Here is a 72,089-nt window from a genome sequence, read left to right as displayed (position 1 = left end):
TCAAGTGCTTACTTTAAATGCCAGAGGTGGAAGAGTTCTGGAAAGAGCTGAAAAAATAAAAGTAGAGTAATTTGCACTTCACAGAAGTTTCTTTTAGAATAGAGACAGAAAGGGACTGAATGAGGCAGGAAGAGAAGCAAACATAGAGGCAAAGTAATGGCAAAAATTAAACATTAAATATTTCTTTTAACTGCAGTCAGAGATGGAGATTATATTTGACCAAAAAACCAACCTCCACAACAAGTCAGAACTAAGTCTAACTCCATTTTTTTATTTCAATACTTTCAATAGAAAGGACCCTGTCAGTTATTCTCTGTGCGCTGAATAGTGTACTAGTAACACTAATAGACCTAGATGGTTTTGCTGCATCATCTGAGTGGTGTAATATTTTACTGTAAATATAAATAGGATACTCACTCACCTTACCCAAGGTCCCAATGTGCTTTATAATAAACCAAGTAATTTTGACAGAAAGATGTTGACCAAACCTAGCCTAACAGCATTCACATAATGAATTGAATACTGACACAAATCCCATCCATTAAAAAAAAAGTCAGTGGTATTACATTTACTTTTACAATTTGAAGGATAATACAGAAATGTAACAGATGGAGTAATAAAAGCCACATAGTCCCTGCTCTTCAAGGGTCTCAGCCAGAGCCTACAAAGGTAATACACCTACTCTTTTTGATTTTAATAGACTTTGCATAAGTCAAAAAATCATTGAAAATTAATAACAGGAAAAAGAATCACACTGTTTATATTTGTTGGGTTATATCCATAATAAACTTGTAAAGCATTAAAACAGTAGAAAACATTAAAACAAACCCAAATACTAAATTTATTCTAGACTTCAAGATTACCTCATTTTCTTCTCCAACATAAGTGTGTGATGACTTTTCCAAAGCTTTTATTGAAAACATTTCTCTTCCCATCATGGAATAGTGCATCTTGCTTTCTTCTTGCAGCTGTTCCTTCTAGAGACATGAATCTTTGGACAAGCAGTTACCAACATCAGAGGGTAGTCTGGAATGTACCACCACCTGGGACACAAAAGGATTACAGATTGCTCTCATGGGAACTGCTGGGTGAGGGGTGGTGTGGGTCAGGAAAGCATCCAGCTAAATCAGAGTGCCCAGGAATGCCTCAGGGAACAGAAGTAAGGCCAAACATCACTCTTCCAAGCACAGATTTCTGAGCTAATCCATATTTTCAGAAAGAGATTTTATTCTTACAGTGGATTTTTACCTGAAAATAAAAAAAAAGGCAAGCAAAAGGACTATAAGATTAGATCCTCATTCTGTATTTCACCAAAGGAGAAATGAGGAAAAGACAGATGAAGCGATTTTCTGGGGCAAGTTGAGCGCTAGGTTGAATTGGATCTCCTGTCTTGTTCAGAGGCTGCCCTTTCCTGACTGTGATGTGGAAGAAACACAGCCATTAACAGGCACCTGCAAAAATGCTCCACCTGTTTTTTCTCAAAGTGACAAAGCCCAGAGGACGATGTCTGTGTTCCCCGCAGGTCTGTAGGGAGCATGATGTAGCTGATGCAATTCCCGGCTCCAGCACACCTGCAAGGTCTCATTGATCTGCTGTTCAGTGCTCTGAAAACTCAGAAATCTATTATCAGTGTGAGAATGTGCTTATTGATCAGGTTACCTGCTTCTGCTCCCTGTGTGCACCTAATTGTACAGGCATACGTACACGCACACACACGTAAATATTCACAGGCGTGTGCATAGATGCAGGCACACACACATGGGTTAGGAGCATGTGTGTATGATAAAGGCTCTACCTTTTTTTTTTTTAGCTTTACAAAAATGCACATAAATAAAAAGAATGGACCTTCCCCATGAAACGTGAGCACAGAAACGCTCACAAGTGGCCAAGAGCTGCTAAATAATTAATCAATAGAGCAGTGTGGCAGTTTGAAATGTAAATGTGATGGATGAAGGTGTGATGCTTGTCATCAAGCAGAAAATGATGTGACTGGAATGGATAACCCACAGTACCTGCTAACTGGCAAAGGCTTGGACACAAAGATAAAGTAAAGCCATCAGAAAGCAGACCTGGCAACCCCTAATTCTTGCCTTTGACCCACAATTCACTTTCATGTCTCTGTCCCAGAAGAGATGTTTAAAAAAATGATGAAGAGAGATCTTGGGGTGGGAAAGGGGTAAGAAAAAAACCATCTGAAGAAATGCTACCTGACAAGGCTGCAGGCTACGTTCTTGAGAACACCTTTCTTTTCTTTATGTTCTCCTTCTCCTGTTAAATAAAAATGCGGCTCCTTTTTTCCCTTTCCTTTCTTCCAAAACTCTCCCGAGCCGTTCCTGCAAGTGGTTCTGTGACTCGGGAGCTGACAACAGCCGCATGCAAAGGAACAAAGAATGAGAGTGACAATTCAGAGTGCACGCAGGTGAGAAAGACACCTTTTACTTATCAAACTAGGCTGCAAAAAATGCTCTTTTTACTCAGCGAGCTAGAAATAGCGGTGATCTAACAAGGCACTGATCCAAATTCTTTATTTATGCTGAGATGTAATGCTAACAGGATTTCTGGGTTGACTAGTAGTCTGTGGCCCCTCCATTCAAGTAAGGAAACATTCCTCTGATTTGGAAAGAGGAAAATCCATATAATTACCGTATATTATGTGACAGGAAAATGCATACACTGTGATGGCAAAGGGTGACAGAAAATGTCCATCAAAAAATTTGTTTTCAGTAACTTCTTCCTATGCCAGTCATTGCATTCTCTCTGCAGGGAAACACAACATGATAGAACTCAATTGATCCAAATTTGAGAGAAATTAACTTTTGTAAAAAATGGGATTTTTTTGGATCCTGGTTTTTTCCCCCAATAAAATTGCAAGCCTGCAAGTTGGATTTAAAAGTTTGATACCTTCTTCTCCCTGGAAAAGAGAAACCTCTTTCTCAGTAAGTACCATTTAGCAGGTTGGGGATTTTTTTCCTCTTTTGTTATCAAAAGCCCACTCTTTACAGAAAGTCAAAAGCACCACAGTTTCATATTAGATTTTCAAACTCCCCAAAATATACATTAGCAGATAACACCCACTAAAAGTGAAAGCTAAATATAGATATTTAATAGTGCTTTGGCACACAAAATAGATGTTCTACCATTTCTTAGACATAAAATATACATACAAGTATTCTCTTAAAATCTTTTTGTGTTTTTTAAGACCTCTACAGACATGAAGCAGCCTGCAGAAGCAGCAGATCTCCTGGTGAACTGGAGATGGCCAGTGTTTCCATATTCCTTCAAATTATTATTTTTACCTTTTTGTTTTGTTGGGATCAGGTTTTTAATCCTTACCATACCTTTATGAAAGAGTCATCAAGATAACACATAAGTATTTCTACACCAAAAAAAAAAAAAAAAAAGAAAAAAGAAAATAGGTGCCAAAATTAATTTTGGAAGTCAAGAATTAGCACTTACATTAAAATAGAACCCTTGTTTACTCAGCTCCATAGTAAACAACTTACATTTTGTCTGGGACAGGTTGCTGATGTAAATCCATTGAAGGGGAATCTTTTCTTTAAGTTGACCACCTGGATAAGCTTTGAGCAGAGTGCCAGCTATCAATGTACACACGGAATCACCACAGTCCACGAAATATTTCTCATTTAGAATGACAAAACTATGATGTGATTGGTAATTCAGCTTGAATTTCATTTTTGGGGCGTTTTAAGTTGTGTTTTCAAATTTGTCCTTTTGCAGTTTTCATCCAGCTCATGTCCGAACCACTTAGCTGTATATATTTACTTACATAGCAGGCACATTCATAATAATTTTTAGTGTTTTTTCACAGCTTCACAAATGCAATATCCTCATAAGCAGGAATCAGACCTGAGAATATGGAAAAAAATATGAGTACACTAGTCTGTGGGACAGAGGAATGATCCCACACTTTACATCTGTTATGTTTTTGATGGGATATGTTCATAGATTTTGCAGTGTTAAAAAGGAATTTGGTCTAATGGCTCACAAAGATTGATGCTGAGTATAAGCAATTGCTATATTGCAGTAATGTAGCAATATTTATCACTAGTAGGTCTTCTATTCCCTCATAAACAGCTGTAGAAGTGGAAAAGAGACATTTTAGCACTCTGTTGACAGTAAACTCACAGAAGTCCATTTCTGTACCTCTAGTCTGTCTCAGCTCCAGAGGGTCTTTCAATAGAGAAATGACAGATTGGGCTGTAAAGGTGCCTCAGTCATCCCCAGGCTGAGGGAGAGGGAGTGGGAGGGAGAGGCACCTACTCAGGCTGGAGAGAGCTGTGGTGCATGTCTCCTTGTGCCCAGACTGGAGGATGAGCTCACTGCTTACCAGCCTAGTAATAGGAGCAGTGGTCCACTGTGGTAGGGATTGCACAGATGCAATTAGCCACTAGTTTCAAATATCATAGAAGCAGGGGCAGCACCAGGACTGTACTTTCTTCCCCTTTTAGTTTGCTAGGTATATAGAGGAAAGGGATATAATAATTAACTTGACAAAGGCAGGGCTAAAATACAGACCTGTGTCTAAACCCCAGCAGGGGCCTCCAGCAGCTGCCTACTGAAGAGAAGAAGCTGATAAGCTCATAACAGTGCCCAAGATCACTGTCCCAGCCACCAGCAATTTGAAGCTTGGACACTTCCAGAATTGGGAAATTTTGCCTACCTTGATGTAGCAATTACTGGTTAAATATACAGCCATGACTTGTCCATACAAGCAGGCTTTGTTTCACCCCGAGTGTTATGCCAAACTGGTTGTATATCATTGTGAAGAATAACTGCATATCCCCAGAGCTGATTTCCTATGGCACATTTCACTTAGATACTTTCTCAACACCCTCGCAAATATGTCATAGATCTAAAGCACAATCTCCGTTTCAAAATGAATGGGTCTGATTACAGGCATATTCATTTTGTAAAAGGTACAAAAGGATACAAATGTGCCTTTCCATCTCCTATAATGTCAAAGTAAGACCCTCTTGCCCTTTTATTTCAATCCCCGCAATTTGAAAATAAAAAAAATGACTTGATTATATGTTTTTTACCATTAAGTGTATAATTGCTTTTGTGTTTTGACATTTAATTCGTCTTACCAAAATACATGGTAGGAATTAAAAGTCAAATCTTTTATGTATTTGATGTACAGAACCTTCCATGTATTTCAATAAGAGAGATAGAGCAGTGAAACCCCACGGCAGGTACAGTGAAGCCATCTGAAAATGAAGTCACTTTTTATACTGGAAATCTGACTGTGGCCCCAGTTCTGCCCTCCCTTATCTAGGTCAATGGCTTTTGAAATCACTGGAAGGTCTGAATGAGTCAAAACCAAGCAAAACCTACAGGACTTGACCTTTAAAATAGAGCTGGGATTATACCGTGCCCTCTTGGGCAGATTTTGAGATTACAGTCCAGTCTGAAAATTAGTTCTGAAAGCCATAAAACAGGAGTTGGCCAGGCACTCGAATGTATTGACCTGGTATGGGATGGCAGTAGAAAGGAGCACAGGTCCCAGAAGGGGGCAGCCAGGGCATTAGTGGGGTATCTCAGTTGGCCCAAGGCCAGCAGGAGGACTCTGATGTTGAGACAGAAAGTGAACTCTGGGCTAACAAAAAGGTGTAGCTGCACACAATATGTTGCTTGTGGGTGTTTCATGTGGGTTTTATCTTCCCTTTGTGTCAACTTTTCCTGTAATGTTTTCCCACTTCGTGTACTGTACTTCCCTCTCTTTTTCACAGTTTTCATTTTCCTTTCCTTTCATTTCCTTTTCCTCTGTTCTTCTCTTTCACTACTTGAGCCCTTTATTTGAATTCTCTCACTCTTTTCTTCCCTGTACTGCATGCCAAATTCTCCATTTTTGCCTTAGTTTCTGCTCATACTCATTCTGAAGCTACAGTTTGAGACTTCTTCTGAGTGTACTTCCTTCCACTGGTCACTCTACTGTGATTTATCCCCATTCACTCAAGTCACAAAGTGACTTGACCCTACAACCATAGCTGGGATTAGTGTCCTGAGGTTCAGATTTATGGAGTCTAGTGCTGTCTGACAAAGTTTTTTGCAATCTGGGAAGCAGACTCTGGGACATCAGGTGAATTGATCTTGGGACTGAATGAGCCAGGAATGTTGATGGTAGGCAGTAATTGCAAACAAGAGCTCAGCAATCTTCTTCCCAGTGTTGGTATTCTCACTCACAAATTCTGTCATGCCTTCACGATGTTCTAGCAGAAAACTGCTGCTCTAGGAGAATATGCTCTTGGAGTAAGATTTGTGCTTTCTCCTTTTCCCAAAGCCAGGGACATAATTTTCTTTTTTTCACCTCAGGAAAGATGATGCCATCAACAAGGATAATGGACAATATAAAAGGAATCCAGGAAGAGAAGTAAAGGAGCAGGAACAGTTGCATCAGGAAGAAGCAAGTCAGAGAGAGAGGGGAGGGGAGAGTGGAGGAGAGAGAGAGAGAGCTGATAGTATCTCCACAACAGTTGTAAGTGCCACCATATCTCATGGAGACACACTTAGCTCCCCATAATGAAAGCAGCTTGCATTGCATGGGTGCCAGCCACACAAATGCTGGAAGTTGCCTCGCTTTGGCCATCATGTGCTTTCACATTGCAGGGGGAATGTGAGAGCTTGGGGCTGTTCCAGACCAGCCATGGCTTTGAAGGGCCTCCTTTTCATGCATCCCACTGCTGACAGGACTGTGAACATGAGGTGCTTTTCAGGTGTGTGTCAAAGGTGCATTTAGACATACTCATGTGCATGCAGCATATGCACTTGCACTTTTTTTCTCATCATTGTTTGCCCAGGAAAAAATTTCAATTTAAGCATTAGAAGGGAATGGAAAGCCTACAACAAGTAAATCACATAATTGGCCCAGGCCCATACATTCAGGAAGGCAGAAGATTTACAACAAAGAGCAGACTTACTAGGAAGAAATGGATCTCATTTTTGTTAAATGTGTAACCGCAAGTAATAAAAGTCATTGATTTATACCTGTATCATCCAGTCTTTAAAGAAATCTCTCGATTAAAGTTAAAGATCAGCCATACTGAATATCTTGGGTATGTTCATATGAGTAGCTATTTTACCCACAATTGAGTGTAATATGAAAATTCTGTATTTTTGAAAATCTGTTAACTTCTTAATTGACCTGCTTCTCAGTAGCCATCAACTCAAAGAGATGTTCAAAGTTAACAACTTTTTTTCTTTTATGATCATGCAATTCTGAAATGGGGAGGTGCAAGACAGGTGCAAATTATTGCTTTCTTGCAGCTCTTACAGGGCGACCAAAGTCCTCAAGAGGTCACCTTGGATGGTACAGTATTTCGGAATACACTTGCATCCAAACAAGAGTATTAACTCATGCTACTCATAAGGGATTCTCTGTCCACACCAGTCACCAAATGGTTTTGGAGTCATTCACAAAGACCTTTTAAATATTTTTTTTACTGCAATAATGTCAAACAACTACAGAATTTACTACTTCATAGTCTGAAAGGGAGCTGTTTCTTAGAATGGGGAACTAGGGGAAGATGTTTTCACTCAGCTGGAAGCTTTATGGGGCAGATTTCATCCATAGTCCAGAATTAAATGTCAGATCCCCTGAGTTCTTGAAACTCAATGAATGTTCAACCCCAGAAATCAGCTGATGAACCAGAACTTCAGTCTCTCAGAAACCAAACACTTTGTGCTTCAGAGAGATTTGGTTTGGTTTCATTTTTTCTCCATTTTTTATCTTTTTTCTTTAATTTTGATGGATGGTGTTTTGTTCTGCAGTGAGTTTTAATGCATGTAGCTGTGGAACATTTTCAATTGTCGCAAACAACAACAACAAAAAGCAATATTTCAATATTTCTCAAGAAAAGGCTTCAAAGGTTTCAGATCTTTTTAAAATGTTTCTGCTTTATTTTGACGTGGCATAAAAGTTTTGTATGCAGTCTCGCATCCGCTATTGTGACAGCTGTATTTAATGAGTGCAAAATGATCAGAAAAACATCCTTTACTGTGGGTTGCCATTGCTAGCAGATGACAGGAGAGAGGCAGTACTGTAATAACAGAAGCGATGAAGTAGTTCATATTACTACTGATGAGGTACTTCTAGCTCAAACGCCTAGGTATGCCTTTTGAAAATAATGCATTGGTCACATTTCCTGATCATTTCATCAGATTTTGTTTCCAAGTGCATTTTGAAGTAAAATTGTGCATTCTTAGCCTCAGGTCATGAAGCGGTTGGTTGCGACATATTATTTGGGGATAACAGTGTCAGGTTCCATAAGATGAAGAGGGAAAGGTCCTAGTCTTGTCTATAAATACCGGCCTCTCCATCAAACTAGTGCTAAGCATGAAATGCAGATCCACAGATATGCTAGAAATGAAACATTTCACGATATGTTTGATTTTTATTTTATATGCATATTTATTATCAGACTATTTTAGTCCAAATTGGAAAGAGTATAAAAGTAAATCTAAATGGATTTGAAAGGCAGGGTATTTCTTTTTTCAAAGCTTCATCGTCCCTGACTTCCTCTGGTGACTGTTAGCTTATCATGCCTTTGTACAGGAGATCTAAGTATTTCATTCTCTCTTGTGTCTCCATATGGTACCATTTCGCAAATAGTCTTCCTTTGGTCGCAAGATGACAGTGAGAATGGATTGTCAAACTGGACCACTATGACAATTTACTCTGGGGGAGAAAATCCTGTGGGTGTTCAGAAGCTTTACTGTAAGTTATATTTGATTAACTTATCCTACTACTGACAAATAATTAGGTCAGCAATTAATTTCAAAATGCAAATGTGCTACAGGCCTTCATATTTTAAGAAATTCCCTTTGTCTTTAGTTTCTACTTGTGTTAAAGTCTTAATGGATTTAGCTGAATGAAGAAACAAAATTATGTTTTCTAATGCTTTATTTACTTGGTTGAGTTGGACTTTTTCAGCAAATATTGACAGCAAATGTTTGTTCAGAAATGATCATGTGGGATGGAATTAATGGGGTAAGAAAACGGAAGAGTAATGATGAACCACTCATTTAAAATATATATACATATATAAACATATATAAACATATATATATATATTCACATTTCTGCTGCAAAATATTTATCTACCTCCATGAAATAGGAACAGAAAGACAAACAAGGGTCAGGAGGAGATCATTGTGGCAAATTCACTAGTACCTGCTTAAGCAGTCTAAGAAACCAGGATATATCAGAAAAAAACTCATACCTAACATTGATACAAGTGTGTCTCAAAGAAACCTATCTACCAGCCTATCTCAGGGAGTTTATTATTAAACAAACACAGATTAAAGGCTCAACCCTTCCCAAGAGAAGCTCAAAGGAGTTTTATGTTGACTTTAAGGGAGTGAAGAACCTAAGTCTGTATTTTCCGTGATTAAAACCATGCAATTTTTTAGAAAATATTCAAAATATGCTGCTGTAAACAAAACCAACCAGCTATCCTGATTTAAAATCTGAATGAATTTACATAGGTGGCAGAATTATATTAGAATTTCCTATGAGTTATTTTGCCCAAATACTTCAAGTCAAGGAGAATAACCACTCAAAAATTAGGTGAGGGTTTTTCACAAAATTTTTACAGACCTGAAGATAAAAAAAAAAAAAATTATATGCTTAATGATGCAAGCCAATTTGAAAGAAATAATGTTTTTTAAAAAGTCAGGTTTTGAGTTTTCTGGGCTTTTTTGGTTCAAAATGGTGCTTTCACATCACATTTGCTTAAATTAGTAATGCAAATAATTACATGAGAAAAAGAGAAAAACAGAAGAAAGATAAAACTAAACATTGCATTTTTTAGGGGATTTTAATTTTAGAATGAAAAAAGAGGGAGAAAGGGAAGAATTGCATGGGGTCAAATGTGTCTCATGCATGGAAAAACCTTGATTTCCATTCTCCTCCAAAACACCCAGGACCCTCTTTCCCTCTTAAGCATCTCCTGAAGAACTTTGAAGATTCCATTAGGTAGGAGCAGGCAACACAAAACTGAAGCTTGATTTTGAATGAGGGAGAATCTCTCTCTCCCTCTCCCTTTCTCCTCCCAGAGTTATAGGAAAGAAAATGAGAACCATATCTGGGTGAGAGGGCTGAGCTGTTGGGAGCAGAGCAGACAGAATCTTTCTTGTAAGATAAAGCAACAATCATGCTGCTCAGCTGTACACTGACAGGGACCCCATTAAAGAATCGCTTTTCAAAAAAGATACAGCTGCCTTCAAAAGCGTCCAAAGGAGAGAAGTGGAAATGATCAGAAATTTGGGAAATGTCACCTGCAAAGAAATCTGAACTGGGGTGATTTCATCTGGAAAAGAAAATGAGTGGACATAAAACCCAAAGACTTCTAATGTTAAAAGCCTTCTGGGAAGAGGAAGGGAAGAGTTTGTGTTTCAGGACTACAGCCAGATGACAGAAAGTGACAGTACTACATTGAAACAAAGGAGTCAGATCAAATGCTGGCCAAAATTTTCTCACAGTGAGGACATTGAAGCTGTGGAAATGATTGTTTTTGGAGTCCCCCTCACTGAAGACCTTTCAGAATAGGCTGCACAAGCTACTTTCCAAAATAATGTGAATATAGTTTTTAGCTGAAACCAATTCCTTAGCAGTTATTACACTGATATTTTTAATTGAGTTTAAGAAATTTAAGGAACTCTTCCTTTTGTGTAGAATAAAATAAACTTCTAAGTTAATCTAGAGCAAGAAACACACTATGAATACCCAGCTGCTATTATGAGTGAGAGCAATCATGGATGGGACTTACCTGCTGAAGCAGGATGGATAAAATGGTCTGCATGACCAAAGGGCAGCTCATTAAAATAACAAATATAAAAACTTGAAAAATTAAAAAATAAAAAAAAAAGTGATTAATTAGTTGGCTTAAGTACTATAAAATAAATCAAGTCAATATGTCATAACTTTATCATTAGAACTGGAGTATATTCAACAGATTTTAGAAGCACAGTCGCTATGACTGTGACCAAGGGGAGGCAAAGAAATATGACATTCTGTTTGAATATCAATAGCAACTTCATGTAATAGCAATTCGGCAAAAATACACAGAACACAACCTGTATAATGCAAGTTTGAGTGAGAATATTATTTATTTTAGGTAGTATCTGTATATTAGACAAAAAAATCACAGAACCACAGAGTCACAGAATTACAGAATACGCTGTGTTGGAAGGGACCCACAATGACCACTGAGTCCAGCTTCTGTCCCTGTGTAGCACCATCCCCAGGAGTCACACCTGTATAACATTCACTTCACTCTTAAAAAAGCAAACAATGTCTCATGTCATTTAAATCATAAATTTTTCAGCATGATCTCTGGAGTCATCTGCATAAGTGTTAAAGTATGTAACAAGGTAAAAAAAAATTGAAAAATTGTCACACTCTAAAGTTAGGACTTTTCACATTATTTTATTAACATTTTTTTATCTGTTTACTTTGAACCATGCACACTAAATATCTCAGCCTTTTACAAAAGCCTTCTGCTGGCTTCCCTTCCCTTGGCTGCTCATGTGCTAGTGTTTTCTCTTTGTCTCAAAAAGGGAGCAGCACATCCCACCTCACATGGTCTGTCTTTCTTTCTGTCATCCTTGGAAAGAAGAGATTTTCCTTATCCTGTAAAATGGTGTCTGAGGATTTCCTTGTGGGGATCAGAAGGGCATTTCCCTTGGGATTGCCAGGCAGTGGCTGAGGCCTGATGAGTATTTGTTTCTCCCATCATCCATTCTGAGGGGCATAATCCCAAGGAAATCAGTGGGGAGTTTTAATATGGACTTTGAAGGCCAGATATGCCTAAGAACATAAAGGTGATTAAGAAATTATCCTACTGAAGCTTTCCCAACAAACTGGGGCTGGCATTTTTGAAAAATAAACCAAAATAAAAATGTCTTCCTTTGTTTTTAATGAATATCAGCTGATAGATCTTAGCCCTTTCTTATAGCCTAAACCACATTTGGCACACAACTGCAAACGCAGGTTCCAACTTCAGGTAAACTTATTATACTAAATCCTTCCAATGGTGTCATTTGGATCCCAAGTGTAGTTTTGATTCTTTTCTTATGTGGTTTCAACTCCAGTAAGGCTTGTTCATGTATATGGAAATAGTGGTACAACTGTCTTTTTGAAATGAGTGAAATTCACAAGATTTATCAAAAAAATGCAGTTTAACTCTAGACTGTCTGGTGTCATCTCAAAGCATGTAGCCCCTCTGCACCCACAGCTGCCCCACAGTCTGCCTTTGAGTGTCTCCCAGCTGCTTGGGCCCCTGACGTTTTGCATCCCTTTGTTTCAGGGGCCAAATCTCTAAACCAAGGAAGCAGATACAGACTCCAAAGGACCCACTGCCTTTCAAAACCTGCTCTTAGCAGAATGAGGAGTTTATTATTCTTGAAAATCCTCTTCAGCACTCAAAAATCCCCACTTCAAGTGTCATAACCACTTGCTGGCATTAACATCCTGTAACAGCTACCACAGAAGATGTTGAAGAGTAATGGAAAGAAGAAAGATACCTTAAGCCAGATGGCACACTTTAATTTTTTGAGAAACAGTACAACCACAGACTAGAACAATAAAGGGAAAAAAGTAGGGAAACAGAGGGGAATTCATTACCTGGAAATCACACACTGGTCTGGGAAGGGAGATGAGGGGAGAAGCTTCCTTTTCCTCAGAAAACACATATTGCAGCATCTTCTTCCTCATAAGAAAAAAATAGGTATGAAACCTTGAGAGTGTTTACCTGTGCTGCTCTCTTCCTTACCACCCTAGTCAGCCACCCATGACAACAGAGCCAGTTAGAGAGTCCCAACCGGCAAAAGGATTAAAAAAGAAAAAAGTAAAGTGGAAAAATGCCTCAGGCCCCACACATGTGACTTCACAGCAAAACCTAGAGCCAGCCCTGAGGGGTCTGGTACAGAGAAAGAAGTAATATGACTGTGATTAGGATGTGTGGAAATTAGAAACCCTCTTGTTTTAAGAAGGCAGGTTATCTACCAAGCCTGCTCTACACTTCTTTCAACTGTAATGTGGTGAACAAAGGCTGTCTGTAGAAGACGCTGTATTTTTCTACTCAGCCTATGTCACTTAGAGCTTTTTATGCTAGACTCGTTTTAAAAACTTCAATTTAAACCAACATGAAAGGTCTTAAACAGTAAATAGCATATTATATCAAAAACAAATAGATTAAAAAGTGAACAACCATAGCCAGTATATCTCTTTCTGGAGGAGTTTCACTTTCCACACTAACTAAAACTCTAAGACTGGCAGATCTGGGCCAGAGGTTTGTAATGGGCCTTTTACTTTTTTTTTCCTCCCACTCCAGAGATAAATAATCAGTTTTAGAGAACTGATAAAAAGAGACAAGAATGAAAAGTGAGTGTGACACATTTATGAGAAGGATTTTTCATCTGTTTCTTAAATACAGCACCTTTATTTCAGATTGTATTAAAAAAGAGATGGGAGAGCCAACCAATTTATGTTGTGCTGCAGTAGTGAATACATATGAATGTACAGGGCACAGCCTGGGAGAGACAGAAAATTCACCCAAAATTTCCTGACAAGTTGAAAAAAGTTATATTATCATTCAAGAATCATTTATTTGAAAAAGAAAAATAAAAACCAGGCCACATGACTTAAGGCAACAGAGAATAAAAACACATTGTTTCCAGACAAATCCCCATCAAAGACACGACTGGGGATTCTGAAGCCAGAATACCTTCATATTTTAAATTTCCATGGGCACTTTCAAGAAAAGCTGTCGCTTCTGCTAAAGGATTTGCTACACACTTTTCACTACTGATTGATAGCAAGGAGCAGCATTAGCAGTATTTTTCCCCCATCGTTCCTCTGAAGCTAATGGAGTCGAGGATTCGTTACTTGATCTAATGGCAATAGCTTTCCAATAGACATGCACAGAATCATTGATTAGTTTGTCCTCTTCTTGTTTGCGTTGGAACACTGTTCAATTTACACCAATTAAAGAATGCTTGGTTTGTGTATTGAAGAATAATTAAGGGATGGAATTCCCTATAGGCTACTAAAAATGACATCTGACTAGAATGGTGATTACAGCATGAAGACAGCATTAGTATTTAAATAGTTTGACTGCTATATAAAATCATTACAGCACCTCACCATGAAAAAGAGCATTAGTTAATTTTGCCTATAACAAAATTAGTGTATGTATTTGCCTGGTCACTTTAAGTAAATTTGACAAGGCTAATCTTAAAGCAAGTGATCCAGGTTTGGTGGAAGGAGCAGATAGAGCACTATTTAAAGCAATCATCTTGATAGATATGTATATAATCTTCAACCAAAATACAAATACACACAAATGAGTAGCAAGAGCTTTGTCAGAGATGCTCAAATCAAATGTAAACACTAAAAACACATCGGTTGCTAAAACTGAAAATCCAAGGGTAACTGGCATGTTAATTACACAACAATCAAGTTTCACAAACTGTAAACATACAAGAAATCCTTATTTGCCTGCCACTGTGGTTGTCAAACCTTTGCTACCCTTTCTAGCACTGCATGGTACAAAGAATCATGGGGAGCAAACAGGCACCATGGAAGGAGTCATCCTTACTAGAAGGACTTCACTGTGAAATAACCCAAATGATTAAAAAATATTGGAGAGGCATCCATGTAATGCCTCTTTAGACAGGCTTATTTGTTTGGTTTTTTAATTACAAGGTGGAGGTGGGGATCATTCTTGAAAATACTGTTGAGGAAAGAGGCCTTTTTATCCTCTGTTTAAATTTCTCTATGCATATTAATTTCTATTTCCTAGCCTTAGATTATAATATCTACAGTAATGATCTATCCAAAATGTGACAGCAACATTACTGTAACATAAACTGCTTGGGGCCAGTCCTGAAGCATATTTACATTTCCATAGCCTACTTAAATATAGTGTGTTTGTTTTACTAAACTTGGATACTGTAGTATATTTTATAATGTCATCCGCCTGCCTCAAGATCTCATATTGCAAATATCCTTCCTATGGGAATTTATGCAGTTTCAATTGAAGGTTGTCAACACCCTCTTTAATTCAGCAATGGGTTCTCTGTGAAGGAACATAAGACTTTTCCATTTAAGCCTCTAAGGGCATGTAGCCATGCTTATTAGCATGTGTACATTGTGCAATGCACAATTGTGTCAAAGATGTCCAAGCTCCCAAGCCCAAGTTCCAAATGAGATGATACATCTGCACAGCACAATATACCTTTATTAGCATGGCCTTGCATAACTTTATTTGCACCTCTGGCCAATCTGTAGTACCTCTTTGCAGATCAAATTAGTCTTTGGTGACCCATGCTGCTCTTGTGAATATGCCTGGTTCTACAGGTCACTAATGGATATCTCCACTGCACTGTATTCCACCAGATGGATCTGCCCTAGAATTAGGTTTGGGACAGTACACTTATATCACACAGTATCCACTAACTTTCCATAGGGTTTTGTTCCAACATTTAAAAAGTCTTCTGTTCTGGCTTTTGTTTTCAAGTTGGACAAGTAGTTCTCACTTCTGTACCAGCCCTCCTGTTGGGATCTCCCACTATAACTTGCCTGACTAGACCTTGAGCTTTCAGGAGTGAGACTAACACTTTTTTTCAATGAATAATATTATTTTGCAACAGGGCTGATATGAGGGTGTATTCTGCCTTCCACCCATGAGAAGAAAGTCCATTAATTTCAATAGAAACTCTCCATGCAGAAAAGGGAGAACTGTGCCCCAGGGAGCATTCATGGAAGATTAATGGCGAGGAGAGAAAAGTGATACAGTACAGGCAGAACAAAATCAGAACCCACCACACAAATAAAACTGGACAAGGGTTCATTTTTTAAAAGTCAGTCAGAAACGGCAGGAAGGCTTTGAAAAAAAAAATCAGGGCTGTTTCAGTGCACTTTTGCATACATTGGCTTTCAGGAGACATGAATAGAAACCTAACAGTAACTCTTTTTTCGTACCTCCTTTCACAGGTCTCACTGGCAAAGAAGGATTTAGCACTTAATTCCTGTACTTTTATGTGGCAAATTAGGAATTTGCACCTTAAAAGGAAATTGCTTTTCAAACTCCCATAAATTCTGGATTTTATTTTTTTAAATGGTGGAAAACATTCCCTACGTTCATCCCAACACATAATAAATAGCACTCTCCATTACTGCTCCTCAGAAAGGTGTAGGAAACAGGACCTGGCCAAAGAGAGGTGTTTATCATTCCTCCTGAGGAGATGCTAAGGGCCTGGACCCTGTCCTTAACCCTTTTTCCTCCTCAGTCCTTTTTAGTTTAGACTAGCACATTTGGTCTCTTTCTCAAAATCAAGTATCTGTTGAGGAAAGCATTTAACTTGAGACTTGGCTACTTGATGAAGTAGGGCCTGCTGGCATGGTATAATCCAGACCAAAACTGGAATAAGTACAAACTTGTAATATGTTTTATTTTTCAGTTTACCATCGTCTAAAAATAAAACCCCTACACCATTTTTTGCTTCATTTTAGGTAACTGCTTGGTTTGCAGCTGCGCCAAAGAAGGAGGAAAATGGTGAAGGAGACTGACACAGCATGAAAGCCTGGAGCAGACAGTGGCTGGTAACTCTGGCAGGAAGCACTGAAATGTGGATGGTAATGCTGACCCCAACACAAGGTCCCATGTCCATGGGGCTTGAGACTGAGGTAGTGCCCACCAGAGTGGGACAAAGGATATGATCAGAGAAAACCTCTGAAGGTCTTTACTTCATGAGGGCAAGACAAGACTGAAGGACAAGGAATTGTGGCCCAGTGAAAAAGTGTTCTCTCACAAGGTGGCACCATAGCTGTCATCAAAACACATTCCATTCTGACTGTTGACACTGAAGTGAAGATAAGCTTTCAAAAAGGTTGGTACACACCCTGACTTGTTTTATTCCTGAGTCATTTTTTGAGTCATTTATGGCCTGATTTTTTTGTCTCTGCACTTCCTAGCATGACAAAAGACCAGGGGCAGGTGTTGAGATGGCATCTTTTTTTCCCTTTTAATCTATGAGGCACCACAAAAAAACAATCAACGGGCATGGAGACTGCTCTGGATGTGTCTAAGAGTAAGTGGCTCAAATAATAACATGTGAATTTAGTAAAGTTAGACTCTGTGGAACGGAGATAAATGGCAGCAGCAATTGAAGTTGAATGTGATATAGAAATCCAACTAACAGAGGACTGTCTGGAAACAATTATTCAGAAAGCTGCTGACCCTCTATTTCTTTAAAGAGTTAAACATTTGGATCGGTTAACTGGCAGCTGCAATAATAGGCATATGCTCTAATCTTTGATCCATAGTTGAATTTCCAACCCTTTGTATGAGAAGCAGATCACACAGATTTGCATATTTTCAATGACCTATAGGGAGAAAAAGAAGAACAAAACCTGCCTTTGCAAGATGCCACTTTGAAATCACACAGAGTGTCATGGGTCCTCCCAAGTACACTAAGGTTCAGAGCCACTTGCAAGACTCACAAATTTTATAAATGGCCCTAAACTGTGACATTGGCATCTGAAGATTCAAAATTCCTCCAAGAACAGACTCTTGTAAGCCAAGGTTGCATCATAACTATTCAGAGAGTTATGTACATCTATCCTTAAAATCTTATTTCTACATCCAAATTTGTGTCAGAACTTTTGGAAAGTCTTAAAGAGCCCAGAACTAATAGGTAAATTTAAAAATGCTTTGTAACTAAATGAGGAACTGTTGACTATACCCAAATGCATGAGCAAGTCACAGATTTATGCCAAGGTCTTGACATTTTCTTAGATTTGTCAAAATTTTTCAGTGTTGATGAAAATTTGCAGACAGAAGACAGCTGTGAATCACCCCCAGAATAGAATGGATGTAATTAATATTTTTTTTGTGTTTAAAGTTCATTTCTGGCTCATTTCTGTTTGGAACACCAACAGAAAGATGTTTACTAATTACTTATTTTGAATCGACAGTCACACCTATGGCACAGATCTCCTCCACTTGGTAGTATTTCATCAGGAAGTAGGTCCTACCGAGAGAAGTGAGCAATATACTGAGTACTGTGAAGTGAAGAAGTAATCATCCCTGCAAATGTGCTCAATTGTGTGGGATGTTCCAACATAGTCTTTACTCGATTCACACTTTACAATAGGCTTTTTGTCCAGGTTCACCTACACAACAGTCTTTGACATCAATGAAGATGATGAGAGCAGCTATTTGTTATTTGTGAATATTTCCTATCATCCCAAACAAAAGTACAGACTACTGCATGGGACTATGCAGAAATTTTTGAGAAAGGCAATGCAATGAAATCATTCTCCAAAAAATATTCTGTGTAGCTTTCTTGTAGTTGCCCACAGTAAGCCATATGGGAGCATAGAGGATTTTTAGAAGTCTGACTGACACAGGAGGCAGCACTTACAGGCACTATCTGTCTTGTCCTATCTTCCTTGTTAAGTCCTGGCAAAAATCCCATGAAGAGGAGAGGAAGGTGTTGCACACTCCTGGGTAAGGTGTAGTTAGGGGGTGAGGAGATGCAATGGTGGGTATGATCAGACCACTGGCAGGTGAACCAGAACTTGAGGTTTGAACAATAGTTTCAGTATCTTAGAGAGGAAGAGAGTAGAGAAAGAAAATGGCACACAAGTTTTAATGAGAAAAATTGATTGCTGATGAAGAGGTTTTGAGAAGGGACCAGCCTGTGTCCTGACAGGACATGTGTGCCACACCATAAAGAGACTTCAAAGTAACCCAAAAGCCAAAATAAAAGTCTGCTGCTTTTTGTACCTTTCCAACAGCACTAGTTGGTACCCTTCTCTCACCAGCACGGCCATGTAACAGGCTTTTCAAGTTCTGGAAGCATTATTAAAATAAAAGGCCATGCCTTGCCTTGCTTCCTAGTTAAGAAGAGCTATAGATCTCTATAGGAATATTCTTTGTTGTTGTCTTCTGTGCTTTGTATACCTTTAGGCGACTCTTCCCAATGGCCTCTGAAAGATTTTGATCTCCTTATTTTTTGGACATTGTGTAACTTGCATGTTTTGTGAGAAGGCAGAGTGTAAAAATAGAGAAATTGCCTTATGTGCTGTATGGTACAATTTCAATAACTTCACTTAGTTATTGCTAACCATATTTTATAAATATCAACACATTATATTTTTTCTGGCCATTGAAATGATGCTTTCAAAGTAATTCAAATATGTATTCTGATATATTTTGTTAATATTACAATTGTACAAAGTTGGTTATATCAGTTAGGAGAAACATCTTAAAACTGCCTCCCTACAATTTATTATCTGTATCTTAACTTTGTACAGTACTACAAGATCATTTTGCTCATATCCTAAGTGGAATCCTAGTATATCACTACATTCAGTCAAAATATTGCAAGTTAAAATAAAAATACCTGTAGATTATGAAAATTATACCAAGAATGCAGCATTTCTCCTTACATAAAGCATAAAAACTGGATATAATTTCAATAAAAACAGATTAGAAAATGGATGTTTGGGAGGTATTGTCATTATTGTGGACTACAGTAAAAGAAAAACATGCATCAAATCAGAATTACTTCCCCTAAATTAAAAATGTTAATCAACTAAGACTTTAATAAGGAGATAGTATCACCTGAGTGGTTTGGTCTAAGGCGATTGCCGACAGTCCCTCTGTAGTTGAGAGAGAAAAGGACACTTCATTAATACCAGAGACTTATTTTCACATGGCCACAGGAGATACCATCCTATGATGGACATATGAAATGGTCAAAACCATTTTGAAACCTCTCTGAAAACAGAGACCTGGAGGTGCCACCCATGACAGACAGGAAAAGAAAATTACCTGAAACAAGATAGCTAATTCTAAGACAGCCACAGCAACTTATAAAGAATCCTGCTCTGTATATGAATTCCCAAATTTTAGAAAACAAGAGGCCCAATTAATTTCTAAGGTATTTTCATTTTTTATAAACAGATGTGCTAAGGATGAGCATGCCTGCTTGTGTCTTAACATAGATTTTAGTCTGGACTTCAACTGACAGCTCTGCAGTTATGAATCTTGAGATATATTCCACCTCAATTTAGGAAGTTCTAGGAAGCTCAGGGTCTCTATTCACAAAATATGAGAAATATGAGCTGTCAGATCTTAATTCTTCATTTAAAACAAGAAAGTTAATAAAACAAGGATGCCCACAGTAGGCTTTCTACAGCTTCTCCTTTCAGAAAGCTAGGACGAACTCAACAGCATAGATACTTTTCTCTTTGATGGATCAAGTCACGGAACAGATTTCTGATATAGTCTCCATATCTGGACCTTAGGCAGCTATAGTGAATATCAATCCCATATCCATACCCTATCAAAGGGATGTTTGTCTGTGTCTCAAACATATGTATCTTTAGTGAATGCAGTATAAATTAAAATAATTTCTTGGGTTTGACTCTATAAACAGACCAAGTAATGGTCATCAGAGTTCATTGAAATAAGTTTTAAGTCACAAAGCTCGGTAGCATTTGTGAGCATGTGTTTTCATAAAACTGATGTTCTTTTTAATTATCTGGACTGAAGGCAAATCTACACCAGTCAGAGCATAAAACATGACATGGAGAGTATTTGCCCTATTTCTGATGTTTTAGTTCTGTCCTTCAAAATAATTAAAGATTGGATTTGCCATATTGCAGTTTCTGTCTTTCTCAAAACAGAAAGGGAGTGGGAAGGAACAGAAATAAACGTATATGAGAGAAAGAGCAGAAAAGAGAAAGGATTGCTCCAACCCTCCAACTTCCCTTTATGAAAGACAAAAGACCAAAGGGCTTTTCACTTGATGAGGGCCAGACCACAGGCTTGGATACAAACCCCACTCCTCTTGGGTTCTGATGCTGAGTACTCATCCTGCCCCTTTGCTGTGATGTGTCAGGGGGTGGATTGCCAAAGCACTAAAGAAGGGTCTCCTGCAGGACCAGCTCCTCACCTGAACATCTCCCTAGGGACACTGCCAGTTTGCATTAGTGAGGCTTTAACCCGCCTGTGACAGATGTAGTGCAGAGGAATGATACTGGGCTTAATAAACCAGTCAAGTAAGATGTGCTGAGAGTGGCTGTAGTAATATACAGAAAAATCCTCCAGTGGAACAGCAAGAGAATACCAGTTGAGAGACATGTTTCACCTGTTGGTGATTATTCTTAGCCTGGACTTTGCACAAAGACATTGCAGAGATCCCCACAAATCCATATACAGTGGGTCAGAAGAGTGCAACAAGCTAGAAGAGGAGTTAAATTAATCTCTTGCATTGTGTCTGCTGCTGAGAGTAGTGTAGAAATTCCTGTGCCAAAGGCATTTTGCAAAGAAAATCAGAGTGTGGCCTTTATACAGACTGAAGTCTCTAAGGAGGAAGTTGTAGAGTAACTTGAGAAACTCAAGTGCAGTAAATCACCACAACCGGATGGTGTTCATCTGGGAGTTCTGAAGGGAAATAAAGTGAGAAAAAGCCAAGATACTGACAGGAGGATGCCTTCTTCCCTTGAAAAATGGAGCAGCACAAGAAGGCTGGGAAGCCCTATTATGTTGCCTGTCTTCAAAAGGAGATGAGGAAAATCCTGGGAATAAAAGAGCTTTGAAGTTTGCCACAGTTTCAGGAAGCCCAAAAAACAGTTCTGAATAACAGCTCAAGAGAGAGTTTGTTGGACAAGAACACCTCATAAAGGTGTTCTTCAGCCTCCCAAACCACTAAGGCTGTTACAAGGGGGGAAAGTGTACCTGGTCACTTTGAAAAACCAGTGGAGCAGCCTTCAGAGAAAAAGTGGGATGACAACTTTCTTCTCAGAGAAAGGTGACCAAATGATCCAAAAATTCTAAAGGTTTCACAGAGGTCAATTATAAGCAATTGTCACAGAGAAGATTAAGAAACAAAACTTGGTTATGATGATTTCACCCTGAAATGAACTACAAATCAGTCTGGAAGAAGTGAATATGAGAAGCATTTCTCTCTCTGTTGAGGCAGGGAAAGGTGCACACCCAGTAGTAGGTATCAGTGTCATAACAAATAAATGAGCCTGAATCCCAAATCCTGATGCATTCAAATTAGCATATCCAGAATCCACCCAAGATCTGGATTCAAGTCACACATGTGGTTCCCATCTTAAAACAGGACAAATCAATTCCTGGGTTGCAGCTCCTGAGGTTTGTGCTCTGAGGTTTGAATACTCCATATTCAAAGACTTCAGCCTACACGACAGTTACGTATGAAATATGGGGGGTGGGAGGAGTGCATGTGTACACATAGCATGCAAAGGAAGCAATTAAATGTAAACCCAAAACAATTTAAAAAGTGATTCATGGCAAAAAGTGCTCTGATGCAGAGACTGTAAGTATTTGTTCTTTACATTAACTTGCTGCAGCTAGCTGAAAGGGCAGAAGATAGCAAGTAACAGACTGAAAATTTTGCTGGGTTTGGTGAGCCCACTTACAATCAAACATTTTCAATTATCTGGATTTACATTGCCTTGTACCCTTTCATTTTCTCTCCTAGTTTTTTTTTAGTTCCTGTAGACTAGGCCCAGTGTACTGAAGGCAAAGCTTCTTCAGTTTTAATTTGCTTTGTCTCTTGAATTCATTAGATTTTGAAAGCTTTCAAAGGAAGTCACAGGTAGGAATTAGAGAAAATACAGAAAGTGGGACACTTCTGACTGGCTTGTATGTTTCCAGTGTCTAAAGAGAAAGCTTTTTTTTAAAGCAAACTGGAGGAGGGTTTGTAAAAATAGATATTTACATTTACATACTGGGACAGATCCTCAGCTGCAATAGAGCAGTATTGCTCCACCTTCTTGAACAGGGCTAGCCCTATTCAGCACAGCTGAGAACCTGCCTCTCACACATGCACCTATATGCGTGGAATATATCCAACGTTCTGTATTTTTCCAAATGTACAGAAAGCTGCTTCTCCCTCCAGGTGCTTTTGCCTGTGCACTAAGTTGTGGGAGTTACAGTTCCTCTGTTTTTAACTGAGGGTAGTGTTTTCAGGGAGGCAGGGTGTGAAGGAATACTGAAGTGTAAGGAGAGGGATGCCTGAACAAAGGAACTGGCATGAACATAGAAACCCAGAGAAGACGATGATGGAGAGAAATAGGAAAGAAAATGGTATCCCACATAGCCATGCTGTGCCCAGCAATGTCTGCACTCACAGCAACAGGGAGTTAAACTATGATTATGTAGCAACCATGAATTTTGAAAACACCTCAGGTGTTTCCAGCTAGGTAACAGGAATAGCGGGAGACCTGCTACTGATAGCAAGGTGGAGAAAAAGGAGCTCTGTGCTCAGCTGTGCTGTTGCAGGAGTCACATAACACAGCACAGAGAGTAGGTGTCACATCAGATAGTGCTAATAGGTGCCAACAGCCACCTTCACCCCTTTCCCCTCAGTCTTTCCCTGTGTGAGAGTCAAGTGAATATCAATGTGAAACAACTCCGTATGACCATGTGCTTCTGCCCACACAGTGGGACCCTGGTTGTGATTCAGACTGTACTGGACTCTGGACACATAATGTACACTGAATATCCGTAATAAATAATAATTACCACAGTAGGGGGCAGCAGCCAGCTGTGGAGGAAGAGTAGGGCCAGCTGCTGGAAGAGATGTAGGCACTGGCTGAGCATGCAAGCTGGGCACTGGGGAGGGCGAGAGGGCCATGGCTGGGAGCCAGTGGCAGCTTACTGCCAAGAGGAGGGAGATAAAAGCACAAAAGAGTTTCACCAGAGGGAGCTGCTCCTGGCCACCCCTCAGCAATTGGTAGCGGCCCTGATCCAGGAGGGAAGGCTGATGGCAAACAGGAGCATCGCCAGCCTGTGAGCACAGCCAACACTGCTCACACGTACCATCCTGGAACTAGCAGGGTGGGTGTCTGTAAGCCAAGCAAGCCTGCTGCAGGGAAACAGCCCTGCACAGACCTCTGGCTAGCAGGAGACCCATACCTCCTCCAGAAATGAGGACAGACCCATCCTGTTCCCCTCAACATCTTCCCAGATGCTCCTCCAGCAAAAGCAGCGTCAATACTCTAGAAATGAGTGCAGGTCCAAAAGAGACTGACAGGCATATGGTCAATGCTTTTCTGAACCCCTTGATGCTCAGGTCTCCTTGATTTCGTCAACAGGGAAGTGTTCTGGCAGTGCTGAAGATCCCCAAACAGCAATGCTATTATTTGTCTGAATTCCTCGGAAGGCCTGATGCTTAGTGCTTGAGTTCCCCAGGTGGTATGATAAACAAAAAGCTGCTTTTGAACACACTGCACACACTCAGCAGTCATCCAGTACAACTAAAATTTATCATAGATTTAAAATATTTTTCAAACCCCTGTGAAAAGTAATTTCTAAGACCAAATCAACTCACAAGTCTCATTTTCACAAGGCCATTCATGGCATGCTCCTCAGACACCAGCTTCTAAGCAAGAGTCAACAACAGCCCAGGGTCAGTTCCTCTATTTGTCCCATATGGAATACTCAACTCTTGCACCAGCACTGTGTAATAATTAATTAGCACATGTTCTCTGTAATAATTATAACAATGTGGCACATTTCCTTTGAATTTAGTATAGTGAAATTTATCTTTACTTATATTCATGTCTTACCTTCAAGCATGCTTTCTGTGCCTGGTTATTTTTCTCTGAGTTCAATTGCAAATAGATAAAATCTGTTTGCTTTTCTCTACCAGGGAGGAGCATGTGTACTTCCAGATTCTATTCACATCCACCAGGAAAAGTCCCACACAACAACTGAAGCTTAGTTGGGCTTTTTTTTGCTGTGCTCCTGGTTAGTTGAGCATAGGGGGTGTAATATGGGCGATGTAAAAGTAAATCTGCTTTTCCTCCCTTTCTCAACATAGCAACTGATGGATTTTTCAGTGCCAGTAAAAAGAAAGAGCTGCCATCCAAATCTCGGTTTATGTAGCCCACAAGACAGTGAAGAAACTGATAGAGGACATCCCAGGCCAACAGGGTATGGTATCAGAGGGAAACATGCACCATTTTTGCGGGTAGTAGACAAGCATGTGCGAGCTCAAATGCAAATCCATGGGCAACAAAAAGCCTATATGTTGAACATATATACAGTTCAAACATAAAGAACCAGATTCTTTCTGAATAACTTATATATGAACATCTGACCTTAAGAACCAGCCTCAGTTAAGCACTGGCAAACACCAAGATTTGGAAGGAAGTTAGGGGTGTTGCACTACTTTGAAAGCTCTGTCATTACAAATATCTGCTGGTACTCCATCTTACCACACAGCCTGTCATGGGTGAGCATAATGAGAATGAGCCAGTGGAATATATTGAGCTGTACTTTCTTACATGTCCTTGTAGCTCAAATTATCCCTTCACACAGCCATAACAGGTAAGCTCTGAATCTACTAATGCCACATTCTAATTGGTTCCATTTAATTTGCGTATATGTCTGTGTGTGTTTGTATATACATATATACATATTTATATGCACATATGTATATTTGGACATCATTATTAAAAGTAAATATGCATATTGTCACAGATTATTGCTATGTTCATAAGAGATTCTTAGAGTAGTTTGCTTTATTATACAATAAAACCATAGAAATTAATTGCCTTCTTTAGAATAAATAAGGAACACAGGACTCATTGTACCATATATGTTTAATAGTTTGGACATCTCTGTGCCCACATAAAAACAAGGAAGCATATATTGCAATAGGCAGTATAATTATTTCAGTGAGGAACATCCATCCCACACTCCTACAAATATGAGATTCAGCATCACGAGATTCTAGAATTATGTCATCAGCTGCACGAGTTTCACAGCTTATCTTTATGGTTTTATCTTACAGAAGTAAACTCCAACAAAAATGCATAACACTGCAAATTTAACAGCACATTCATGTTAATACTAGCTGTAAAGATTTCAAAAAGGTGAATAGCATCAGCATTTCTGTACATATGTGTGCACTTACATATATATACACATGTATACACACACATGCACATATAAATGCACACATACATGTCTGTGCTATGTATATAATCTGCCTTTAGATACGCCATTATTTTATAAGGCTAATTCCAACTACATTAAACTTGAAAACAACGTTCTATACAGTTGACCAATTTAAGGAAGTCCCTGCTGGTGCACAGAAGATCGAGCTAGCTGAGATCATTAAGCATCATCGGATGAGGCTGCAGGTAGCTGAACCATTCCTTAATGAAAATTTAAAGAGAGCAGATTAAAATTATATTCCTCCAATCCAACAGAACACAAAGGTAAAGACAGTCAATTGCAACTAAAATCTCATCTAGCACAAAAGGGCTGTTGTAGTCTGTAGATCAGAATTTATTGCCTGAAGTGAACATCTAGGCTTGTGACTATGTATATAATTACATTCTACAGTGTACTCTCCTAGCACTTAGATGAAGTCATGGAAGATGATGTCTTCCATAATTTTAGTCTGTTATGTTCATGACCAAGAGTTAGAAAATCTCAACAGCATCAAAGATTTTTGATCTGTGCTATTCTGTCTTTTTACATTATGAGATATAGAAAATAAATTTAAAAATGCAAAATGCCATGTACTTGTTTTCCTGAACTCCTAGGTTAACTGTTTTAATAGTATTTTGTGGGCCAATAAAGTAGCGCCAAGGAAGTGGTTCAAGCAGGATACTCTACCTATGTGCCTGTTCAGAAAGCTTGCAGCTCTCCCCTGGACACATCAGCAGGGGCTTTTGGAGACAAGACACTAAGGGTGCTCAGCTCTATACCAGATCTCTTGTTAGATCAGAGAAATAAATCACATCTTTAAAATCTCATAACTAAAAAAATACTGACAGGCAGCTGTGTCACAAGAAGAAATTAAGAATAGCAAGAAGGCGGAAAGGGCTGCTACATTAGGGAAGATTAAGTCAGCTAAATATCTATGAGTTGCCTTAATGCTTACTAAACACAACATCACAATAGTTAAAAGAGATCAAAGGCAAAGAAGGAAATTTGCAAAGGGATGTAAAAAGAAGAAATATGATGATGTTAAGAAAGGAAAAAAAGTCCTGACAACAAGATACTCTAGGCAACACAACCTCTCCCTTGAGATATGGTATCACTTAGGAAATTTAATCTAGGCACAAAAAAACCCACAAAAAATATGCCATAAGAAACAACTTCATTGTGTCAGGATGATGTACTGGATGACCCAAAAGATACATTGCTAATTGGTGTGCACCTGTTATCTGTGATTTTCCTTGCTTGTATGGCCAACTCATCATTACTTGTCTGTATTTGGTTTCTCTGGGTCCCATCCAATTCACACTGCAGACAACAGAAGTTTCCGACAGGAGCAATAGGACCTCAATGTCTGTTCCAAGTCTTTGCTAAAAAGAAGAGGGGAAAAAAATCCCACACTACCTTGCAAGAACTTAATGCATCTGGTGTATGAATATATATACAACCAAGCACTTAAATTTTTTTTTTATATTTAAACTTGTGTTTATCCTTAGAGATATCTGAGGAAATGTGCATTTGCTTTCACTTGGTGCAGCCAAAATTTTTGCTAGGGAGGAAACTGCAGTTCATCTAAAAATAACTTCTAATGAAAAACTGCTTTGGTCTTGGAAGAGTGAAGAAAATTCTCTACACCAAACTAAGAATAAATTCTATATATTACACAAAAATAGCAAAGATCTTTCTATTGCTAAAGCAGTAATGCAACTGACAAAAAAACTAACCATGAATTCTGAACTCAAGACCATAGTTTTCAAATACTTTCATAGTTTTCAAATACCCAATGTCTTGGTATATATAATCAAATAGTACTTAAAATCCACTCGCTTACAGGTAGGGAATCACTATTTTTTGGCAGCTCAGTGTTGGCCCCTTGAGAGACACAAATACCTGTGTAAGTGGGGCTGAATGTTCAAGGGTCAGGGCTGTTGGTTGGTGTTGTCCATATATCTAGCAGCTGGTATTGTAAATCTTTAGAGCAGCATTTCTTGAAAATACTAAACAGACATTTTGGTAGCCAGCACTGAGCCTGTGGCTATAGTGCTTCAGGCTGTGATCTTGTCAGCTTTTACAAGTAGTGTCAGGCAGGGTCACCACTTGGATTGGTAATTCTAAGGCAAGGCAGGAACTGCCGGAAGTGTCTCAAGCGATAGAATAGTTGTAACCATTTTCCCTGAGCCTTTTCTAATATCCTGATGAAAGCATAATGCCAAGACATGACACAAGAGCAAGATCCTCACTCTCTGCAGCCATCAAGTGCATCATTTACAAAGGGGTCTTTCCCTGGTGTGGCGTGGAAGTGTGAAGTACAGTATGTGGGAGATGGAAAAATTAATGTGCTGCATGAACACTTGGTCCTGGATGAGCAGCATGTAAATGTGGGGTTCCAACATGTTTCATCAGGAAGGGGGTACAGGTTAATGCCCTTTCTGACATCTTTGGGGATGCTGGTAGCTCCAAATTAGGTTTTGTCTACATCTATAAAGCAAAAGACAAGCCCAAGAGTGAAGATCTTGTACCCTAACTTTCAGCCTCACACACTTCTACAAAAAGTATAGAAGGGCTGATAATGAAATCCTTGCCCAATGGTCTACATTGCCAAGAATTTTAAATTGTAAGTTAACCAATTTCTCCTCTAAAGTTCAAACAATAAATAAAATTCTATGTGAAAAATGGAGCCTTTTATTCCTTTGTTAAAATCTGATCAGAGTAAACTACAGATGTTAAAAGGCACTATAGTTCAAAGAATTAAAAGAATCTTGCAGGGTTTGTACAAAGAAAAGAGTTTTAGAGAATTATATGGAAAATATTATAATGCTATTATATAAATCAGTGGCACATCTTCACTTTGAATACTGTCTTCAAATTTGGTCACCTTATACCTGAAAAAAGAAAGTAGAAATAGAAAAAGTCCAGAAAATGGTAATAAAAATGATAAAAGTCAAAAGGATGGGAAATTTCTTGAGAAAAGAGAACGAACATGAGCACTAGCTTGTCTCTCAGGAAAGATATATCCTCATGGGACATTCATAGATACGGCACTTAGGGACATGCTTTAATGGTGGACTTGGCAGTGTTAGGTTAATGGTTGGGTTTGATGATCTTAGAGGTCTTTAATGATTCTATGATTCAAATCATACTGAACTGAATGAACCCTCTCCATAAACTTAGAATACATCTTGCTGTCTCTCAAAAACTGCTTTGGACCCCAGCAGTTTTTGGAAAGCTCTGGGACCTTTCATGAACCAGATATGGCAGGTATTTTCCTCAGTGTACCCTGTTGTCTTAAAGACCTTTCAGCCAATCTGACACTGGGACAGTGGACAGGACACAGAGCAACATATTAGAAGCACTTGTTTTCCTTTGTTAAATCATAGGATCATAGAGTAGTTAGGGTTGAAAGGGACCTTAAAGATCATCTAATTCCAATCCCACTTCCATAAGCAGGAATACCTTCCATTAGAGAAGGTTACTCAGAGTCCCATAGAACCTGGTGTTCATTGAACATTTCCAAAGGTAGGGTGTCCCACATCTCTGGGCTACCTGTTCCAGTGCCTTACCACTGTTATAGTAAAGAGTTTCATCCTAATATCTAATGGAAATCTATTATTCATCTTAAGGCCATTGCCCCTTGTCCTGTCACTGCAAGCACTTGTAAAACGTTCTTTTCCAGGAACTTGAATACACTGATAACTCGTTTTTTGGGTCTAAGTTTTAGAAACTTCACTTTTTCCCCATCTTTCTCCTCTGAAAGGCATAGGAGGTTGAGAGGTACAAATCCACTGACTTGACTGGCAACTTTTTCAGTTAAATCACTCATCTTCCTTGAAAATGTGCCATGTGTCTATTAAAAAGCATCTCAGTCCCAAAGAACTTGTGCAGTCTCCCTCACTTTGTGTGATGGGATCCCCAGGCTCTGTCAGAGTTCTACTTAAGCATGACTATAATATAAATAACATTTTGTCCTCAAGATCTTTGAACTTAATAAACAGCAAAGGAAAAAAATCTTTCCTATCCTGTAAGGTGAAACAAAAAGGTATTGAATTTCAAATGGATGAAAGGAATTGCTTTTCCAGACAATGTACATTAATTACAATGTAATTAATGGAACTTGCTATCACATGGTTAGTACTGAGAGAAACAGCATCATATTTGTAAATGAGAAGTCATTTTTAGGCATAAAAGCAAATCTTCATACAAAGCTCAGGTTGGGTTAAATTCAGTAGAATACATTATACAGAAGATCAGATTAGATGATAATAACGGTTGCTCGTAGCCTTAAAAAATTTGTGAATTTTACTAGGTGCTACTATGCAATGATGTCTAACCATCCCAGTGGTTCATGGCATGTGCCAATCAATAGGCAGTGTCAGGACAGCACTTTCACCCATGGTAAACTATCACAGTGGGCATTTAGAGGGTCAGGAAAGTCTAGGAGGCTTTTCAAACTGGTGGCTGTCACATCTCATTCTAGACTGTAACAAATTCTTTCTTCTCCAGCCTTGTATGGGAACCCTGGAGGCATCAGAAATATTCATGCTAGCATGGTGTGTCTTCAACTCTGTCTGCAGGTCTGCAAGAAAAAGCAGACAAGTCCAACAAGGTCTTGGGTGAAAAATATTTGGAGGAAGGTGAAGAAATCAAGAGGTCAGTGTCTGCAATTAACTGTATCTTCTGACCTGTGTGACAGCACACAGTGGACTCCCCATGCCCCATTACCCAGAGCAGTATCCTTTCCATCCCCATCTAAATCCAAAACCACCCACAGGAACCTGTGGAAGCAGAAGGTCCATCCTCAGGTGCCCATGGTTGAGCTGTATAACTAAACCTTGGAAGCAGGACAACATTCCCCATGGACAAGTGTGTTCTATGATGTTTCTGGCACTCTTTTCTACCTGAGATGTCCTAAGGTGGGGGCAGAACCAGGACATCTCATTTGTCCTTATTGCCTTATCTCATGTTATCTTACTGTGGTGGGGCATGATAGATACTTGATTCATCTCTGAACTGTTAAGAATATGTTAATGCTGACAAGGTACCAAGAGAATAGGGGCACCTTTTGCCATGATTGCACTTACCTACAACTCCAGTCATCTTACAAAAAATCAAGGAGGATGTCTTCTAGTGAATAGTTCTGCTGGGGTCATTTCAGTTAAGAGAAGTTATTTCAGCCTTGTGGGTTGAAAAGGTTATCTATTGGGGAGAAAAAGAAAACAGAAAATATTAAAAGGGTCAAATCAGCTCCTTACACGAGTGGTTTTATACCACCAACGTGTACTTTTATGTAAAGTCACAGAATACACATAAAGTAAGCACAAAATGCTCTTGCAGTTGCTATTCCAGGGTGTTTGTAATGGCAAGCTAGATTGTAAATTATTTCTTTGGAGGGCAGAAAGTGCAATGGAAATAATGTATATTATTCATAAAAATGATTGTCCTGTTCACTTGTATACCTCTGCAATTTATTCTGTAACAGCTTTTTACTTCCAAGAAATCACTAGCTAATGACATCTCAAACTTTAAAAAATCCACTTATTCACAACCCTGCCCCTGAGGGAATTCCTGTATGTTATCAGAAATTTTTCCAAAGATCATTAACAGATATTACAAACCAATTGAAACTGAGTATTTTCTTTGCAAATTACTTTTAACTTTAGAGCTATTGAAAAAAGACATTGAGTGATTTAATTTACTTAATCTTTCTACAGATTGTAGTTATGTGCATATCCTGTGATTGCATTTCCAACAAAAAGCATATATAACTATCCTTAATAGGGATATTTTTCTAAATTATCGTACAAGATCAGTAAGATCTCTGCAGATATTAATGTTTACTTTTTCATTTAGAAAATTGCACTCAAAAAAGAAATGGGCACCTTTATTCTGTTGTTGTTTTAGAAATAATAGCACACTATAATACTTATTTTATCTGCTATTTTAATTAAAACTCCAATAATCATTGTATCCTTTGAGGATACATTCTACTGATTTTTCTGAAAAGTCACTGTATTTTCATTAGGCTGTGAAGACAATGTTTCAGAAACACCTTACACAGCAATGAGTATACCAAAAGAGATCCACTATCTTGCACCAATCCAAAACAGCAAGCTATTTCAGCAGTGGCGGGCTGGAGATTGTGTCAGATTCTGTACCTCATTGCCTTAAACTCCTCCCAGAGAACCATTCATGTATGTGTCAGCACCACTTCTGCAGGAAGTATGAAAAATCTCTTCTCCCATGAATATTTAGCATGCAGCTTCCTACTGAAGGTTCCTGCTCTCTTTGCAGATAAGAGATAAGGAGAGCTTGAAGCCCCTGAATCTTGGGTGGAGTTTGAAATCATTGCCTTTGAATGACAGTGAACACAGCTGCTGTACTTTGTGTACTGCTCAGTCCTGATCATGTGTTACATGTGCTTTACCAGGACACTCTTGGTAGACATATGGGTAAAGCTGTGAATAGTTTGAGGAGGTGAATCAGGATTAACTGCTGGGAAGTTCAGTGTAGCAGAGCTGGTGACTGCCCAAGAGGCAGGAGCAGAAAAAATGTTTTAGATATCTTAAGAACTTTCTTATCAAAAATGCAGGTGATAAAAAATGCAGGAGGTGTGTAGATTTGGAACCTGGACTTGGATGCCTATATCCCACATGAGTATCATTCATCTCTTTTCATGGCTTTAGGCCCAAAAATGGTTATTCAGAGAAGGACCCAGATTTTTCACAGCAAATACATGCATAAATATCTTTTCATATCTTACTTTGAGTGGTGGGAGAAATGTGTAGGAAGGGTGACAGAGAATTTGCAGGTGGTAGCACCTTCCTTGGATAGCCCACGTCTTCCTGTCAGCAGGGTGAGAGGTCTGCAACCAGTCTAAAAACTTCTCCATTCCCAGGACTATCGAACTCTCATTCTCTTGTTGTTTTCCTTTCCAGGTTACAACAGAAAGATCTCACAATTAAAATAATTTCTTTTTCCTCAGTGCATCAAAATACATGGGATCAGTTAAGCAAATTTCCAAACTGTGTCAAGAGCTGAAAAAATTATTCCCTTAGCTACCTGATGTCCAGTTTTGTCCTGCAAATATTAAGAAACCATAAATCTTTAAAAAGGTCCTCTGCCATTAGCTTGGCAACTTGTTCCTGCCACCATCCTGTGGAGGTACATAGGCATGAGAAAGAAGAGGAATTGTCTGCTACTGAGTAATTAATATCTGGACAGGTTACTGGCCTGGTTTTAACCCACACTGCACTCAGGTAAGTGCAAAGGGAGGATAGCATGCCTTTTTCCCTGATAAAATTGCAGCCTCTCAATCCTGCTCTTCATTTGTCCCCATGATCTGCTCAAGACACTTTTCAGGTCATGGTCCAAACCTCTAGTTTACAGCCATAATAACACTGAGACTGTCAGCAGCTGTCTCTGTGAAATGAAACTGCTTTTCAGGATCCCCTGCTTATAGATGTGTTTCCCTCACCCTTCTGCCACACACTTGCAACTGGCACTACAGTGTCATTTCAGATGGCACATATGGAAAGCCAGAGCCGCAACATATTTGCTAGTGGCTTTTGCTTCTCTTAGAAATGCCATGTCTTGTGCATATCCAGCTTCAGGGACAAGTCAGTTCAGAGCTCCACCCTCCTTCCATCCCTGCCTTCCCCTTTCCAAGAGTCTTGTTTGTGCTTTGCCACAACCATCCCCGGTGCTCTGGGCTCCTTCTGCAACTCCTTCTACTTGGAGATTGGTGACAAAAGCCACCAGCATGCCTCAGTCAGGGGTGACCTGGACTTTCCACCTGCCAGCATTGGACGCTGCGCCATCAGCTGCCAAACTGGCACGGTTCCACCAGCTGCAGCAGCTGAGCGCTTCTGTTGTCACTCAACCCAGGGCATCTCCACGGAGTCTGATAACACATATGCTAATTAATGCCAGTTGTGATCATTGGTCAGATTCTCTACTGGGTTAAATTGAACGAGTCCATTTAAGTCTGTGACAATTAGCAGCAGCTTAGAGCTGACCCAACGGTTTTCTCTATAACGTGAATATATGTCTTGTTCAAAGTGAGTAAAAGCCATCAAAAAATTGCATAAAAACTACCAAATCATCAGAAAATTAAATGAGTGTTAGTAACTCCCAGCCCAGGCCAAATTACAATGGTGGCAAAGAAGTGATAGCTCCAGCTATGTTAACAACTCTCTGAGCTATCCAAGCTCCTTATAATAAAAGTAATTAGTAATAATAGATGTGCTTCTGGACACATTCACCTTTCTGTAAAGAAAGCCTAATGAGTTTGTCTTTTAAAAAACAGATTATCAGAAAATTTTAATGTGATTCTATTAACTTGTAAGCATAGTGTTTTACATTTTAACAATAGAACAGATCACATCTATTCTTGAATTCAGTTTTTAAGACTTGTAAAGCAAAATCAGAAAGTGAAAAGGAATAGTTCAAGAATTTTCTTTGTATTTTGTTTCTGCCCTTTGTCAAAATTGTATTTCAGTCAATACTTCCACCCTGTTAGGTTGTATCACCAGTCCTCTCAGCCATAACAAGCAGAGTAGTAGAAGGTATTAAATCTTAAACAGAGGTAAGTAAGGAACTCCTGGAAATAAAGCAAAAGTTTGATAGGTTGTGTCAAAAGGAATTGCAGTTATTATTATAATTTATTATTTGTTAAGCACTGACAATGTGCTCAGTTCTGCTGATTAAGTTTTTCTGAGCAAGTTCTACTGATTATCTTCTGAGGACAACACACTACTACAAAGAAGATATGTGACAGCTATCAAGACTTTTGCTTTCAAGACTCACTTAGCGAAACAATTACATGCCAGTTATGCAGGTTTTATGGGAAAAAAAGAGAGAAAATGCATAAACTGGGTAAATATCATGACTTTTGTGTTCACTAATTTTCCTACTCCAGATCTCTCACTTCAGTACTGTCTGACAATCTCAAACTTACAGTGAGATTTGAGGAAGATCTAAAGCCTCATCCCTGCTTATATTCAGTTATAAGCATAATGTTATATTAGAGGCAAGCACACAGGCTGTATTGTTAGAATCTCTCGTTGGATCTGGGACTCAGTCCCCCAAGAAGGGCAGAGATAGCTGAATGGGGCCAGCCTGAGAAAGATAAAAATCAGAACAACTCCAGACTCACACATACATTTCCTTCATGCCACAAAGCAGATCAGACAGAACTAGCCTGTACTCTACCCATAGGTGGTGATCTGACCTTACAAAGACATTTGGGGTGCAGGTGCCTCAAGGGAGCCTTCCTATCCCTGCTAAGCTCTCAGGGCTGTTTCTCTAACAGACCTACTGTTAAGTTTCTCCAGCCTGAGCTATAGGCACGATTTTGCAGGGCATCTAGGAGTCAGGGATGTTGAGTTTTTGCTGGTCTAGAGGCACTGCAGATATTCTATTCCTGTGAACTTTGTGCCTGGTTTATATCTACTTTAGTATGTAAAGAAATCACAGTTTCTTCCTCCACCTTTACCCTCAGATCATTTATGTATAGTTTACCTCCAGGGTGGAAGATTCCCCAAAACAGGCATTTGATGGCAAAATAATGTCCATGCATCTGTGTATGCACAGCAAGGGACATGGCTGAGGACTGCTGTAAGAATCTCTGGCCAAATTTGCATGTCAGGAGGGTGCCAAACAGACATTGTCCCTTGCCCCAGCCCAGCAACACCTAGGCTTTCAAACCACAGCACTGCCAGGATTCCAGCTGTGCAGATGTTCTTAGAAGAAAAACTGCCTTTTGTCTGCTTCTATCCTTTAGCCTGCACACTTCCCTAAATCCTGCCAGCATGCTTGCTTTTTTTTTTTTTTTTTTGTAACTGACAGAGAGAAGTGAGTTCTTATATAAATCTTTTGTGTGAAGATCAAACTGCACTCATGTAGAACTTTTTTTCTTTTAGGGGAAAATCTGCCCTAAAATAATCATTCCATGTTATCCTCACAGAGCGTCTGCACTGCCTTTTAAAATGCATCCAAGGCCACCCTCAAGACCAGACTCAATGCTGTCAGGTGGCGGGCTGTAGCTGAAGCCTCTGTGCATGCAGGGAGGGCAGTGTGGGCAGCCCAGGGCAGGATTGGGGTCAGGGGCAATGCAGCTGGAAGGGACCGTAATCTGAGTTGCTCCTTGTAGACAATGTCAGCCTTTGTACTGATAGAAACTTGTGGGGCAGCTTAGGAGCCGAGCTGGGTCATGTGAAAAAGGTGTTTCTTTACCTAGCCAGCTTGGACTCCTCAAGCATCCAGCTGGCAGACCCCGAGGCCTCAGTCAAATCTTGTAAGTTAACATTAGTTTACTAATAGACTGAGGAGCAGAGGATTTGGTTGAGAAAACATAGCCTTTCATTCACAAACTCAGAAACCCTTGTAATGGAGAGAAGAATCAGAAAAAATGATCGACTGATAACAGTACTATTGGGAAATTCTTTTTAAAAAAAGAAAATACTAAAGAAGATAGCCCTAAATTGCAGTACAACAGCAGTTTTAGGGTCAATTTCAGTGCTGCATTGTGTTTCACTATTTACAGTTTAATTACCAGCTAGAAAAATGATCAGGTATTAGGTGTAGTGAAGCCCCCATGTGTGATACCAAGCAGTAGAACAACTCACCGTAGTGGCTTATCTTTGGGAAGCCTCCCTCTCTCCCTTTTTCACTATTTCTCTTCATCTTGCTTCCTCCTTATGCTCCCGATTTCCTTAAATACAATATAGTCAGAGTTTTACATACATCTCTAGTTTTCCCAGAAGGAGCAGCCCTTAAAATACAGCAAAAGTTCTTTTACTCAGGACCATAAAAATGGACTTGCACTCCAGTGCAGCCATCTAATAGGCAGATGAAGCAATTCCATAAATAAAAAACATTCTACCTGTGCCAAAACTAGAACAAAACCCTAATCTAGCCTTTATTAAAGTGGAGAAAAATCAACTTCCTTTCACTCCCCTGCTCATTTTCCACCACCGTGATTTTCTAAATTTCAGGCAGGCCTGTGACCAAGAGCTGCATGGCCAAAAGTGGCTGGATGTGCTGTATCCCTGGCCCAAATGGAAGCAGGAAATACTAAACATCTTGCATGGAAGCCTGTTCTCATCAGGTTTATAGCCCAGCTTTTTTCATCAAAAGCAGTGAGGATAGTACACAGTTCAGAAATGCATCCAAGCATATGGGAGTCTCTCTACACTAATCCTCCTTTGAGCTTCATCCAGCACTAAATCAGAGCCACACCGGAGAGAGAAATAATGCAATAACTTGTGGAAAATACACGGCTCCTCTCTGTTAGGGTATGGAAAATCAAATGTGACTCACTTTTCTCCTTGGAAATTGTTGGAGGAATATTAACAGAATAAAGCATGACAGAGACTGGAAAAGAACAAAAGTCAGATATCTTTTAAACTCGCTTGCCCTGGGACTGTACATCCCCATGCACCACATGTGCTACATGTGCAGGGCAGTCTGCTGGGACAACACCAGCAGCCTTGAAAGAGTAACACAATAATGACACAGGTGACAAAACTCACCTGAGAGGCCAAGAAAACGCCTTTTTGCAGAGTTAACCTGCGCCGTGTTCACAACATTGCAACTTCAGCCACCACTTCGAGAGGTCCCTTGAGAGCATCGTTGCTGGAATTCTGGGGAAGAAGGGCTGCACAGTCTTATTTTGCCAGGCAGAATACAGGGCTCTCTGTCTGAGGGAGAGAAAGGGCTTTGCTGAGCTCATTCAAGAACAAGAGGACCCTATGGCTGTACCGAGGCCCAAAGAGTGTGCTGTCAGTGCTGCCATGGACATGGGAGCACAACAGGCAGAGTGGTGACACCCCACTCTCCACCACAGCCTCTGGTCTCACCTACTGAAAGCAACAGCAATAGAAAAAGCAGTAAGAGGCAATCCACACAAATTTATTGAGATGCTGTAGCAGGGAAGCACAGTCTGACCAGGGCTTGAGCCCTTCATTCCTTTTTCTGAATGTCAAAAGTTTAAAAAAAATTCAAAGTACGACCCTGATCCACAGGCTCCAAACACCACTCTCTGGACCTCAGACAAGTGACAGAAAGAAAGGTTTTCAACAGAGCTTGTTTCAGGAGTGCTGATGTGTTAGGGAACTGAAAAAGGGCTGTCAGCTGACAAAATTACGTGGGTAGTTAAGGATTCAAGTTAGGAGAGGGATTGGCTATGTAATTAACAACAGGAAAAATAAATGCAGCTCCAAGCACACAAGCAGGTACACATGCAGAGCCAACTTAGAACTTGTAAACAGCCTATTGTTTCCATACATAAGGACTCGCAAACAGCCTATTGTTTCCATACATAAACGTCTTCAAACTAGAATTTTCTTGATCACATTTATTGCCTTTTCCTGATTAAAACTGAGATGCATCTTTTTTTCTCTTTTTTTCTTAACTTATTATTATTTTCTAAAAGAAAGAAATCAGTATTTAACCCTGTGCTCTTGAAAATTATTGACCAAAATCCTGTTTGGCATACCTCAGTCTTGCTATCATGGAATCATAGTTATCACAGAATTGTTTAGGTTGGAAGGGACTTCACAGACCATCTAGTCCAACCCTTCTGCTATGCACAGGGACACCTTCCGCTAGACCAGGTTGCTCAAAATCCTATCTAACTTGGACCTAAACATTTTCAGGGATGGAATATCCACAGCTTCTCTGGACAACCTGTTCCAGTGCCTCACCAGCTTATTTGTGAAGGATTTCTTTCTAATATCTAATCTAAACCTACCCTCTCTCAGCTGAAAACTAAATTACCATCTACAAAGCAGAGCATCTTTACCGAAGCTTAAGATTTTCTCCCATATGCTGTTTCTTTAGAACAACTTGTCTTCCTCTTTTTCTTTTTTTTTTTCCTTTTTTTTCACAATATGCATCTGGTTTAAGGTGACTTTTTCTTTCCCAGCATATGGAGCTGAATGATGATGATGATTTAGATTATTTTAAATCACAGCCTATTAAATGGAAAAATAAATGCTGATATGTTTATATGGTTTACTTCTGAATGAATTATTGATATGAATGTGTAGTTGCTTCTATCATAATTACTCTTTATTAAATAAATATATTTTGAATTAGAGATCCTTGATTAAGAAATCACATTTTTGTCTGAAAATTGTTTCCCTGATGTTAGTATAAGAAATACCTTACATTACTCTATGGAGAAAAAAAAAAAGCTGGTGAAATTATTCTATTTTTTTATCTTTTCCTTTGCTCTGTGAATTTGGCAGTGCTTTGTGCATATTCCCTTTCACTGCTTCTCTCCTCTAATCAGTTAAGTGAGGCTCTTTCCCCTCTGTTGTTTGTGTGGATCTGTCACATAGCACCTAGAGACAGAAAAAAACATTTTAAATAGGAAAATGCAAAACACAAAAACTAAAGGATTGAGGATCAGATACCTGAAACTCCTCTCAACATTTTCTTTCAAGCTGAGCACGTTTCAGATTAATGGTGACTCTTTAACATAAATAATGATCTAATGAAATAAATATGAAATCGAAAGAATCATAAAAAGAGTTTTACATTTAAGAATGCCATCTGTGTAACACTTAGCCTAACAATGAAATCATTTCAGTGCCAAAACAGCTCACTCCGCTTCCAGCACAAGTTACAGGAGAGGGTAATGGCTTTGCAAAATGGCATAAAAGTCTGAGTTCAATCACAGAAGGAACACCTGGGTTCAAACTCACTCTGCTTCACACAGACAATGGATCTCACACATGAGTTTTAACCTCACCCCTGCTAATGTTTCTACCTCAAGTCATCACAAATTTTTCACAAAGCTGAAGATTTTTATTGCAAGAAAATTTAGATATCAGAGGAGAAGATTTTGTGAGTCGTTGTGAGGGGATCTTGCAACTATTACACTCATTCTCTGCTTTCCAGCTGTGGAATCCAGAGTCAGTATTATCTGACTGAAGTGCACACGACTCAGAAATAAGACCCTGTTAAAGTATATCTGTAGCAAGGAAAATTCCCTCATAATGCACTTAGGACTTAACACCAGACACCAACTATTAGTTTTTAGGACCAGTGTCCTAAGCTACAGGTCTGTCTGGGCATGCACTGGGAAGCTCTGTGTCACAGAATGGAGATGCTTTTTTAGTGAGTGGAGAAGCCAAGCTCTTGCCATGTGCAAGGCGGCGCAGCAGAGCCATGCAGAACACAATGGAGATTGTTTGTTTATACCAGCCAAAGAGAAGGGAACATATTTGTTTTGAGTGAGCTGTGTTAGAATACATATTGTTGTATATGCCCAGGCCTCATTACACCATGCTAGTCTTCAATATGGATCAGATCCTAAAACTGCTTGACATACTGAAATAAATGTGAGTTCTACCCACAGAACATCTCCAGACTTAGGCCTCATGTCTGTCAATGTCATCTCGAAAAAACAAATGTTCAAAGAAGAAAAACAACAAAAGTATCTTAGAGACTGTGGAGGATGCTCACGTGTGGTAGATGCCATTCAAGGGTATGCTAAGGAATTACTTGGAGAGAGAGAAATCCACATACCAAGACTGGAGAAAAGAGCAGGCCTGAAAAAAAAGGAGAGAGATTTAAGTTTCACTGAAAAAATATTTCTTATTTGTATTTCAGAAGTTACTCTTAAAGCAAAAGAAAATTCTTCCTTCAAATCAGAGATGAGGCCACATTAACATCTCCTCAGGCAAAGGTGGCCACAGCTCAAATTTTTCTTAAAGATATAATCGTGAGGGCATTAACAGAAGAAGAGTTAAAGTGCTGTTCAATAAACAACCTGAAGTGCTGTATGCTGTATTCATATAAGGAAAGGTATGAGCCAACGGAGAGAGATGTTCAGCTGCAATCAAAGAGGATCTAAGCCTAACTGAGCACTCACATGACAGTTGGGATCATTTCGGATCCCTTCCAATGAAGATAAAATAGCATCAAAAGCAGAGAGCTTTTTTTCTTTCTTTTAAGGATGAAAACACAACATCATTAGTCAAATTTACTCTGAACTTCCACCTCCTCATGTTGATTTGTACTCAGGTTCAGTAAACATATATTTCCATCAAGGTAAATAAATGTAAAAGCCCATCAGTAACTTAATTGCTTAACGATGGATGCAGTGTGGGGTGTCACACTGTTTCTGACTATACTGTTGAAGTTAACGACCTCTCAAAAACACCTATTATACAGCTTGGCAGTAAAAAAAAATCTGTTCCTTCTTAAAAATCTGCTTATAAAATTTCAGCCATTTTTTCCTGATTTTGAGGGGGGTGGAAACCTCTGAGGACAATTTTTCAGGTGGGCTGATAAAAAATGGAGTTTATTCATTTGAGATGCCATTCTTTGTGGGCCTGCATGACCCAGAGAAGGAAGTCTCAAAAGAAGTGGCAAGTCTGCAGTGAGGACAGCCTAGGGAAAACATCTCCTAATTATAATGCCCATGGTTCTGAGTGGGACCATTCGCTGGGAGGGATGGAGGGCTCAGTCTACAGATGTCAGGCAGGAGCCTGATCCTGTATGCATAACACACATCTAGGGACATCTGGGAATGTGCCCTTCTCCTCTGTCCTTGCACACCTAGAGCCCTGGATTGAGGACCCATGGGACAAAGCAGTTGTTCCCATTAAAACCAAGCCTTTTAATAGAGGTGAAGGAAAATCAGCTCTCCAGTGAGAGAACAGTGAGGGAGGAGGGTATGCCAAGCATCTGAGAGTGAAATCTGGCTCATAGTGGGCAGGCAGGCATAGTGCAGAGGCACAGCTGCCAGCCTGACATGATGGATCAGAAAAGCTACTAAGGAGCTGTGAGAGTCCAGGCAATTGAAACAAAGCAAAACATGACAAGGCAATAGGTCAGACCTTCTTTGCAATCTATCAATTAAACAAGCATCCACTTCCAAAGGAGTATGATGTCCTAAGCAGTAGACATCCCAGCACGTGATTGCTACTGTGATAGAGGGACAGGCTTACCAAAAGGAATTAATAATAATAATTACTAGTAGCGCTAATAATTTAGTTGAAGTTGTTCTTTAGTGAACTCCTCTGAGGAAATAACATGGTTGGGAATTTTGGCTTAATTCTATAGTCCCATACCAGCTTTACACAGCCTGTTGGAAAACAAAGGTGCATTCAAATCTGTCCATTACATGGGAGGCTTGTGCCAAAATCTTGCCCTCCTTTGGTTAGGCAGCAGGGTAAGTGCCACAGAGTTGGCTTCACCTGCTTTCTCCAAAACCATGAAGCTTTCAGAAACATTAATTTCTGCTGGCATCACTCAACAGCTCATTGTTAGGATTTGTTCTCATTGGCATGCTTGAAGTGAGACTGATGTACAGGGTGATCCAGAGCGACAGCCTTCAGCCCCAAAAGTGGATACCTGCTTCTTTAGAGTCCAGGGACTCACACTTGACTCAGAAGGATATATGCAAAAATTATCTTTTCTCTCTCATTTGCGCGCGTTAAGGCTGTGTTCAGCCAAATTAGCAATCGGGCAAACTGTGCATGCAGAAATCTTCACTTGTACAAACCGTGCATTTTTTTTTTTTTTAACATTCTAAGATTAAATATCTTGACAAAAGATGAAAACCCTTTAACAAATCTGCCCCTAGAGAAAAGTAACATTTTTTTATTCCATTTACTGTCAAATGACATATAGTTGAACACAGTCCTATAGGTTGATTTGTTGTTTTAAATAATGTCACTAACATCCAGATATCAATGTGATGGTGCAGAAAAAAAGAGTTCACATTGAGCTAGATTCAATTACAGACCTAGAAATTGAAATTAAGTCTGATGCTACATGCTTAATTCATGTTTGTGTGACTGAGAAAGGGAGTATCTGGTTTACCTTGAATTTCCTGCCTTAGTGTGGTGAAAACATGACCCATCGCATTAATTAAAAAATAGTTTTCAAATGTAACTTAAGTGCTATTGCTCTGGCAGGAGGAGACAAACACCTTTTTGTCCTTGAAATGTTATGTGATATAAAGGAAGCTGTTCAATAGCTTTTTCCGCGATTCCAAGGTAGGTCTTAACAATTCTTACTGAAGAACAGGAAAAAAAAGGTATGATGACATCTCACAATGAGAAGCTAAAAATTGTGCTTTACTTAAAAAAAAAAAAAAAAAAATTAAGCATTTATCCCTCAAAACCCATAACCCTCTTCTGACCACACTGTTTAAATAGGTGTCTATAGGTAGTTATGACACATTTTATGCAGGCTTATATCTATCTAATTTGAGCATTATACCCAGGTTGGTATTTTCGCATTTAATACCTCAAAATACCATATCATAGCAATGGACTTTGAACCAGCACGCATTTGACTACTGATTTCACATATGCGGCTGGGACTAACTTTTCTCCTAATATGGTGATGGCACAGGCACTATTTAAATGATTCCTGAGCCTTGTAAATATACACCAGATGTATCTTTTGTAAATGTTACATTTTTCAACATCTCAGCATTTGTGAATAGTTGAAAGCAATGCCAGCCATGCTTTAATGGGGCACAGAAGCGTACTGCATTCAAAGAAATGGCACACCATTGCAATAGTCAAAATTACAAGTGCTGTCAAAAAGCTACATTTTTGCTTTATTGATTAGCACCAGGTAACACAGTGCTTCACATCGTACCTTCACACATGCCTCTTTTGGCTGACGATGTGACGATGTTACCCCGCATATGGGTAACACAGAGAGGGATGAGGAACTTTCAGGGCTGCACTGGAGAAGGAGAAGGGCAGAGAGGCCTGGAGAGCCACATGTGTCACCTCAGCCACTATGATGGCCAGAGGTGGAGGCAGAAGGGCTGTGGGAGCTGGCACTCCCACAGCCATGGACACAGCCCACTGCCAGAAGAACGTGTCCATTGTCCCAGAGCTGGTGACGGAACAAAGCTCACCTTTCCCACAGGTACTGATGCAGTTTGAAGCTACAATACATTTTCCTGCAGCTCAGGCTGCTGCTGCTTGATACCTCTCCCTGCTGCAGAGCTAACTCAGCACCAGGGAGAGGTATCTCCCATTACGGATGTCTCCATGACCACAGGGTGAATTCAGCTGTAAAAAGAAGCTATGTCCTGGGCTTTTCCAGACCTCTCTTTTTTCCTAAGGTTTTCCTGGCTTTCCTGTGTCATTGTAGAAACCTCACAGAAGAGCCAGGAGCACCTGTGTAACAGGTTATGAGAAATGTACTCTCTGCATCTTCTACCTCCTGGCATTTGCCCTACCCATCACCACCACAACCAAACTGCCCCCATGGTCTCCCCGTTAGCACCAGGCAGTAAAGGGAACTGTCAGAAATCAGCCATCACCTTTGCCTAAAAATCCACTTTTTTGTAGAATTTGTCACCAAACTCTCCCACAAATAAGAGGAAAGACCTTTATAATACTGCACACTTACTGTTATTTCCAAGGCAGAGTGCTTTTGCTCAGTGAATTTTGTGCTGGAATTGCACCATGCCACTCTGTTCAGCAAATCAGCTAAAATCAGAGCTAGGTGACACAGGACAATAAACTTAGAGGGAATGGACTAGACATAATGCCCCACTACAAGTATTATTTCCAAGTTCGCAGGCTTGCAAATTAAAATGTCCCTGGATCACTGCCATAAAAAAGAACATTAAAAATCAGGGGAAGAGGTCTGGGCATCTGTTAGAAGAATCTAATATATACCAAATGTGTATGCTGAGCTTCTTAGATATATGCATTGCTGAAATATAGCCTACGATTAATGTAAAAGCAGAAATATTTTAATTGTATTTTTCCATTTGATATTCAAATGAAAAAATATATCTTATTAAACACAACACTTGGCTTTGCTATTTTAATAAAAAATAAGTTGTTGAGGAAAAGAAAAGCAAAACTACTGATTCCTTTCCTTATGATGATCAAATGAGCCTTTCATGTTTGTATCTTATACTTCACTTTTTAGTATTTTGAGGCAAATAGCAGATATCAAAACTTAGTAAATAATCAAAGACTTATTCAGTTTTCCAAACTGTCATGCTGCTTATCTTGTAATAACTGATCTCTTAGGTAGCATAAGCTATTTAATTGCTACTGAAGATTATTTGAATGAAAAAAGAGACGACATTCTCCCTTACCCCTCAAAAAGACAAAACTAAATTCTTCAAAAAGACACATGCCGACAGATAGATTCTGATCTCTTCTACACATGCACAAGTGCAGTAGCTAATTTTACAAGATTTGATAGGAGCTGTGTATCTGAGATTACACCCTGTCCTCCAGACTGCACATTCCACATGGAAAATGACTTAATTTGGAAATAAATTTTGTTTCTGATAAATCCAAACTCTCAAGTCTTTGGGCATCCGAAGAACCAAACCTATTAAATTACTGTAAAAAAACAGCTACTGTATTTTAAAGGGACTTTCTACAGTGTTGGCAAAGTGCGTATTCATGTATCCCCCCTGACATGATAGACTGTAATGGCTCCAGTCTGTCATGTCAACCATCTGCATATTAAACAGTCCCTAAGTACACATTGACACAGCAGACCCTAATAGCTCTGAAGCCGTAACAATCTATTGAGTCAATAATATGCATGTTAAAGAGCATCTCCTGTACTTCCATCAATATCTTTTATCTTTTCCTTAATTTGTATTTTCTTTTTGTATGTATATTCAGAGTTAAAATCTTAGGAACCTTTATCCTTTAATGTGCTGCCACAGATGTGAAACATGTGGCATAGAGAGGCACATGCAGTAGCAAGATCCTTCCCTAGTATTGGGGCCAGACTTTAAAATAAGAGCTGTAATATTTTTACACCGGCAGCACACATTCTTCCAGATAACGTGGAAATAGCCCCTCTTTTCTGCTGGGCTGGACTCAGTGACAGTAAAAAGCCTGGGAAATGCTTTTTCAGGAGTAAAAAGCTCCTGATGGTTTCACGGGCTTTGGATGGAGCCCAGTGTGATGATACTCATTTCCTATTATGCATTTCCTTCTAATTAAATGAAATAGGTCACAGGGGGAAAATGAAACAAAAGACAAATGTATTTACTTACAGTAATATCAACCCCCCAAAAACAGCAATCAAAAACAAGAGAAAAGATAATACAAAATATACTGTCTCTTCACTAACTTGGAATTATGTGTTACCACAGTCTAAGCTCATTCCTGTGTGATCTTTTATACCATAGAATAGAGAGACTGTTATTTAAGCATACGAAAACGGAGATTTAACTTATTTTGTATAAATAACTGGAGAAAAAAATTCTAATTTTCTTTTGCTCAGCTTCACATCACCATATCATGCTGCTATCCTCTCGCTCCCTGATCACAGGACTTTCGCATCTTCCAATCTTCTTGCTCTCTGTAAGCATCACAATTTGGCTTACACATTTCAAAGTGAAACCAAAGTGCAATTTGTGTTTCCAAAATGTAGACCTGAGGACAGGGAGGTCACTTGACCCTATCAGCAGATCTTAGCTGTCCTAAATTCCTTTCTCCTTTCCATTAATTTGATACCGATGTATCTTTGATGCACATAGGGATTTATTCCAGCATATTCTTGATTAACATTCACTCCAGTGAGGGCAGAATCATGGTACTCTCCCTCTTGCTTTCCAGGAGTGTGCAGTTCATCCTACCCCTGCCTTGCACTATTCCATGTTCCCAAGGCACACCAGACCAGATCATCTACTTCTGTGCATCACGCAGTATAGCATTCCCTAACTCCATAACAAGCACTGAAGGCTTGTTTGTCTTCTAATAAGTCCTTGGTAACAGCAGGCTTTTCTTCCCAATGCAATGGCAGGGAAGTGGATCAGATGCCCACATGCATGCCCAGGGATTTGCCCAGCCATGAGGCAGGTCCTCAAAACCTTATACTAGTGCATAAACTTCATCTTATATGTGTTGTCCACTGTGTGTCTTATCAGGACAAGACTTTTTAAACTATGGATAACACATTACTCACAAAGCCACAGTAGTTATCATTTGACTTTTTTCACTGAATATTTAGCAAGCAGATTTAGTTTTGGGCAGGATATATTTTACTTCCTAAATGAAAAAAAAAAGCTATTGAAAAAAACCTAAGCAAATGAACAAAACATAAAGAATGTCATTAACACAAAACAAAAATAAAAAAAAATAAAAAAAAAATAAAAAAAACCAAAAACCTTGAAGTCCTGCTATGCTGCCTCTATTTCCTTTAGCTGAGGGAGGTAGCCCCAGTGTGGCTCTGGAAGCACTTGCTCTTGACAGAAATGGTTCATTGTCAACTCCTTTCTGTGATGCTGCAGTTCATCACCAAATTATAGATGAAGCGCAGTCCTCTCTCTACTAATTATGGGTTCAGCCACGTCCATTTGAGGAAAATAGGTCCTCTCTGGACCTCCTGCAGGAGCTCTTTTACTATTCACTCTGGTACTTGCTGTGTAGCAACAACAGCCCCAACCAGTCCAGCCATGGTGAAGGTAGGAACATCACACAGCAACCACACAGCAGGTGTGGATCATGTATAGCATCCCTTGCTCCTCTGGCACTTCTGTTTGTGCCTGATGAGCTCTGTAGGCTTGCCAGACCTTAACAGAATTACCAGACAATGGCAAAGAATGACGGGAGGAGGGCCACTGGCCACACAGCCAGAGTCCTCTAACAAAAATCCCCTGCACCAAGGTTTACTGGTGGTTCACACTCTGGATGGCCAGTGCTTGTGGGAGTTGTTACGTTGATTTAAGTGGATAGGCTACCCAGTTCAACTTCATGGACTTTGAGTAACCGATACCTGCCACCAAGGAAAAGAAGAGCCACCAGCCTTGGTCTGTAAATGAGATAGGTAAGGGAGATGAAGGGAGGGAAAGTGAAAGAAGCATAATGCTGTAGGTGAAGTGGTCCATGCTCCCCCAGCAACCTTCTTGTGTGTGCAGCAAATGTAAGGTGGGTTCGCTTCCTTCTGCCTTGTCCCCCTCCGGCACAGCTTGTTCCATGGCTAGCTGCAGCTGAGCCTACCACAGGCTGGCCTGGCCCTGAATGGAAAAATTCCTAATTACTTCAGTGAAGAGGCCTCTGTATCCTCAGGCAAATGTAGGAGAATAAAATTTGGGTAGGGCTATGACTTCACTGCCTGTGTGCATAGGATGTCTCCTTTCCTACTCAGAACAACTCTGGCCACTCTTCCCACTTTTTTGGTTCTCAGTGTTCATCACTGCACCTGGAGTTATCTCCCATTTACCAAGGAGTTGATTTAAGTGTCTGACTCAGTCACATATGTTTGGCTCCCTTATTCAGAGTAAGATTTGGCCTACTAGCTGTGAAAACAGCTTATATCACATGTGCTGCAAAGCCTAGCCAGAACAGGCTGAATAAAGGATGAAGTTTAATCATGGAAATGTTGACCTACAAATAGAGAACAAAATGTTAAACCACATGGTATAGGGTGCTGCACGCCCCAAATATCAAGGAGAGGAAAGAAGAATTGAACACATTTGGAAAGTAAAGCTTACTGTTTGGGGTTTGGTTGGTTTTTTTTTTTTACTTTTTCTTTCTACATATTTGAGAGTCAGACCCACACTGTTCCCGCTCGCGATGACACCCTGGCATCTGAAGAACAACATGACACCCACCACAAAATGCTGCTGTTGGCTGGCGCTGTCTAAAGCAGCAAGGTTTGGTGAGGGAGGTGAGACTGCCAAAGGCAGGCAAGTGGGAGTGTCACAGAGAGTGGGACCTGGCCACCAGCGTGACTCCAATCTACGGGACCTGTACAAACTGGGGAGAGGTAAATGTGATGAGGATTAAGACCCTTTTCATCCTGTGTCCTTGAAAACTAGTCCTGAGTTACTGCTTACAGCTGGTGGGTGAGGGGCTGTTGTCATTATTTACATGCCACCTTTCAGCTGGGACATCCTCACCTTTGTGTGTTTCACACAAAGAAGTGCAGTGTTTTTGGCAGAGAGTCCATTTCCATTTTTAATCACAGCCATCACACAAACAGTTCATCTCAAAGGATGGGAAAACTTTCTCACAGGCTTTATTTAAAATAATTTTAGGTGTTGCAAAGGACAAAGAATAAATTTTTTAATCAGTCATCTTGCTTTCAATAACTCGTCAGCTTTGTCTTTAGGTACATTACATTTTACACAAACGTAGTTAACAGCAGCCGGCCAGGCCTTACTGACTGACAACTGTTCTTTACAGGATTTCTATGTGCCAAGGAGCTGGACAGTAATATCCATTTGGTATTCATGGAAAGTACTAGCAGAACAATAATGACAATAATTGCTTCTGATTCTTGTGTTTACAACACTGCCAAAGTATCATTCGAGCCTTATTTATAGATAATAATGCTTATTAATCACACATATTTGAATTTTGGAATGTATTAGATTAATATTCTTTTGTAACTTGGTTCTGTACTAATGCTACAAAAAGCACTCTCTGAATGTAGCCCACTGGGAAGTGCTTGCCTCAATAAAGTAAAAGCATCCAAGCCATCTGCAGGTGAGGGACAAAGGGCATACCTCTTCCTCAGCAGGCAAACACCAAAGCCGAACACACCAGTTCCAAAAGCAGCTCCTTTGGATTAAAATCAGGGCCAGACGCCTGAAAAACAAATACCGTGAAAGGTGTGATAGTAGCATTGTTCTTGAGCTTGCTTTTTGATTCTCTATTAAAAGGTTTGCTTTCTCCTGCTTTATAAAGAAACTGAGTTTGGAAGGTGAGGAACAGATCCATCTATCATCTCACTCTCTAACAGCCCATTCTACCCCGTGGGTGAGTTTAGCCTGGACCTCAGGATCCCTTATCAGTTGAGAGGTTGGCAATGAGAAATAGAAGAAATATACTACAAAAAACATTCTTACTTTTGGTTATTAAATAATTTCAGCTTTTCTATATCAATGTCTTCTACAATTCAATAGCATGATAGAAAGTAAACAGATTTTTTAAAAAGACATTTACAACAAGTGAAAGTGCCACCCAAATCGAAATACCAACTGCCCTATATTCATATTCTCTTTTGTTTCCCTGTACCCATTACAATGGTAAAAAATACACCAAAGCAACTGCAGTACCAAACCCTCCAATTTTTAGTGTGTGACCATCTCCATAAATTTGTGTTTAAATAAATAAAGTCCCAAACAGTGTAGAATTTTTTTTTTATTATTATTATGTGTTTTTAGATAGTTCTTCAAGCAAATTTGCAGAGGCTCTGTCAGTTTAGAGATGACATTTCCATCTGTTTGGTTGGTTTTTTAATTTTTACCCATTGCTGATGCAATGTAACTAACACCAGAAAGTAGAGAAACTGGGAAGTGGAGGAGCCAGTGTTGTATTTTATTCTGTGTGTCCATTTTGTGTTTTTTATGGTGCTCCCTGCACAGTGAGGATAACCTGTTGCTAAGTGTCGCAGCCCCATTGTCTCCAGGGGTCTTTTACAGTGGCAGACAAAAAAAAAAAAAAATAATTAAAATGCAGAATCTTTAAATTGTGAAGAACACTTGTGACCTTGTGACTTTACTGCAACTCCTCCAAGCTGCCCCTAGCCAATATGTTTTAACAGACAAAATTCCAAAGTAATGTTGCCCCTTTAAAAATGTGTTTCACCTATTAATATTCCAGTGTGCTTTTCTTACTGTGTTTAGAAAATGCCAGTATTGAGGTTTCCCAGGAATTTCAAACCTATCAAGACAGCCAGTGCTGAGCACAGCCCAATCATTTCTAAACAAAGCCAGGATTTAAAATTTAAAAAACCCTAATAGAGAGATTACAGATGAAACCAAAGCGTAAATTTGGCATTGGGCTGCAGAGGGAAACCCCTTCCTTATGGGTTCTACACAACAAAGCAGTGCATCCCTCCCATCCCAGAGCCCACAGCTCCTGCTGGGGGCCGTGGGGCCAGCTTGTCCTGGGCATTGCTGGGAGGAGGGTCATGGCTTCAACCACCACTTGCAAACAAAGGAATTATTCCCCAAGTGTGGGCACAGGGGGTGCACAGAGCTTTGGATTGGGCTCCTTTCGCAGTTGCAGCTCAATACCATCCAGACAAAACTGATCCCAAAACTTGACAGTGCTGCACTGAGCGGACTTTGATCAATAACCAATCATGGGTTTTTGATTCTTCTGCTAGTCCTCTTCTAAAAAGAAAAGCCGTAGCCCCAGATGCACACAACCTGCTACAGCATTCACTGGCACAGAAGCGTGTACGGATACTCTCCTCTCCATTGGTGGCTCCTCAAAAAGTTTGCTATATTTTCCTTAGGCTTCAGAGTGTAGAAGTGCAAAAAGATGTCCCTCTAATAGGTGCTTGAAATCTGCATGTTGTTCTTTCCTAATAGTAATAAAAATAGCTGAAAGAGTTCAATACAAGAATCCTAATTTCAGAAAGGCAAATCAGCAGCATATAAAATCATAATTCATCCTCTGCAGATTACAGACTTATTTTCTTAACTGAGTAATGAACAATAATTTCTATTGTTTCTGTCTGTTTGTTTTTCAGGGCAGTAGTGGTTTAATAATTTTTTCTACCTCTTAGAAGAAAAAGGCAAAGCAAACAGTTATCACATGAGGAAAGGTACTTTTGCATTTTATATACGTATGGCTGGTGCTAAACCCACACAAAGATAAAAACAGATATTTCCAGCTATAGAGTTTTACTATTTATTATAGCCAGAGATACACAAGTCAGATTTCCACGTCAACACTTGACTTTCTAAAGAAAAATAGGCACTTATTTTTTTAATACTGAGTTTCCACAGTTCTCTCTGAAGTCAAATGGAGTAAATGCCCAATGTCCTCGAAAAACAGTCAACTTTCCTACAGTATCCCTTTTCTGTCCGTATAGAAATCCCCAGTATGAAAAAGATGTCCCTTTTGCACAAAATAAGTACATGACCCTCCAAACACTGCTCACATGCACCAGAAATTTCAGCCTGAGTCAGGGTATGCAAAATCAAGTCTGAAGCAAAACCCAAGCAAACAAGCAGCAAAATCACCCTCCTAACATCAAGTGCAGTTACTACAAGTTGCATTTTTAGATTTGTAGATATGGGATAGGAGAATCAAGATAGAAAAGTCTTGACTGGCTTTTCACTAGCGGTGAAAAGTGGTCATATCTAGTGGCCACAAATTATTAAAAAGGAGAATTCAGCTGGAAAAGTTCTAAATATAGACGAAGTTTCATAAGTATCTTTTTGTAGCATCATTTTATTTGCTATATTGCTAGGACAATATTACTCTGCTTGTAGTTAACATTTGGGTTATTGTCAAATAATAATTCTTCCTGTTATCAGATTGCATGATTATTGCATATTTATCCCTCCAGATGTGTATCATGAACATTTTTCTTCCTTAGTTTTATATCATATATAACTACTAAAGTCTGGAATTTGTAGTTTCCCATCACCTTCACAGAACTGCAAGACACAAGCAGGAATAAAAATAAAAATATACCTTTTCATCAGGTAGTCTGCTAACCAAAAGGAGAAAAAATAAGCTTTGTGTATTTCTAAATAGTCCTCTAGGAGTCTTATACTTGTACTACATGCTATATATCGTATGGTTTCTCCCCCTGTTATGACATCTGATTACTTTAAAAAAAAAACTCTCAAAAATATTGAGGCACAAACCTTTGTATGGAATACTTTTAGTACGCTTTTTATTCTGACAAGATTAATAATTATCCTATAAGCATGACACAGTGTTTTTAAATGTTTTTTTCTGCTATGAGTTAGGATTGTGCACATAAATGTGGAAAGAAAGGTTATTTCACAGCAGAGAAATGCATATTTAAACAAACTGTGATTAAATGGTAAAACTGCTTAAAAAGGAAAAGCATGGGTTTTTTCTCATCACAGTTATTCTGAATTTAGAATACCCATAGTGAGTTTCCAAAGAACATTGGGCATTTGCAATAAAAAAACAAGCTACTGAAATTAATGGGAGATAATTGAGAGAACCATAGCAAATGTCCCAGAGCTTTGGCCAAAACTGGACAGAAAAAGATCCACTTGTGTAGCAAGAACCAAATGTGTCCCCTCCCCACCATCACCACCCTGTCCTCTTCTGTGGCACTTGAAACTAGCTCTTAGTGGGAGCAACTGGTTATGTGGGAACCAGTCTACGGGCTAACCAGACTTTTGCTGTCCTTCAACAAGACACCTCACAAGTGCTAACAGTCCTCACGGCAGCCTTAAGTCTTCCCCAGAACACACAGCTGCCCTTTCTGCTAAGTTCATACACATTCAGCACTTCCCATTGATGCAAAGACATGGGCATGGAGTGATTTTGATTGTTCAAAATACCTAGTAATATGTTTCCTATGTATCAGCATGTAGTGTCCACAATTACTGCTGTCCTGATTCACTAGTCAAAGTGTGTAGGATGCAACCCTTAGATGACTGAGGCTTAAGGGCAAGATCAGTGTGGCCCCCAGACCTAACTCCATTTATATCAAATAAATGTAAAAATAATCTCTCCATAGATATTAATGTCTAATGGAAATATTTCAGGGATCAGAATGAGAGCTAGATCCTGCTCATTCCAATCAAACAAAACTCAGCATGGCTTCGATGAATTGGAAAAGTAAGATTTGGCCTATCTTGAGCAGCACAGGTTTGGCTTCCAGAGGCTGAGCTGTACCTGCTCGTTGGAGAAGGACAGTGAAATATTGGAGCCAACAGACTTTGAACTAAGAAGACAGCCAAGGGTAACACCTTGTCCGCACTAAAATGGATGGCAAGGCAAGCAGTGGCACCCAATTTGCCCCTGAGCTTTAGTGTTGGGCTTCAACCATGGTGCAGTCCTTCTACTAACTTTACTTGAAGGAGTAATTTTAAAATAATTTAATGCCAAGTGCCAGAGGGCTCACTTTTTCACAGCATTAAACTGAATCATATCAACTCCCATTCTAAATATAAAATATGATTGCATTACTTGACTTCATACTTTTTATAAAGGTCCCATTGTGGTGAGATTTCACAAGGTATAAAAGCCCATGCAGGTATTATGGGCCATATCAGCCCATTTCATCTAATTAATCATCTACTTAAAAATGTTTTTCTTGTATCGTAGTAGAAAAAAATAAAATAAGTGTTCTTTATCATTTCCAAAATTAAATTCATATTCCATAATGACCATATTTCATGTGCAAAATAACAAGATATGCTTACATACCTGACTTCCCTTCTTTAGTGAGTTGCTTCATTTGTAAAAGCGTTGCATATAAGATTAGAACGTAAAATGAATTACTTGGTTTTTCTTGATATGAAATCTTGTTTAAGTTCACAGCAATTTTAAATATGATACATTTAAAATATTAATATTTCCCATCTATTATTCACTGACTTTCAGGTTTCATCTCAAGTTAGTGGCACTTCATATTTCAAAGGAAGAACTGTTTCTTTTTTTCAGTACTAATGTTCTATTAATTCACTTTGTAATATCATTCTGGTTCAGACAAATAAAATTGCACTAAATTGCTTATGCCAAGAATCATGCTAAAGTTGTTGGCACTATATAAAATTCCATATTCCATTACTATTTTATAAGTTTTTTATATTGGTGGCATCTTTTTAGGCATAATTCATAGTCGCATTTAGTTAGTTCTAGAAGGGCAAATACACACAGAGGGATTTTTATGCTGAGATGGGGGTGTATGTAGGTATTTACAATAAAGTCAGTAACTAAACTGACTTCTGCAATGTACCAGATACAAACTCCCAATGAACTAGCTTAACAGCTTTTCCTTTATGAATATTGGGGGGGGGGGGGCAGTTTTCTCTTCCAGCATGTTTTTTTATCACACACATGTATAAACACATACATACGCACACACATATATTTGTGAAAAATACATTTGTGTGCGTACAGAAATACTTGAAAGGCCTCACATGCATATTATGCAACATATGCCATTCATGTAATCACTACATACAAAAAGAAAATTCATTTTATTTTATTATATATACAAATAAAATATGTGAAAGAAGTCCTTAAAGGACCCATAAAGGCCTCAGCATAGATGGATTCTTCATCACACTTAAAGAACCATGGATATAAACAAATCTTTTTATATGTCCATTTATATTTTATACTCTTTACCTAAAGTCCACAAAGCTACATAGCTATTTACAGAGATGTGGATGAAAGTTACACCTGGATAAACTGAAAACTCTTTAATGAGTCAAGCAGCATTCAATCCTATGAAATGCCTTGCTGGAGTGAAATAATTACTAAGTGCTGGAGCAAGAGTAGAAAACAGCAGTAAAATCACCTGTAAATAGATGTGAGGAACTATAAATACACTTCAGTATTTGTATAGCTGACTTTCTCTGACTGTCATCAAAATCAGATGCTCAGGAGGCAGAAATCCAACTCCAAGGAATGCAGATTAATACATATATATGAATATATAGTCTGTGACTAAGTTTGCAACATTGTTAATAATGTATGCTCCTTTTCTAATGCCTAGTATTTGCTCCCTCGGCAATTTTAAAAATAAGAAAATTTGATCCAACTCTTTTAAAAAATAAATTGCAAAATAACTGATGCAAATCCCTGTCACTTGTGAACACAATGAAATTATACAGAAAGGAGCAAATGTAGGAGAGGCTCCTCCTCAAAAATAGAAACGAATGCCCCGTTGCTATAAGGTCCTCAAATGGCAGGATTTTGAAACACGAATTAGACCTCGAATGCAAATTAACTTCAGAAGGCAGAGAGAGGAGGGGAAAAAAAAAATAAATCAGAGAGACATACCAAGTCAAACGCTCCTTTTCCTGCCTATCTCGTCCGCAATGGTAAAATAGGCTAAACAAAACAAGTGCACATCAAGATAGAGCCAATTAAGGAATAGAGAGCGGGGGGGAGAGGGTGGAGAGGAAGGCACCTCACTGAGCACATGGGGAGTGGGAGCGCAGCAGCCCACCATACCTACCTTATGAGTGTTCAAAGGAAGACAACTGGGGTAAATTGGAGCCAGCTTTGATTTTTGCCATCCGGTTGCACTCGGGATGCGGGGGAGTGGGGTGGGGCAGAAGGGTCGGTCTGGGCGGAGGTAGACGGGTGATAAAAAAGTGGGGGTAAATACTGAGCGAGGGTGCCGAACGCTATGCAAATAGTTTTTTGGGTTTTTTTATTATTTTGGGGAAGGCTGGAGGGGGGGACGATGAGAAAAGGCACCATCAGTGGCGAGGTGAGTGGGTCCCCACACCGTCCGCACACGCGCTGGGGAGGGCGAGGGGAGTCGTGCGGGAGCGCGGCGGGAGCACCGGCGCGGGGCAGCTCTGCCCACCGAGGGGCGCGGGGCCGAGGCCGGCGGGGCGCGGCGCCTGCACCTTCCCGGGAGCAGCGACTGCTCCAGATGGGGAGAGAGGGGGTGCGGACCCCCCTCCTTCCATCAGTCATCGCCTCCCTAACCCTCCGACCGCTCCCCCCGTCACGGCTGCCTCACCGCTCCCGGCGGCTCCCCGCTTAGAAATGGAGACCGGCAACTCTCACCAGAGCTCACCCGCATCCCACGGTCCTGAGGAAGGAGTTTGGGGCGGCGGGGGGAAGCGGGCGCGAGGCGTGGGGAGGGGGGGGTTGTTTGAGAGTGACGGTGAGGCGAGGAGGAGGAGGAAGGAGGAAGGCTGGGAAGAAGGGGGTGGGGGGAGACGGCTTCTGAAATGAAGCCAGCCCAAACGGGAGACGATGCTGGAACAGGGGCTGCGTCATTTCGGGGCTGGGAGAGGGTTCAGCTCCCCTCCGCCGCTTCCCTGTCTTCAGGCAGGGAACACCGATACCAGCAGGCCAGGGCAGGGTGCGGGGCGCTGTGGGGTCGGGACCACCTCCGCCCGCCCTTCTCCCCAAGCCCCCGGGGCCGGGACGGGGAAGGAAAACCCCACGCTAGGAAAAGAGATGAACCACCTTCAATCTGCCTAGCGATGTCAGAAAAGACAGGGGCAGGGAGAGAAATACGGAACTCGTCGGCCACAAGGCAGTAGGCAGCACCGGCCACGAACGGGGGCCCGAGGCAGAGCCAGCTCCCGCGGGGGTAACAGGGTCCCGGGACGGCGAGGGTAGGCGGAATGATCGGCATTTATAACGCCGGGGGAGGCTCACAGCCTTTCAAAGAGTTTCAGCTGGGTGAGTGGAAATGCCTTCTGCCACTTTCACATATGGAAGCACAGTGATCACTGAGGGGGGCTGGGGGGGGGCGGGGAGGGAAAGCAATTTTTTTTTTCTTCTGGACAGTGGATCTCTTTGAGCTTACTGTCATGTCCTATGGCAGCAATTATAAATAAACTTTCTTTCTGCAGAGAGGAAGTAGCACATTGTGCTAGCGAATGGCCAGCAGCTACCCTGATCTTTGCTGGCCCATGCCGGCGAGGTGGTGGCCTAGCCCTGTACTGAGAGACTGTGGGCACACTATGCTGCACGTCTGAGGCTTAATACCTAGCCTGGGAACACCTCTCCTTCTTTCAACTCTGCCCATACAGTCCAGGACAGTTTCCTTCTGGAGTTCGTCTCCTCAAAAGCTTTCTAAACTCAGCTTCAAATATTCATGTTCATATATTTTTCATTTTTTAAAAAATTATTTTCATACCACCCCATGTGGTACCATGTTTAAAAAGCAAAGCTGCTCAGTGGGCTGAGATCACAGGTGCCATCATGGAGGTCTGTGGTGAGTGTCAGTAAAAAGCAAGAGAGAATTAAGTCCCCAGGCAAGATTACAGTGCTGGTACACAACCATGTACAGCCTTGTCCAAGCCTTCTATAGCACCTGCCAGAGCAAAGGTGTTGCATGTAAAGTGCTGAAAATATTGACCCTAGTCATTATTGTTATGTGCATAAATATTTTAGCTTCTTTTTATGACTCTGCGCATGTGTGTGTGGGCAATATGTGTGCATGCTCATGCAAACACATTTATATCTGTGTATATATTCAATACTGTTAAACTAAGCAGTGATTTCTCTCCTACAGATAGTTGTATAATACACATATAGTGATGATACCTAAGGTGTTTGGGGGTGGGGATGCATAATATCTTATAAATTTGAAGTTTTTATCAGGCAGAGCAGATTACTTTAAGCGTTCAATTTCTCAGCGATCCAATTTTATTAGGATTTACTATCATTTGTGCTGCACATCCCTGGGGAAATAATGCTTTGATTAATGTAATCCTGGGCTGGGATCCGCCACATGCCCCTCTCCCAAGAGAAGGGCCCTGTTTGACAAACAAAAATAGAGCAGCAACTATTGCAATCTGCACTCACCTTTCGTAAGCACATAGACCCACACATGCACACAGACACAAAATATAACCCTCTCCTCCCCCCAACCCCAAATACAATAGCAGCATCTCAAAACAATGTGCACTTATTCATTTACACACAATGACTCTGATTCAATGTGGGCTGTACAGTCCAGCCCTCAAATGCACAGAGACGGTCCAAAAAGGATTCTGCTCTGTCCCCTGCTGAGAAGCTGAAGCATCTCTGGGAAGCTCAATGCTTCTCTGTGTTTCAGGCCCTCCTTGGGCTCCCAACATTTCTGCCTCTTTGTTTCCCACTGCAGGGCTTGCCACAAACCGATTTCAAGTCTTCTCCTTCAGACCCAGGGGCTGGAGAAGGTGTCCCTCCGAGGCTCCCTGGCACCTACCAGGGGGACATGTACCTCTCTAAATGGGCCCTGGTAAGTGAATCACAGCCAGGCACTCTGCTCAGCTCACAAGGAGAGTGGGGGGACCCAGAAAACGTCAAACAGAAGGACTTGTCACATACATTTTTAAAGGGAAAAAATAATAAGTATTCCTCCGCCTTTGGAGGTTTCTGGGGTTTGAGCAGCTTTGTTCCAGCCACCACCACCACCCCCCGCCCCCCTCCCGCTCCTTCTGTTTGTGTCAAAGGCTGGCAGGAACAATAGCGTTTAAACAGAAGTAAACATGCCCAGATCAGAGCCCAATCCAAGAGAAAGAGAAAGCTTTCTTTGCATCCCTAGGTGAACTGGCCGGTGTTTCCCCCTTTCCTCCTTCTCCCCTCACGCCCACAAAACAACGTCCATTCCCGGCAGCCCAAATAGCATTTTAATGTTGAATTTCTTCCCTCCACCCCGCTGGAACAAAGCGGGTCCCACTGTGCCTGAGGAGAACATACAGTCTCACAAAAAAGGCTCTGGCCGCACTTAGGCCACTCTTTCCCAAGTCCGGAGCAATAAATCCAGGGGAAGAAGGAGGGGAGGGATCTCCAAGCTGGAGATGAGGAGGGATGCGGTTTGCGCCGGGGTTTTCAATAAGCTGCTGCTCTCTCCTTCGTGTTTACCCACTGACCCCCAATACGGTGACTCAGCGATTACAGAGCACTGGGTGTCTGTGTGTGTAAGGGTGTGAAGGGGAGCGGGGGGATTTCCTCCCCCTTTTCTCTTGCTTTTCTTTCCTGATGAAAAACGTTGCAATTACATTTCTGCATGCTGATCAGAGAGTTCAAATAACAAGCCTTAAACGCGTTATCAGGCTCTTGTTAAAGAGGGAAGAGGGAAGAGGGAAGTGAAGGGGGGAACAAATCCAGAGGTATACTCCCGGATGTATGTATACCTATATATGCACACATCTACAGAGATACATATTTAAATGTCAGACTGCTACAAGAAGACATGGGCCGTTGTTCAGCCGGAGTGCCCTCACACCGGCAGAAGAGGGAAAAGCCTCAATTTAAAACACCAACCATACTAGAGAAGAAAGAGCAAGACGCACAAATCACTCCAGGGAAAAGTTATTTAGACGCAATCTCTAGATTTTCCCAGTGCAAACTGACTCTCCTACTGGGTTTGATCCAGTTTTCCTGCTTCCCTTCCCCCTCCCACCCTGGGGGGATCCATCCCTATTTCGCGTTTTCCTTCTCAGAAGTGGCTCCTGCCGCCCCGCGCGGGAGGGCGTTTGCCGGGACCTCGGCGTGGCCGCGGCCCGTTCCGCGCCCGCGGAAAGGCTGGCGGGGCGGGGGTCGCCCCCGGGGACGCGGGGTGCCGGGGGGCTCTCGGGTTCCAGCCTCCGCCCCCCACACTGCTATCCCCCTAACTCTTGGCAGGAGGCAAGAAATTGTTTCAGAAGTCGGGTGGCGGGGCTGAATTTAGAGAGGGGAGGAGGGAATAAATGCAAGGAGATGATGGATAACGTTAACTTTTGACTGTAGGAGTCATGATGGAGTTGAACGAAGCTGCGAGGAAATATGTCATTTAATCCCAGGGCTACTGAAGTCCCTTTTATCAAACGTCGTGGTGCTGGAATTATACTGCTGTAAAAGCGACTGAGTACTTAAAAGTATCCAACATCAGGCAAATATATAGATTGGAGGAATTGGTGTAAAATGAAGGCACGTACAAACTAATCACACGACCGTGAAAACCCCAAGCGGATTAGATAAATATAAATAGATGTGCATTAAAAAAAAAAAAAAAAAAAAAAGGGCACGATAAAACTCTAGCTGCTGTATTCACACAAGGAGAACAGACAGCGTGTGCATGTTTGTGTGCAATGCCAAAAAGAGCAGCCTTAAGGTTGACCTACTGCAATCTGCACTGAGCTCCTCAGACAATAGACAAGTTCAAATGTCAAAAAATCTAATAATAATAACCAGAGCTGCCAAACTGCACGAACTGTTTTCTGGTGTATCACAATTATTCACCCTCTTACCCACTAAAAGGCTTCCAGTTCTTATGCGTGTAAAAGAAAATCTATGTAATGCATATGGATCTTTTTTTTTGTTTGTTTGTTTATCACATATGAAACGCCATTGAGATGGCAAGCACGCAAATCGGAATGATATCATGTCTAATAAAAGCAGGGCTAAGGTTTTCACAGTCTCTTTTAAAAGACTCCAACTTGTAAATACCCTTTTAATGTCACTACATGCACAACTATTCTTATTAATAAAAATCTACATGTTCAAGGGTCTGGATTGAAACTATGTATCCCTCTGATTTTAACATCGGTGGGAGCATTAGTTTTCTATCATATGTAATGTGTCTACGTTGAGCTCAAGTCAACAGATAGATTGTTCCATTCATTTGGCAACTCTCATTACAGTCCGTGTGAGGTGAACCCTGAGCAAGACACGTTGGGTAATATCAAAATTATGCAGCTGGGAAATAAAGGAATCTTGCTTTGCATGTGCAGTTCTGTATTATTGTTCTAATTTATTACAGAAGCCGAAATGCTTTGTTATACTCAAAACAATAAATAAGGTTCCGAGTGAAGCCTTCAGAATAAAAGGTATGGATAAATGATCCGCCTGCCTATTGTGTTTATCGTTATTATCGTCAGCCTTTAAAAGTAATCTGTGTTTTTCCTATTTTCTTCAGATTGGTTAGTGTAATATCCTTAGTGCAGCTATCAACGTGGTCATAAGAACTATGAACTACAGCATGGGTAAGCTTGAAAAACCCAGAGCAGATCGCATTAGCCAAGAACGCTACATATCTGGAAGCCAGTCAACTTCACGTTTGCAGCTGACTGCTGTATTATGCACGAATGTGTTTTACATATAGCAGACTGTATACGGAATATGTCTTTATGTTTAACATTTTAATTTGTAAATGCTAATTAGGCAGTTGGTCTCCACGGTTATATTAGTACATACCTAATCATTTCCCACTATAAGTAAATGAATACTAAATACGGTAAACACTTTCTTTTCACTATTTCCACGACAGTATCTCTTCTACATCCATTTTCCAAAGGCGTCCGTTCGGACAAAATAGGCATTTATTTTTTAAAGGGGGAGAAAAAAATGCACTCTGTAGCACTCTTCCAATTGGGGTGCCACGGCAGGCATGGAGCCGGCAATCCTGGCTGGACCGGACTCTTCCAAAGGCAGCCAGAAAAGTTTAGTTCTGCCGAATTAACTTGTTGCTCGTTTTAGCGTTAGTTTTTCTCTTCCCTTGCGGTACCTAGTCGCCTGCTGCTGCTAACTGGTGCAGGCATACAGCAGAGGAGCTGCCCTTCTAAATCCCGTTTTGTTTAAAATATAACGCAGGTTACGCTTGGAGGATTGGGGGAAGGGGGGGCAAAGGAAAGCTGGGGGAAATCCGCTCAATCCCGACCCCGGGATGATGAACTTTACTGGGGTCTTTCAATTCCAAAACCCGCCCGCTTCACAGGCGAGGGAAATGTTCACTAAACTGCAAATCTCAAGCAAGCGACCACGTTTCTGAGGAGAGTTGCGCTCTGGAAATGTGTTTTACTAGTCTGGAATATTGCTAGTGCTCATTGCGCCAAATGCGGAAGGTGGAAAGTTTTGTTCATGTAAATATCTCAACCATTTTACCTCACGGTCAATACACACGGAAACTTGACTCCGTCTTCCAAATGAACACCCACGAACACTTTAAATGAAAAGTGTAATTTCTTGTAGGTCGTTTTCTGTCTTTGATTACTTTCTCTCTCTCTCTCTCTTTTTTTTTTTTTTTTTTTTTTTTTTTTTTTTTTTGGCTATGTATGTGTTAGGCTTTTAGGCGGGGAGTTCATCTTGCCAGGTTCTATCATATTTATGGGCTGTGCGATTTCCAGGGCTCCAATTGGTCTTTCCTTTATGGAGGCAAGAAATAAAACTTTCCTTGTAGCACGGAAACTGCTGGGGCTCCACCATGGGGAAACAAAGTGGCTTCAGGCTCCCGCCCTCGAGGCTACCGCTGCCACCCGTCCCGGTGGTGCAGGTGCGCTGCAGGATGCTGCGACCACGCGGGTCCGCCCGTGCCCAGTGTCCTGCCAGCAGACAGGAGCGCAGGAGTGAGAAGCAGCCGCATTTGGGCAGGAATTCTACCCCCAAAAAAACCCCAAAACAACCCGTCCCGCGCCCTAAACCTTCCCCCCTCCCCAAAAAAAAAAAAAAAAATATAAAAAGCGAAAACTAAAAGCCACTAACTAAATTTCTCAGTTCTGTCCCCTCTTGCGATCACTTAGGGAGGGAAGCAGAGAAGAGTAAGGGGCTGAGTGCAGGAGTGCTCGGAAAGGGACAGAGAGCCGAGCTGTGTCGAGCTAAGCCGTGGCCGCTGTCGATGTTGTGTTTAGTTGATGTTAATCTGCGAGTGTCCCAGACGGAGAGAACTTGTGCCGGCTGCGCGGCCGGTGCGGGCAGGGCGGGAGGCGGGGGGAGTCCGGCGTTACCTCTGTCGCTGGCTCCCGCACACAGAAAAGTCAGGAAGGGATCGGGGGGAGGAGTGGCCAGCTTGAAGGGGGAAGGAGGGAAAAATGAAAGGGAAAAATGAAAAAAAAAAAAAAAAAAAAAAAGAAAAAGAAAACTAGCTACCTTACCAGGTTTAATACAGCGATTAAATACTAAATAATGTAAAAAAAAATAAACTAAAAAGGAAAAAAAAGGACTCGTTTTATTGCATCTCCAGAGGCTTAAGCGCCTTATTTGGACAGAAAAAAAAAAAAATAAAATCACAAAAAACCCCGCATGGCATCCCAGGTTGCCCCGAGCTGCGGTGCCCATGCCTGTGTTTAATTACCGCTCTCACTCCCTCGCAGGCCTCGGGTCCGTTGGAGGCACCGCACCGCCTGGGACACTTTCGGGCGGCCCCTGAACCGGCAGCCCCCGCCGCTGTCCCCGCGCCCGGCGGCCCCGGGAGCTGCGGGGCGCTGTTCCGGCGGCGGGCAGCGCCGGTGTGCGGGCAGCGCCGGTGTGCGGGCAGCGCCGGTGTGAGGGCAGTGCCGGTGCGAGGGCAGTGCCGGTGTGAGGGCAGTGCCGGTGTGAGGGCAGCGCCGGCGTGAGGGCAGTGCCGGTGTGCGGGCAGCCCCGGTGTGAGGGCAGCCCCGGTGTGAGGGCACTGCCGGTGTGAGGGCAGCCCCGGTGTGAGGGCAGTGCCGGTGTGAGGGCAGCCCCGGTGTGAGGGCAGCGCCGGCGGCGGGGCCGGGCCCGGGCAGCCCCCGCCGCCCTCAGCCCCCTCCGGCACGCGGGGAGGGGGTGTCGCGGGGCGCCCCCTGGCGGCCAGCCGGCTCCAGGCGGAGCGCGCCCAAAGTTGATTTTGTTCAGCAAGCCGTATCGTATAAAATTAACGACAGCCAATAAAATTAGCTTACATGTTTCAACCGTAAAAGTCCAAAACAAAATAAAGCTAGTTTTAGTGAAGCTAGGAAGCTCTGCTTTGGCCCCGTTCTCTCTGGCTTGAACTGGAGTCCTTTTATCTAAAGCCCAGTGCACAAACATATAGCTTAATGTGACTAGTGTTCTTCCTTTTATTTCTTTCTCTATGGCAACCAATATGTTCTGCTCAGAAATGTTCCCCCATCAAGGAAACAAATGATCTTGAGGCAGCAGCTCTATACGGCATCTGTTCCGATGGAGCACACAGAGTTAACCCCAGTCAAAAGAGACGCCGGGCACGTCAACAAGAAGTGGAAAATGAGCGATTCTTCTCCCCCCCAAATTGAAACCTATACCTCCGTAGTTTTACAAGCCATTTTATTGATTTGGCTATCGACCGTTTCCAAAGAAGTAACTAATTCTAGGAAATTACAATGATCACCAGCTATTGTGTATCCAAAAGAGCAGCAACAGAGGTGGCAAGGAAAAAAATTGCAAATAACACGTTAAAATGGAAATAAAATTAAGTCGCATAACGGGATATTTAAGGCTCGGTAAAGTTTTCAGGAGCAGTATCTGGCCTGTTAGTTTAATCCTACATTATTTATCGCATTATATATCACACTGACCCAAACGCTATGGAAGAGTTTCAGATCATTAGACTACACCTCTCAATTGGATGGGATTCAGGAAAAGCGGAGAGACGCGCAAGATTGTCAAGAGAAAGAAACAAAGTGAATTCTGCTCTGTAATCCTCCAGCCCCAATCTCCTTGGAGAATAAAATGAAGGGATGTCCTGGTTAGTTTTGATTGATTATACTCTTTCTGATGGACTTTCACTACAGAGCTCTAGATGTTGTGCTTAACCGTCTGTTCCCTAGTTACAATATTAACCCTGTGCGTGCACCGCCGCTCCGCACCTTCCCCTGCCTCCCCCCTCGCCCGTCCCTCCGCCGGCAGGTGCTCGGGTCAGCCGCTCCCGGCCCGGCCCCGGCCCCTCTCCCGCCCGCCGCACCGGCCGGGCCCCCTCCCCGCCCGCCGGGCGACCCCCCCGCCCCCCCGCCAAGCAGCGTTTGAAAACAGCCCGCATCTCTGCCTCGCCTCCCCTTCACATATCTGTAATATTTTTCGAGAGCTTTCTTCGCCCCCACCCCCGCCCCCGGCCCAGCCTTCCCGAGTCTTGGTGTTACAATAATTAACAGTGCCCAGAAAAGTGAAGTTGTAACCAGAAAGACTTTCCAGCGCTGAAGAATTGCTTTGCTGCCTTGAGCTTTGGAATGAATCCATGCTTTTTATGTAATATTTCACTAAGGTGCTTTTTGTTGCTGGTGGGATTTTTTTTCCCCCTTTCCCTTTCCCTTTTTTTCCAGCCTGTTTCCTTCAAGGCAGTTGCCATGGGTTTCCCTGTCTTGTCCTAACCTTTTGAAAACATATATCCAGAAGACTTTAAAGAAAACAAAAGTAGATAAAAAAATTGTAAAACACTTACCGATCAAACTTCCAGGATTTAGAGAATTTTTTTTTAATTTTAGATTTTAATAAGGTGACAGGGGGTAAAAAGCATGTTCTCAACTCCAGCGAAACGATCCATGTTAAGATTTTCCTTTGCACTGACTCCACTAAGCCCCGCTCTCCACTAGTCTATTATTTTCACCAAAATATATGAAAATTTATGCAAATGAAAATCAGCACTAACTGTTCTCCCCTTGTTATACTTTGGATTTTTTTCCAGACAAAACAATCTCACTCTGCAAGGGAGGGGGTGGGAAGAGTTGGGGAACGAAGTTGGTTGTTTGTTTTTTGTTGGGATATTTTTTAAAATAAAAGACCTTGCTCCAGCTTGAGCTTTAATTTTTGTTGTCGGTGTTATGATGGTGTACGCTGGTTTTTTGCTTTTTTTTTTTTTTTTTGGGGGGGGGGGATTCTCCACCCCCCCACACCTTCCTTTTTTATTAAGAAAGTAGATCTGTTTGCAGAGGCGCTATCACGTTTCATCAGGCCACCTGAGACGGCTTTTGAAAGCGTGTACTGTGAAATTCATAGCAGTAATTTAGACAAAATCCTCACTGTATATTAATGAAAGACGGCCCCATGGCACCGTTCCTATCCTCCCCATTCAGTGTAAACAAAACCACGAGACTCACTCGGTTTTTGAGCCTGATCCAAGCAAAATCGGCTGGAAAGGAAAACATGGGGTTCTGGCACTGACTATTCAAACGTCTGCACCTGGAGATCTCAGATTTATTCAATGAAATCTGTGTTGGATCTTTTATATATAAAAAAAGAAACCTTTGGAGGACGCATGGGAACAAATATATATACCTATATATACGCATATATATATATTTATTTTTATATATTTATATATATACACATATATATTCATATATAAAATGATTATGTTTGGTGTTTAGTTACCAGCGCCCTTAAGATCCGTACGCTTCACTTGAATGGCTTTACTAACCCGACCTGCCACGGTATTTCGTGCTGTGCCAGCCGGGGGCTGGAGGGAGCCCCGAGCACCGGCTGCCGAGCGCGGCGGGAGCGGGACGGCATGGAGGGCGCTGCCAGCGGGACGCAGCTCGCCGCCTCCCAGGGCCGGGTTATTCAGCGTGCGGAGGAGGGGAGCTGGGCGGGCAGGAGCAGCCGGGGGGGGGACGCTGCCCATTCCCATGCCCGCACCGCGCGTTTTCTCCGCGCGGCCCCCGCCACCCGGGGAGCGCGCGTGGGACGGCGCTGCGCGGCGAGGCGGTCACTGGCAGCGCCGTGTCCCCTCCGTGTCCGAGCGGTGTTATTGCACCGGCAGTCCCCGAGGAGCGTTCAATTTGCCCTTGTTTTTGTTGCCACTTTCTCTTTCTCCGTGGTTCACTGAGGTTGCCTGCGCGCAGTGTTTCCGCTCGGTCGCATCTCTCCCCCGCGCCCCCCCTCCCGCCGCCTTCCCCCGCCCCCCTTAACTCTTTCCGCTGGACGAGAAATAATACAGCGTTTCATGCCGCGGGGCTGGCTCCCTGCGAGCAGACCGCAGCGTGCAGGGCAAGCCCGGACGCCGGCTCCCCTTGCCACCTCCCCCGCCGACGGGGCGGCCCTTCTCCTGCGCTGCCGGGCCAGCCCCCGGCGTGACGGCTGCCGGGGTCCGGGGCGCACCCCGGGGTGCGGGGGCGGACAAAGGGAGGAGGGGGCGGGCGGGGGGCGGGCGCCTCCGAGGCTGAGCGCCGGGGGGCAGCTCCGAAAGCCGGTACGGGCACTGCCGGCGGGAGAGAGGCGGGTGCGTGTGCCCGGTGGTGACACCGTCGCACAAACGCCTTTCCGAATCCAGCCGAGTGCCGGCGTCGTTATTATTGTCGTTATTACCGTCGTTATTAATTATTACCGCCCGCGCTCGCCCCTGCCCGAGCGGCGACGGCGGGAGAGTTCCGAGGTGCGTGTGTCCGCCGGGCACGAAGAGTTAAAAGGCGGAGGGAGGGAGGGAGGGATGGAGGGAGGGAGGAGGAAGGAGGAAGGGGAGAGGGAGGAGGGATAGAGGCAAGGAGGGGGGGGCAACTTCCATCTCCGACGCCACTTCGCCTAAATTAAAAAGCAGCCAATCGGAACGGCCGGAAGGGGGGCCGCGCGGCCGGCGGCGCGCTGTCCGTCACGGGGCGCGCAGCCAATCGGCGGGGGCGGCGGCGGCCGCTTCCTCGCGGCGGGGCCGGGCGCTGGCGGCGCGGGCGGCGGCGGCGGCGGGAGGGAGGAGGAGAGGGAGGGACGGACGGACGGGAGGGAGGGAGGAGGGAGGGCGCGGGCGCGGGCACGGCCCGGGAGAGGGAGGCGGGGAGAGGCGAGCGGCGGGACTCCGGCACCGCCAGTGCGCGCTGCCAGCCCGGCAGCCAACTTCCCCGCTGGAGTTAGTGTATAAAGGATACCATATATGCACACACACATACACACACCTCTCCACCAAGGCGCTCCTCCTCCGCCTCCTCCCTCGACCAACTGCTGGAATTAAAATAAAAAGCAAAACAAACACAACCAAAAAAAAAAAAAAAAAAAAAAAGACAACAAACCAAGCGAGAGAGAGAGCGGGAGAGGGAAAGAAACAATTCGCGAGGTAACGAGAAATTTCAACTTTTTAAATTTCTTTTTTACTTTTTTTTTTTTTTTTCCGACCGCCTAAAGGAAAGGTAGAGAGAAAAAAAATGTCTTATCCAGAGCGTGACTCTAGCAAGAAGGCTCCGGCAGGACTCTTGTTTCAAAGGGGACAAAGTGCTCCAGCAACAGCACAACTTTGAGAAATGCATCATCACCACCATCACCACCATCATCATCACAGGAAGTTTTCTTAGGACACCAACAAAACTTGCAAATAACAGAGCAAAAGGAGATCGAGGAACCGAGGAGAAAAAGACAGAGACAGAGGCAGAAAAAAAAGGAAAATATACCCACACACAAAGCCTTAAAGGAAGAAGAAAAGGAAAAGTTTCACTCTGAGAGGGGAAGGCTGAGAGGAGGAGATGTACTCCTAGGGGAGCGGAGGGGAGAAGACACGGGGGCTTTTTGATCCCCCCCCCCCCTTTTTTTTCGCTTTTTAGCCTTTGTTTGGTTTCCTCCCTGCGAGCAGCGAACCCGGGCGAGAAGAAGGCGGAGGAAAACTACATGTACAGCTAAATATTTCTCTTTTTTTGGAAAAAAAAAAAAAAAAGGAAAGGCTAAAAAATATAAAAGGCGAAGCGAGAGCCGGCGACCGCAACGAGCGCGCCGCGGAGCGGAGGCAGGACGGCCGGCGGACGGGCGGAGGAGAGCGCGCAGCGGAGCGCTAGCAGGTGAACCCCGCGCCCCGGCGCCCCGGCGAGGCTGGGAAGGCGGCGGCGGCGGCGGCGGCGCGGGCGGCGGCCCCGGCAGCGGCCCCGGCAGCGCCGGGCAAGGGCGCTCGCGGCGGGCGCCCGGCAGCCGGCGGCGGCGGCGCAGCGGCGGCTGCGGCGCGGCGGGGGCGAGCGGCGGGCGGCGGGCGCGGGATGGCCGCGGCCACCTCTAACCCCTACCTCCCCGGCAACGGCATCCTGGCGGCCGGCTCCATCGTCCACGCGGACTCGGGCGGCGGCGGCGGCGGCGGCGGCGGCGGCATGCAGCCGGGGAGCGTGGCCGTCACCTCGGTGGCGGGCGGCTACCGCGGCGACCCGGCGGCCAAGATGGTCCAGAGCGACTTCATGCCGGGCGCCATGGCCGCCAGCAACGGCGGCCATATGCTGAGCCATGCCCACCAGTGGGTGACAGCCCTGCCCCACGCCGCCGCCGCCGCCGCCGCCGCCGCCGCCGCTGCCGCCGAAGCGGGCTCGCCCTGGTCCGGCAGCCCCGTGGGCATGACGGGCAGCCCCCAGCAGCCGCCGCCGCCGCCCGACGTCAAGGGCAGCGGCGGACGCGACGACCTGCACTCGGGCGCGGCGCTGCACCACCGGCCGCCCCACCTGGGCCCCCCGCACCAGGGGCACCCGGCGGCCTGGGGGGCGGCGGCGGCCGCCCACCTACCCTCCATGGCCGGCGGGCAGCAGCAGCAGCAGTCGCTCCTCTACTCGCAGCCCGGGGGTTTCACGGTGAACGGCATGTTGAGCCCCCCCCCCGGCGGTCAGAGCCTGGTGCACCCGGGGCTCGTGCGCGGCGAGACGCCGGAGCTGGGCGAGCACCCCGGGCATCACCACCACCACCACCACCAGCACCCCGGGCACCACCCGCCGCACCACGGCGGCGTCAACAGCCACGACCCGCACTCGGACGAGGACACGCCGACCTCCGACGACCTGGAGCAGTTCGCCAAGCAGTTCAAGCAGCGGCGGATTAAGCTGGGCTTCACCCAGGCCGACGTGGGGCTGGCGCTGGGCACCCTCTACGGCAACGTCTTCTCGCAGACCACCATCTGCCGCTTCGAGGCCCTGCAGCTCAGCTTCAAGAACATGTGCAAGCTGAAGCCTTTGTTGAACAAGTGGCTGGAGGAAGCCGACTCTTCCACGGGCAGTCCCACCAGCATCGACAAGATCGCCGCCCAGGGCAGGAAGAGGAAGAAGCGGACCTCCATCGAGGTGAGTGTCAAGGGGGCCTTGGAGAGCCACTTTCTGAAATGCCCCAAGCCCTCCGCCCAGGAGATTACGAACCTAGCGGACAGCCTGCAGCTGGAGAAGGAGGTGGTCAGGGTTTGGTTTTGCAATCGGAGGCAGAAAGAGAAACGGATGACCCCCCCGGGGATCCAGCAGCAGACCCCCGACGATGTCTACTCCCAGGTCGGCACCGTCAACTCCGACACGCCGCCCCCTCACCACGGACTGCAGACCAGCGTGCAGTGAGGGGCACCGCGGGCGGGCCGGGCAGCGCGGGGGCAGCGCGGGCCAGGCCGGGCCGGGCACCGCCGCCGGCACCGCCACCGGCTCCGGCACCGCCGCGCACAGCCGCACGCTCACACAGACACACACGCGCGCACACACACACACACACACGATCCAGGCTCGTTCAGACTGCTTGTGTTTATATATATATGGATATATGCGTGCATCTATATATATATAAGATCGATACCAATAGGGAGCGGTGGAGAAGGTCGATCCGAGCGAGAGCGTTTAGACCGTGTTGGGAAAACGGGGTGGAGATGCATAATGCACCAAAACTGCAGATGTGCCGGGGGGTTGGTTGGTTGGTTGGTTGGTTGGTTGTGGGGAAAGGGCTTGGGGGGGTGGGCTTGGGCTTTTTAAATTTTATTTTTATTTTTCTCCAAATTATCCCCTTCTCGCAGTAAGGAACATCACTGTCTGCGCTTCTTCTCTCCCCTCCTCCCCACCCCCCCCAGCTCTTCCCCCCATCCCCAAAAGGGCTCTCTTCTATGAATCACAGAAACTTTTTTCTTCTTTCTCTCTCCCTCTTTTTAATTTCTTTTTCAATGGGAGCAATCAAAAAAAAAAGAAAAAAAAAAAAAAGGGAAGCAGAAGAAAAATAATCTGGTTAATCAGAGGGTGCCTGCTGCATTCCAGCACCCTGTTTTTCTTGGCCAAACCGTAGAGTTTTGGTGCAAGGCAGACATCCACTCTGAAAACATATATATCTATATATCTATATATTCTGCTAAATGAAAGGGTCCACTTTTTTCCAGGAAAAAAAAATATGCACACAGCACTGAAAACAAGCAGACTGAATAGGGAAGCAAATACATATATATATATTTATCTATATATATAGGTATAGCTATAGAACAAAAATATGGAAATAAATTCCCGCACGCGGAGAAAACTGACCCTGAGGAGAAAGGGGGGAGGGACAGACGCCAGGGGGAGGGTGAAAGAAGGAGAGGTTGTTGGTCCCTAAAGTTCGAGCTCTGTAGAAGGACTTTGCATGAATTAAAGGAACCAGGGAAAGAAAGGGAAATAATTTCGGGCTGTCAAAGTCCTGCTCCTGACGGCTGCCAATCATCATGGAAGAGTCATAAAAAAAAATCCACTGCTAATATTTTTTTTATTAATATTTTTATTTTTTATTTCTGGACTGATTCAGATAAAGGGATTTAGAAGGACTGAGCATCTGCAGCTGCACTTATCTGAACTTCTCCTCTCCTAAATCCGTTGCCAACTTTGATTGAATGGGTGCTGTGGATGTGATTATATAATACTGCCATTTCCAAGCAGTGTTTTTGGTAGGTTTTAATAAACAGACTTTTCAAAAAGACGGCAATATAGAATTGTTAGATCCGTTGTTGATCTAAAAAAAAAAAAAATTTGCTTTATATTTTCATTAAATGACTTCTTTTAATATTTTATTCAGAATACCTATGAACTGCTGCAAAACGGTAATTTATTTTTTCCCCAGATCTTGTATTACGTGTTTTTTTCAGACGAGCACAAATCAAAATGAAATGAAAATATGGACAGTTGTTAGGTAATAAGGGTATCTTTTGATGTGATAATTTGATTGTAATTTAATTTGAGTAGTGATTCCGTAAGAGCTGATTGAGAAAATAAATTTGTTAGAATGAAATAGTCTGTGTCTGATGCATAAACACTGTGTCGAAAAACAAAAACAACAACAACAAAAAAAA

At 42.1% G+C, this 72,089-nt stretch overlaps 1 protein-coding gene and 1 long non-coding RNA gene across 5 annotated transcripts; one reads left to right on the top strand and one right to left on the bottom strand.

Annotated features, from left to right (window-relative positions):
- Positions 1-12,562: 12,562 nt before the first annotated feature.
- LOC131573458 (uncharacterized) lies at positions 12,563-65,652 on the bottom strand. 4 transcript variants are annotated; one of them, XR_009276201.1, is made up of 6 exons: positions 65,532-65,652; positions 49,504-49,585; positions 40,494-40,579; positions 37,553-37,720; positions 31,103-31,217; positions 12,563-12,728 (listed from the first exon to the last, which is right to left on the bottom strand). It is a non-coding gene; the product is annotated as an uncharacterized LOC131573458 (long non-coding RNA). The 4 variants fall into 4 exon arrangements; XR_009276202.1 differs by having other exon boundaries at positions 37,553-37,716; XR_009276199.1 differs by having other exon boundaries at positions 40,557-40,579.
- Positions 65,653-68,991: 3,339 nt separating this feature from the next.
- On the top strand, positions 68,992-70,840 carry POU3F3 (POU class 3 homeobox 3). The gene has a single exon (XM_058827411.1). It carries the CDS (start codon positions 69,034-69,036, stop codon positions 70,351-70,353), a length of 1,320 nt encoding a protein of 439 aa, XP_058683394.1. The 5' UTR covers positions 68,992-69,033; the 3' UTR covers positions 70,354-70,840.
- Positions 70,841-72,089: the final 1,249 nt, after the last annotated feature.

Source organism: Poecile atricapillus, chromosome 1 (genome assembly GCF_030490865.1).
Source record: "Poecile atricapillus isolate bPoeAtr1 chromosome 1, bPoeAtr1.hap1, whole genome shotgun sequence".
NCBI lineage: Eukaryota > Metazoa > Chordata > Aves > Passeriformes > Paridae > Poecile > Poecile atricapillus.
The sequence above is the reverse complement of the archived record's forward strand: the minus strand, read 5'-3'. Positions and strand labels throughout refer to the sequence as shown.

Coding starts and splice junctions, on each gene's coding strand:
- POU3F3 (XM_058827411.1), top strand. CDS start 69,034: ATGGCCGCGGCCACCTCTAACCCCTACCTCCCCGGCAACGGCATCCTG.